This window comes from Lactuca saligna, chromosome 6 (assembly GCF_052625555.1).
Source record: "Lactuca saligna cultivar CGN05327 chromosome 6, ASM5262555v1, whole genome shotgun sequence".
NCBI lineage: Eukaryota > Viridiplantae > Streptophyta > Magnoliopsida > Asterales > Asteraceae > Lactuca > Lactuca saligna.
In genome coordinates this window covers 180,794,236-180,853,683 of record NC_136422.1, presented here as the reverse complement: position 1 = coordinate 180,853,683, position 59,448 = coordinate 180,794,236, and the positions used below count along the sequence as shown (strand labels likewise).

General features: G+C 34.5%; 2 protein-coding genes, 2 long non-coding RNA genes and 1 other non-coding gene across 26 annotated transcripts in view; 3 read left to right on the top strand and 2 right to left on the bottom strand.

Moving 5' to 3' along the window:
• The first annotated feature begins 9,346 nt into the window (after nucleotides 1-9,346).
• LOC145003370 (uncharacterized) lies at nucleotides 9,347-11,613 on the top strand. 5 transcript variants are annotated; one of them, XR_013661936.1, is made up of 7 exons: nucleotides 9,349-9,683; nucleotides 9,920-9,985; nucleotides 10,372-10,466; nucleotides 10,596-10,726; nucleotides 11,011-11,080; nucleotides 11,205-11,249; nucleotides 11,319-11,613. It is a non-coding gene; the product is annotated as an uncharacterized LOC145003370 (long non-coding RNA). The 5 variants fall into 5 exon arrangements; XR_013661933.1 differs by having other exon boundaries at nucleotides 11,186-11,249; XR_013661932.1 differs by having other exon boundaries at nucleotides 9,347-9,683; nucleotides 10,596-11,080; nucleotides 11,186-11,249.
• A 1,190-nt stretch (nucleotides 11,614-12,803) lies between these two features.
• On the bottom strand, nucleotides 12,804-35,022 carry LOC145003304 (uncharacterized). 2 transcript variants are annotated; one of them, XM_078962434.1, is made up of 18 exons: nucleotides 33,340-35,022; nucleotides 33,169-33,195; nucleotides 33,036-33,062; nucleotides 32,899-32,925; nucleotides 32,787-32,813; nucleotides 32,641-32,667; nucleotides 32,438-32,464; nucleotides 32,265-32,336; nucleotides 32,162-32,188; nucleotides 32,024-32,050; nucleotides 31,888-31,914; nucleotides 25,169-25,288; nucleotides 15,672-15,778; nucleotides 15,157-15,520; nucleotides 14,842-15,051; nucleotides 14,532-14,641; nucleotides 13,261-13,683; nucleotides 12,804-13,144 (listed from the first exon to the last, which is right to left on the bottom strand). In XM_078962434.1, exons 1-18 carry the CDS (start codon nucleotides 34,258-34,260, stop codon nucleotides 12,943-12,945), a joined length of 2,772 nt encoding a protein of 923 aa, XP_078818560.1. In that variant the 5' UTR covers nucleotides 34,261-35,022; the 3' UTR covers nucleotides 12,804-12,942. The 2 variants fall into 2 exon arrangements, with proteins under 2 accessions (XP_078818560.1, XP_078818561.1); XM_078962435.1 differs by having other exon boundaries at nucleotides 32,310-32,336.
• On the top strand, nucleotides 20,969-21,072 carry LOC145003550 (U6 spliceosomal RNA). The gene has a single exon (XR_013662006.1). It is a non-coding gene; the product is annotated as a U6 spliceosomal RNA (small nuclear RNA).
• A 570-nt stretch (nucleotides 35,023-35,592) lies between the features above and the next one.
• On the top strand, nucleotides 35,593-37,568 carry LOC145001733 (uncharacterized). Its single transcript, XR_013661701.1, has 4 exons — nucleotides 35,593-36,062; nucleotides 36,422-36,549; nucleotides 37,185-37,224; nucleotides 37,298-37,568. It is a non-coding gene; the product is annotated as an uncharacterized LOC145001733 (long non-coding RNA).
• Nucleotides 37,569-58,869: 21,301 nt separating this feature from the next.
• The window catches only part of LOC145001119 (uncharacterized), an 8,051-nt gene continuing 7,472 nt past the window's right edge, over nucleotides 58,870-59,448 (bottom strand). For all 17 annotated transcript variants that reach the window (XM_078960462.1, XM_078960464.1, XM_078960463.1 and 14 more), the window contains 2 exons: nucleotides 59,205-59,315; nucleotides 58,870-59,113 (listed from right to left, as the gene is read on the bottom strand). The gene's annotated coding sequence lies outside the window, so the exon portion shown is untranslated. The remainder of the gene's footprint in view (nucleotides 59,114-59,204; nucleotides 59,316-59,448) is intronic.

Sequence of the window (59,448 nt, the reverse complement as noted above, 5' to 3'; positions counted from 1 at the left end):
TTGTTCTTATAGCAATGTTTCATCTTAAATTACACATCCAATCCATGTAGTTTGGACCAGTAAGCTGGTCTTTTGACATAGTTGACAACATAGTGAAATTATGAGTGGGTGGAGGAGGAGGAGGAAGATCACCATTCCCAAGAATCTAAAATAAGAGATAAAGATTTTAGTTAGTTGATTCAATCCTTAATATTTTAACCCAATCTAATATCTAAGGCTAAGATCCAAAAATACAATTTGAAATAATAAGAAGAATGTCGTAATCAAATTGCGAATTTATTTTAGGTAGGTAAAGCACTTCACCAATTCCACTCTATATGAAATTCCTAGATCTTTTGAGATTCATTGAACTATTCAATGATATGTTTAATCTCAGATTATGCTCTTAGATTTGTGACTGGGATGGTGAGAATCAAAAATAAGATGTGAATAATCATGCGCACCTACTTGACACCCTCAATGTCGTTTATGATCTCATGTTGACGTGCTGGTTAACCACAAAAGCTCCATTAACAACCATAAACTTTGAGTTTGTTCCATAATTTCGTCTTTGTAGTAGATCTCAAATTACTGTGTTGGTTAACCACACATACTCCACTAATGACAAAAAAAAGGAACAATGTGCATTTTCATGGATTAGAAAACAATTTCACAATTTCCCAAAGTAACTAGAGTGGGATTGTGTAGAATGCTCTAGTACTTATACATTATACTTTTAATGTGATTATTGTCATATCAAAACCTTTTGGCTAATGACCATACATCACAAAAAGAAGTGATGGGTGAAAGGGAAACCCATTCAACGATCAATTTATATGTCATTTTCTTATATCTCTCTTATAGTGCGGCTTCATGAATGAGGCATATTCTTGATTTGATTGACTTTATGTTTTACATATAGTATTATAACTTATATATATATATATATATATATATATATATATATATATATATATGTATATATATATATATGTATATATATATATATGTGTATATATATATATATATATATGTGTGTGTGTGTGTGTGCGGGTATATTTTAAAACCTTTAAAAAATAGAAAGTTTAAATTTAATTATCTTAATTAACCTTTAATTAATTAATCTTTTAAACCAATTGAGATTTAATATTTATCTTTTAGTTAAACAATTAATTAATTGTATTAAATCTTTTAAGGGTTATTCCATTATCTTTCCTCTCTTATAATTAAATAATATCAGTTTCGTTTTATTACTTCCTTAAAGTTCAGATTTTAATCAGATAAAACAACAATTAATGACTAATATATATCCTAGAATTTGGAAAAGGCAAGTAAATCATCGAACCCTACTACATGTTAACGCGTGTCACACCCTATGATTGACATGTTTCTTCAGGTATCGATTTCCAATTTCATAATATGCACTCATAACATAAAATCCTAGGTTCTGACACCTCCGATGGGTTTTCTAGGTTAAAAAAAAAGAGTTTCACAAAGGATTTTAATCATAAACGCTTATGAGTACACGCAACCTAGAACACTATGACATTTTAGCTATTTATAGCAACATACTTTATGAAACAACGTCTATCCTATTAAAATCAAAATTTACTAGGGTTAGAATCATACCTTTAACAAAAAATGATGCAAGAAACTCTCTTGTAGATCTCCTTGGAAAGACTAGCTCTACTAATGTGGTAGCCTCTAATGTGACACACCCAAAACTCTAGGATCGATATTTATGAGAAAGGGAAAGGAAGAAATCCGATTCTTGGTTTTGTAGGGGTAAATGATCAGTTTTTTAAAGGGTTATGACCCTTTATATAGTTGCTAGATAACTTTGAAACCCTAAATTTGAATATTAAAATAATAGTATTTTAAAACTAGATTCAAATAAAGTTTCCTTATTTGATTCAGGAGGCTTCTAGAACTGTTTTGGACACTCCTTAAAATCATCCATCGCAAAGAAGAATCTAGAATTGTCTTCCTTGCACAACTATTGAACAATTGAAAATTTTAACCCTTACACCCTTTAATTAATCTAATTAACACAAAAATAATTCCAATTAATTCTTTATTAATCAGAAACTATTTCTAACTAATATATTAATCATATAATATATTAATAAACCATTTATCTCTCTCTCTCTCTCTCTCTCTCTCTCTTAATATAAATCCAAACCATTTTTTGGTTTTAAGGGAAACTCAAAAAAGACTTTACTTTGATTCACTAAGATGATGCCAATTTAATTAAGACTTTAGACAAATCCATCATAAATAACATTTGGAGTCGATTGAAGTGTAGAGTCTTCATAAGCTAGCGACGAAGATGTGTTTTTCATGGATATTGTAGACAAAGAGGTGATTGATTGGATGATGCCAACTGGCTAAAATGAGGAAATTAATGAACAAGTAGAGCTGCAGAAGTTAATGGATGACGAACTACAGGAGTTGAGTGAACAATACAAAAAGTCAGAAATCAACACAACAAGCCAAAATTGCACTACTGCCCGCATTATTGTACATGTCATTTTGGAATGTCAAGTTTTCAAATTTACTAAGCCTAAATTTGAAACTCTAGAATTGAGGGAAGACCAAGATTCAAAAGATGAATATGAGAAGTTTGTCAGCAACAAAATGGAAATTGAAAAGGCAGTTGAAGATGCGAAAGAGGACATGAATATGAAGGATAAAGAGAGTACGGGTGCAGTTGGAACTAGTCAAGGAGTAAAAGGAAAATATGAAGAGGTAAAAGTTCAAAGAAAAGGAAAACATGAAAAAAGAGTTTCAACTTAAAAGAAATGATTGAATTGAAGCTGAACAAGGAAGTATCCCTCTCAAACACCACCACGTAGACCGGAAGGAGTCCAACTAACGAATCCTCAAAAAGAAGCGTTTCTGGGAGGCATTCCGTGGTTTGGTTTATCACATTACTTTTAATTTTTCTCTTTATTTTTAATTTTTTGTATTTCTATTGGTATTTCTTATTAAGGATACTCACAAATAGATTATCTTATGTATAATTAGATATTATCACGTGTAATTGTATAGTCAATTGTATAGTCAAATTACTTAGTCTAGTTGCTACTTATTCTCCTGTAAATATGGAACACTCAAACCTTTGTATTCAGCCTATATAAGGCAATTGTATTAATGAATAGATTCAAGACTTTCACAGCATCAATTACTCTCCATATGGTATCAGAGCTCATCTTGCTCCTCTGAGCTATTCTTGATCCAAAATTCCCAATACCTTTATCAGTCGCTAATGGCTATCATCGAAGTCACAGCTCAATCTCACTTTCCAATCAAATTAACAGCCACTAATTTTCCTGTATGGCGAAAGCAGGTTATGTCTACCCTAATCGGCTTAGGCCTTGATCATTTCATTGATGGGTCACAAGAAGCCCCATCCAAGACTCTTTCTACTGATGCTACTAAACCTAATCCGGAATACCTCCCGTGGTATCGACAAGACCAGATCTTGTTAGGTGCTCTACTCGATAGTTGTTCTGAAACTATCCAGCTAATTGTTTCCTCTGCCGACACTTCAAGACAAGTCTTCAAGCGCCTTAATGACAGTTATGCAAGTGTCTCTCGATCCAGAATAATCTCCCTTAAGTCCAGGTTAGCGAACAATCCGAAGGGGTCTCGTACAATTGCTGATTTCCTCACTGAGATGAAGAGCATTGCCGACGAATTAGCCCTAGCACAAAGTCCAATCGATGAGGAGGACCTCATTGTGCACATTCTGAGTCAATTAGGTGAAGACTACACTCACATAGCTGCTGCCCTCAAAATCAGAGACACAACTATCACCTTCCCTGATCTCTTTGATAAGCTCGTAGACCATGAAAGAACCCTCAAAGACAATCAATCGACACCGACAATTGTTACTGTGAACAACACTCAGAAACAATTCTCTCGTCATAATTCCAGGCAATCGATAGACAACAAAAGCTCCAACAAATTTAATCGCTTCAACAATTTTGGTTCTCGCCAAAATCGATTCCCTGGGTTAACAAATGCCAACAATTTCACTCAGAGTGGTAATCGATCCTCTGCCTTTTGTCAATTTTGTAATATTCCAGGTCACGACACTAAAGACTGCATGAAACTTGATCGATTCTTGAAAGACAACAACATCTCCATCTCATTGACAGCACCATTGCCTTCAGTTAATACCACTGCAGCTGGACCCACATCGTCTAACCCAGCATGGATGTTTAACACAATAGCTTCTGATCATGTGGCTTCAAATCCGACTTCATTCCACACCCTCTCAGAATATGGAGGACCCGATGAAATTGTGTTAGGAAATGGTATGAGTCTTCCAATCTCTCACACTGGTCATACTATACTCCCCACTTCCTCAAAATCGTTACATCTGCATAATGTTTTTTGTGTTCCAAAATTGCGTAATAATCTCGTTTCTGTTGCCAAACTGTGTAAATCTAACCGTGTCTCTGTTGAATTCTTTCCACATTATTTTGCTGTCAAGGATCTTCACACGGGGGCGTGTCTAATTCTGGGGGTGAACATTAATGACATCTATTACGCAGCCATTCAGTCTCTTCGTCAACTACCTCAACTAAACACTATCACCACTTCAACCAATTCTCTTCATTCATGGCATCACAAGCTGGGTCACCCGTCTATCAAAGTTCTCAAGTCTCTTTTTAGGCAATTACGTTTAGAGTCAAGTTCAATGTATTTCAATAACTTTCATTGTGATGCATGCTCCATTAATAAAAGTCATAAACTACCATTTGGTAGCAATTCATTTGTTGCCTCTAAACCTCTTGAACTTGTCTACTCTGATGTTTGGGGACCAGTTAAACAATCTAATGATGGCTTCCTTTACTATGTCATCTTTGTTGATTTTTTCTCCAAGTATACCTGGCTTTATCCAATGAAGAAAAAATCTGATGTCTCAATATTATTTCCTCAATTCAGAACCTTGGCTGAAAAATACCATAAAACCCCTCTTATCTCTCTGTTTACAGACAATGGTGGTGAGTATCTTGCTCTCACTTGATACCTACAAGAAAATGGTATCTCCCACTTCACAACACCCCCACACACACCTGAGCAAAATGGAGTTGCAGAAAGACGACATCGACACATTGTTGAAAGCGGTCTCTCTCTCTCCTTCACCATGCCCACCTTCCTCTCACTTTTTGGTCTCATGCCTTTCAAACGGCTGTTCACCTAATTAATCGATTACCCACATCCATTCTTGACAATATCTCTCCCTACCAAAAGCTTTACAACTCCCCACCTGCATATACCAATCTTAAACCCTTTGGTTGTCTCTGTTTCCCTTGGCTTCAGCCATATGCAGTCACCAAACTCCACCCTCGTTCCGCTAAATGTATTTTTCTTGGATATTCAGCATACAAATGCTATGACCCTATATCCCACAAACTCTATCACTCAAGACATGTTCAGTTCATTGAACACACCTTTCCCTATGCTTCTATCTCTAATGATACCAGCCCACTTCCCACTACAAATGACTTCCTATCAACCGAGCCAACTACTACTGCTACTGCCTCATCCCCTTGTGTTGTACCAATCCTCCAAAACATTATCCCTACTATTCCGCAGCCCACTCCAACAGCTGATCCAATTGTTGATCCAACTTCAGCACCCACTACTCCCACTTCACCGATAAATCACTCAACTACAGCCCCTCTAACATCTCCTTTCAACAGCCCACATCACAATCCTCCTTCGTCCAGCTCACAAAATACTCTCATTCAGCCCAGCTCCACACACACACCAAATCCGCCCAGACCCTCCATCATCCCAAATGATACTGATAATACTCGTTCCAGCCCATACCCTCCTCCCAGAAATCGCACCCGCAACCCAAAATATTATAACAAAAACCTTGTTAACACCACCACTATTCATCCGATACCACCCACTATTGAACCTACCACCCACCTTCAAGCCAGCAAGGATACCCAATGGCATCATGCCATGGAAGCTGAGTTTAATGCACTCATACACAATCAAACTTGGGAACTAGTTCCTCCGGCATCTCATAAACCCATTGGTTGTAAATGGGTCTTTCGAATCAAACGTAAACCTGATGGCACAATTGATAAATACAAAGCTCGTTTAGTTGCTAAAGGCTTTCATCAACAGTATGGGAAAGATTACTTTGATACTTTCAGTCCAGTCACAAAACCGGTTACTATTCGAACTGTTCTCTCTATTGCTCTTTCCAATAATTGGCCTCTTAGACAACTGGATGTCAATAATGCCTTTCTCCAAGGTACCCTTCATGAAGAAGTTTACATGGTACAACCTCCGGGCTATACTCACCCACAATTCCCCAATCACCTTTGTAAACTCAAGAAATCCATTTATGGCCTCAAACAGGCTCCTCATGCATGGTACACTGAACTCACCAATTTCCTCACTCACTGTGGCTTCAAGAAGTCTCTGGCAGATCCTTCTCTATTCATCTATAATACCAATCACATTATTAGCTATTTTCTAGTCTATGTAGATGATATAGTACTCACAGGAAACAATTCGTCCTTCCTCTCTCAATTCATTTCCGCTCTCAGAAACAAATTTTCCTTGAAAGATCTTGGAATGCTTCACCACTTTCTCGGTGTTGAAGTCATTCCCACACCATCTGGTCTATTTCTGTCTCAACATCGTCACATTCAAGATGTTCTCACTCAGTTTCATATGGACGGTGCAAAGGAAGTCTCCACCCCTCTAAGCACCCCTGAACCCCTATCAGCTATTGACTATACTCCTACTATAGATGCCACACCCTATCGCAAACTTGTAGGGTCACTCCAATACCTAGCTTTCACTCGTCCGGATATCTCCTATGCCATCAATAAACTTTCTCAATTCATGCATGCTCCTCGTCAGTCTCATTGGCAAGCTCTAAAACGTCTTCTTCATTATCTTAAGGGTACCATTCACTATGGTTTGTTTCTCAATCGTACCTCTCCTCGCACACTCACAGCTTTTTTAGATTCCGATTGGGGGGTGTTAATGATGCAGGTAGATCCACAACCGCTTATTTACTTTATTTTGGTTCTAATATTGTTTCTTGGAAGTCTACAAGGCAAAAGTCAGTCTCCAGATCCTCCACTGAAGCAGAATATAAGGTATTGGCAAATGCTTCGGCTGAACTAGCATGGCTCAAGAACTTGCTACTCGAACTCGGCATATTTATCACACACCCTCCTACTCTCTTTTGTGACAATACAGGTGCCACTTATGTCTGTGCGAATCATGTCTATCACTCGCATATGAAGCATGTAGCTCTAGACTATCATTTTGTTCGTGAACAAGTCTCCACGGGTCTTCTCAAAGTTCATCATGTTCACTCCCACGACCAGCTTGCAGATATGCTCACCAAACCTCTATCCCGAGCTCCATTTCTTCGCAATCATTCCAAGATTGGAGTATCCGATGGATCCTCCATCTTGCGGGGGCGTATTAAGGATATTCACAAATAGATTATCTTATGTATAATTAGATATTATCACGTGTAATTGTATAGTCAAATTACCTAGTCTAGCTGCTACTTATTCTCCTGTAAATATGGAACACTCAAACCTTTGTATTCAACCTATATAAGGCAATCGTATTAATGAATAGATTCAAGACTTTCACAGCATCAATTACTCTCCATATTTCTCTCATTTTTTTGGTTAATTTTTCAGCCTGATCATTTGTGTAGTAAAAATACTCACCACAACGTGGTAATCCCATTACCGAACCCTAAAAACACATTCACTTTTTACCATTCCTCTAAAAAAAACACCACGGAGCTGCGCATCTCTGAATCCTAAAGATCTTGCTTTCAAGTTTCCATTTTTCTTGTGTTAATGTTTAATCAACTTCGAAGGTACAATGACATGTAGAGGAGCTCGTAACCAACAACATAGGAGAAACAAGATGACCCAAATGCGCCTCCATTGCACCCATTTTACCGATTCCGAACAAATATATCTGAACAATTGACACAATACAAGAACCTTTTTGGATGGCTACAAAGGAAATAAATTTTGGTTTCACCAACAAATGAATGGGCACAGTTGACTGGAATGGGAATCATAGATCGAGTAAGACCTTATCCTTAGAAGATTTTTGTTGGAGACAGGTTCACATTTTCATGCAAAGGGTGGTGGAACCTATTTCACATCTTTGAACCGTTGTACAAGGAGTTGTGTATTGAGTTCTTTTCGACAATTATCTTTGATGAGAATTACGAAGATGTCATAAACCGGAGAGCGTTTTCATTCCGGCTTAGGGGCAAATCCATCAGTGTAGCATCGAGGAGCTTGGAGTCCGAATTGATATTTATAGTAATGATATTGAATTGAATACTCTCGTATACAATTTAACTAAAACTTATGATTTAAAGTTTTTGTGACCAAATTCCGCAATGATAATTTCAAAATAATGTAAAGGTTTAAAAATGAATTTTAAAGGATAACCTAATTTATACTAGAAAGTATGATAGGTATTTCATGTCACCCTTCATGAAAGGATGAGGCTATTTGGATTCGAGGAGTTGGGAGGGTCTTAAGCATTTAACCCAATACATAAACAGTGGGGGATAATAACTTTAAGGATAGTTATATAATCAAGTCTTTGTTTTTAGTTCACTACAAGTAAAGTCCTTATCAGTGACCAATTTTTAGTGACCACCAAAAATCTAGTCACTAATAATATCAATTAATGACGATAAATTTAGTGGTCACTGAATTTTGGTAATGCTACAAATTTAGTTACTAATTTTATAATGGTCGTGACTCACCAATCACAAAACGGTAGAAGTAAAACCAAAATATATTTTTGGCATCATAAAAAGTATTAGTGACTAAAATGATGGTCACTGAATTCAAGACTTAATGACAAAAAAAAAATATCACTGAATTGAAGATCATCGAAGATTTAATGACCAAAAAGAATGGTCACTAGCTACTTACTTTTATATGTATGGGCTGGGGAAAAAAATAGTCATCATTGTCTATGAATTAAAAAAAAAAAATCAGCCATCATTGTCTATGGATCTAAAAAAAAAAAATCGAAAGTTCCACACTAAACATTCATTTTAACACCATATGAACTTTCCAATTATTATTATTATTATTATTATTATTATTATTATTATTATTATTATTATTATTATTATTAAAATATAGAGAATTTATATAAAGATCCTACGGTCTTAAAGCTTAAATAATTAATTTCAATAACTATTAACTAACTGTAATTTGTAAATACATAACCCATTCGGGTTTATCCATCAAACCTTTTATTATAGCACTAGCATTAACAACAAAAATAGTTTCTTTATATTACATCCTAATGGTAATGTCGTAAAGACAGTAAGGCCCTTTAGGGCTTAGGCTTTGATTTGTAGTTTTCCCTAAATCGAGGATCCATTAATCGATACATAGGAAGTAGCAAGCATACTACAACTCCATACGTCGATACTCGACGACTCGACGTACCTCTCTCGTCTATCCACAACTCCACCAGCGTCGCTCCATCCTCTCCCGTCAACGTGAGATCTAGAGACACCGATGCCACAACTCCACTGACATCGCTCCATCCTTTCCCGTCAACATGAGATCCAGAGATGCCGATGCCCGAGAAGATTTCCAACATCAACTCAATAAGAAAAGGAACATCGCCAAGCTTTGCGTCAGGTCAATTCCATATGTATTTTCTGAATTAGCTTCGTTCTGGTTTTTATTTTTGTTTAATTCAAGAGCGTAATTGTTCAATCGAGGTAAGATGAAATTGGGGCTTTGTGTTTAGAAATTGAAGAATTTGTATCTGTTTTATACTTCTTATTGTATGATTGTTCTTCGTTTAGTTGGAATGTCGATTGGATGATGAGATAGATAACATCTAATCACATATTTTTGTGGTTTAATTCTAGCCTTTTGACAGATTCTAAGACCTTATGGACATCCAGCCATATGTAGGATTATTGAAGTGAATGGAGGTAAGGACTCTATAATAAACAACTCAATGGTAATATCATACTTCTAAATACTTTCTAATGTAACTTATTATGCTGCTATTTTTTCCCGATTCAGCCAAAAATATTTAATTTTGAGACTCCTAGACATCATGGTACCTCATTAACATGTTCTGTATCATGAAGCAATATTGAAAGTACATTTTGTTATGAAGAAGATGTAGTGGAAGTAAATATTGAAAATTTTGAGCTCAACTCAGAGTATTCTGTAAAATATGATCAAGTTTAAGCATAAGCATTTCGTTTTTAACCTGTTATTACTATCCTTTAATCCATTGCATCCTATTATTGTCAAGATATCAAATAATTATTCAATGTTAATTCCTTATGAAACTCTTTGCATTATCAAGGTGTGTTTGGCGATTCTAAAAAGGATAAGTAACGAGAAATGAGGCCGTCAACACAAAAATCAATAGACGTATAAAGTTGCAAGTGAAAATGTTTGGTAATATACTCCCTACCATGATTTAAGCATATGAATATGATTATCTTTGGTTGTTTGGTTAACATGTTTTTCCTTCACTATCAAAATTCAAAACCTTTTTTTCATATATCTACCTATATATATTTTCAGGTCCAAGGGTTATCTGAGATGTTGAAAACCAATCTGGACAGAGGAGTACAAAGAGATGAAGATGAATTAAGAAACATGAGAAATGCCTTTGGATCTGACACTTATCTTGTAAAAAAGGAAATAGCTTCTTTGTATGTTATATCTCTACACCAACTATTTCTCCGTCACTATTATTTACAGCTATAGTTGACCATGGCTAATGTTGACCACAGATGTTCCTTTGGGAAGCTTGGCAATATTTAACACTTATTATACTGATAGTAACTCTTGCAGCATCACTTGTGCAAGGAATAAAGACAGAGACAAGTTTGAAATAATACATTCTCATATATATATAGTTATTCTGGGGTTTGTGATCATTATGACTCCTATTTGTTTCAATTTTTATTTGAAGAGTTGTGGTTTCCTTCTGTAGGGTATTGAAGAAGGATGGTATGATGGAGGAAGCATTACCTTTGCTGTTCTTTTGGTTATTTTTGTGACAGGTGAGGCAATTGCTTTTTTTCCCATTGTTTATGATATATATACAATGTACTTTTCTCATATATATTGTTGTTTCTATAAACTATAATATCAACGAGTGATTGTAGACAATCCCTGCAATTTCAGAATCTAAATGAGGCAAAGAGAAATATACAAATAGAGATTTGTGTGGTAAGTTAATGAGTGAGATATTATTATTATACCTTTAGTTGTCTTCTTAGCATATGCAAATTCAAGCAGATAACTAGAGATGGGAGAAGAGAAAAGATTTCAGTATATGATGTAGTTGCTGGTGATGTAATACCTCTTAAAATAGGTGATCCGGTAGGGAGTAGAATATGCTCAATCTTAGATAAAGGTTACTCAAGAAGCAGCACAAGGCAGTAATGAGCCAAATATTTTTATATTTTTTTATGGTAAAGATGTTGAATCCATCTTTAAATGTTTGGTATAATCCCACTTTGTATATTTTTTAGTCATTTAAGTACTGTATACTTTGGGTTCTATTAAATTTGTGAACAATTTATGTTTATTATTTCATGAGATTAATTTTGATAAATAGATCATATTATATTTTTACCGTTGACTAGTTTAATGTTAGTTACTTAAATTGGTTAAATATAAGAATTAATAACAAAAATCATTGATGAGCTTTTTTTGTAACTAATTGGATAAACCAGTGATGGCTTTTTATGGTCAGTTGGTCACTACTTGGATAAACAGTGACAACCTTCTATGGCCACTAATTGGATAAGTAGTGACGACTCTTTACGGTCACTAATTGGATAAATCAGTGACGATTTTTTATGGTCACTACTTGGATTAACTAGTGACGATTTTCTATGGTCACTAATTGGATAAGATAGTGACGACTTTTTCTGGTCACTAATTACATAAAATAGTGACGACTTTTATTGATTAGTGACGACATTTAGTGACGAAACAGATCGTCACAGATTTAGTGACAGTATATTTCAGTCACTATTTAGTGACCGCTGTTATATTTCGTCACTTATCAGTTTTTGTGACGGACCTATAGTGACGAAAAGTGACGACCAAAAGTTTGGTCACTAAGTCATTTAGTGACGACTCTTTCTATTGTTAGTGACAATTTCGTTTTCGTCACTAACTGTCATTTTTTTTGTAGTGGTTTTTCGAAATTCATTTTTTCTGCTTTCTATACCTATGTTTCAAAAAAAATTATTCTTCAACAACATAAACATACCCATTTCTTTCTCAAAATGGATACACACTAAAGGTGTTCATTATCCTACTTGTGAATAGATTTTTTCTGTATAAAATCAATGTGTCTGACTCAACGCCATATATGACCTATAAAAGAATTTTAAATAAGTTTTAAGCAAGTATTTGATTACTTACTACTCTGTTCTATTTTTAGAACCTCCTGTAATCTTTATTTGATTAATGAAATTATATTGAAAAAGAATCATGTGTGTTTAGTTTACAAAGATAGCGTTCCATTCATTTTCAATCAATTCACTAAAATACAATTATGTGCTTCATTCAATCTCGGGCCAACAGGTTCATAATATTGGTTTTGATAAGGTTTATTTTGAGAATATTGGATTCACATTAGGTAAAAACAGAAGAAATTTGTTGCACTTTCTTTTTCACTAAAAGAAAATAATCTAAAAATAGTGACCAAATACTCATCGCAAAATTCCATTCTAAAAATGAAGTATCAATGATGGAAATGCATATTGTAACATTATTTGAGGTTACGATTTAATCACCATATATATTAGCTGTGAAATAAAGTAAAAAACGAGCTGCTTTCTATTAGAAGAAAACAAATGACAATACATGGAGGTATCTAAAATTCTTCCAACAAAAAATATGGATTTTACAAAGGTCGAAACTCAATACCTTGCACAATGATCTCTGGCATATTGAAATCACAATGCCTGAGGCCTCTCCAGTCCATATCTATGTTAATCAGTGGGTCACAATCAAGGCATAAAGAAGCGAATTTGGTTGCAACATAATCTTCCCCGTCACGTATTAGGTCGGACACACACGGAAGACAAGGTAGGCACGTAGATATCCTGAAAAGAATAATATATCTACTGTTTAAACAAAATAAAACTATAAATAGATTGTTCTTTTTTTTTTTGAACAAAATCTTCTAGCTAGCGGACTAATCATTCGGAAAAAATCATACCATGGAAGAAAATTTGGGATCCACTTTTCATTATCACCAGCATCAACAAATGTAATAAATTCCCCTAACTTCACCTCCCACCAACCATCACTCCTCCTTCTTGGATATGCTATCATGTTGGTTTTGTTCATTGTGCTATGAGATTCTTTATAACTATCCAGTTGATCTCCTATTACATGGCTCTGAGGTGTACTCAAATACACAATATTTTGCTGATTATACCATCGTTTGTTTTCATTGCGTGGTTTTCTGGACATGCGTTGTGTAATTCCCACAATAATTGGATTCTCCACATGTCCTTGTATCTTATAAACGAGGTCACACGAATAACTAGTATTTGTTGACAAAAAAGAATCTATGATCTTCAATGATATGCGGGGTGTATATGAAGGTGAAGATTTTAATACCAATACATATCTGAATCTGTATTGGACAACAACGATTAGGGTATGCCGTATAAGATAATGGGATTTTCTAATATGTATCTAAGGACAGATATAAGAAACATTAATTGATGATATATATTACTATAATTAATTATAAAATACATTAATTATAAGAAATATTAATGCATTAATAATTTCCATAATAAATGTATTTCGAATTTAATTATGGTAATATTTTTCATAATTAATATTTCTTATGTGTGCCCTTAGAGCACATATTAGAAAATCCCTAAGATATTACAGTCTACTTATCACTAATATTTAAACAATGTGATCCACCTATTTGTTCGGTTCATTATAATTTGTTAACTATAACGCTATTTAATTAGTATATACTTAAATGAACCAATTTTATATATTCTCTCTAATAAATGAAAATCTTTTTGCTACATGTCACACTTACATTGATTTTTATCACATATCATTTTGTGGTTAATTTCAATTAAATTTTCTCCACATGACATTTTATGTTTTTTTTTTTTTTTTTTTTCATTTTATTAAATCCACATAATATTAAATGTAATAATTGTAATAATTGACTTTCCTTCTGATTCCAAGCTTTTTAAATTAAAGCTTCATTAGTTTCCTTTGTTTATTTATCTATTTTTTTTAATTCTCAAGAAAAAAACACTTTAATTTTAATAATTCAATATTTTTCTAATTTTTTATTATAAATTTTAATTTTTTCAAATGTTCAGAATTTTTGTATTTAATTTTTTTAAATGAAGCTATGTAATACATGAATCTTACAACTATTCTACTCTTTTAAATAATGCAATCCTGGAAAAATCATTTAGTTTAGTTCAAATGAGAGAGAGAGAGAACCGTGATTCAAATAGATATTTAAGTTTGAGCTCGTCTGATGAGGAAGATTTAATCAACTCTGGTGATAACATACAACATTTCTTTCCATTTGAATCGTTTATCCAAAACCACTGCAAATAAATATTTTTAAGCATTTTATTAGTCATTTCAACAATGTATTTGATAGTTTGATAATTACATATCTTATGTTTTCACTTGTTTTGGCATCACATCACCTTAACGTTTATATATATGAAATGTAAGTAAGCTAAAAGGTGAAGGATCAGAGGTAAATTTTGTGAAGGTTACCAAGTTAAAATTAGAGACTCACCACATCAATATCTTTAGAACCTGTCACTTTAATGTAAACACCCTTGGAAAGAACGGAGTATGCATGCCATTTGGTTTTGATAGGAACGTGATTTTGAGGGTTTTCCCTAATCTTTCTACGTGCTAGGAGTTGTTGGTAGTCGGTTGGTAATAAATTTTCCCATGTTGGAGGATTCATAACATCTTGTTTGCTGATTTTTTTACCATCAAACTGTAAAGAACATATATAGTAAAGTGTAAAAGTAATATCCATAGCCAAAATGTATTTAAAAATATCACAATGAATGGGTAGAATAAAATTTATGTTCTAACGTACCTTCTTTTCTGGCAAAAACAGGATACCTTCAACAACCACTTCATCTTTTCGTGAATAAGAATCCACGTAAATTTGTTCTAGAAAAATTTTGATTTCAACATCTCTTCTTTTACTATTGGTCCGAAAGAGTTCGATCATCACCCATCCATTTTCCATATAATCTCGAATATATGAAATGTAAGATTTTTTTTGGTTGTTCAGTTTGTACTTTAGACCCGCAAGTTTCGGTGATTCAAATAAATGGGATACTTGTTTGCATACGAGGTAAGCTGCATATATGACATCGGATGATAAAAAATTTGTTTTGACCTCCACTTGCATATCAACCTTGGAGACATTCAAAATCTTTGCTACCTTCCCGAATCTACATGTAGACCATATACATACAACTACATTAGTTCCTTCATGAATATATAAATAAGTCATTCGATCGTTTCATGGTGAACTCATTAAATAATGTATGGAATTTGTGCATATGTGACTAGATAAAGTTTTATACAAAAATGAGAAATAACCGAGATTCAAGGTAAGAGATGGCTTTAAATTTGCTTGGATCTGGATTCATGAACTTCATTGCAGATATCATTTCTTGATTCTTTCCATTACCATCTATAGAAAACCACTGCAAAAGAAAAGAAATCATTAATATATCCATGTCGGAGTAAATCAAGCTTCGTGGTAGTAGATCTTATAAAACCATGTCAGAGTAAATCAAGCTAGGATTTAGATAACCACAAACCCATAAAACTAAATTGGAAAAGATACATTGATGTTGATAGGAAGAAATGTGTCCATTGTTGGGCGTGACATGCCCTCTACGATTGATACCGGGAAACCATAAATTTCCCCACAAGTTCCCTCACTTGTTGTGCAAGAAACAAATCTAATCTGATAGATTTTGAAATTTGGATATTCCATCTTTATTTAAATACTAGGTGTGAGACTCGTATGTTATACGGGTTTGATAAAACAAAAAATTCAATATGCAAGTTTAAACAAAATTTTATTTAAATTTGAAATTTTAGATTTGAAATTTGAATTTAAAAGAAAACATATTAAATACTATATGAATACTAATATTGTAATTGATTGGTTATTTTCAATTAAGGCAATTATTAATTGTGGTGTAAATATGATGTGTTAATTAAGAAAATAGAAAAAAAAAAGAGAAAATGACAAATGGAAAAAAACAATTATTCAAAAATACCAAGAAATGACATGTGTCCAAGTTAATAAGAGAGTGACATGTGACAAAATTATTTTCATTTATTAGGAAGGATTATTTAGATAGTGATTTAAATTTTAATATTTAATTTATTTATATATTGTTTATAACTTTAATTAATAAATTATAATATTGAAATTAAATTAATGTTAACTACAACTTGGGTCCTCGTATGTTCAATTAAAATAATTAAAGACACCTAAATTTAAAATTTATAAATTTCTTATATATATATATATATATATATATATATATATATATATATATATATATATATATATATATATATATATATATATATATAAAGCTAAAAGAGAGGTTTAAGGTAGTCACTCTCTGAGGTCGGTTTTTAAAAGCTCAAAGCTTACCACCCTCACATCCTCTTTACATTTTGAGAGTAAAGTTACCGAAAGGGTTTGATTCAATAAGTGTTCAAGTTAAAGTATTAACTTAAAAATATAAAACAAATCCCATTTTATTAAAAAATATGAATCTTATGTTAACCATGAAATATGCGCATTTTTCTTTAATATGTTAATGGACCTCGTGTGGTTAACGACACATCAATTTGAAAGTATAGTTGAGAATTGTTGCTATGTGGTTGCCTGGATGCATGTGTGGTTACCCATGTGCGAGCTCCTTCCAATGGTCACTCCTGGCAACACACTGCATGAAGTTGGCAAAACTAGGTTAGAAAGCCAAGTGTTGGACCCCAATATTGCTCTCATATGCCTAAGTTAGAAGTCATATCTAAGGCATGGATGTTGAACTTGCTAGAATTACGAAGAGTTAAGGCTTACCTCCTTTGGGTTGGACATGGCCTTGCTTTATAATCAAGGCTCATACTGGTTCATGATCCCTTCTTTTGGGTTTTGCATTGGTCCTTAGGCCACAAGGGTAAAGCTCTTTTTTATTAAAATAATCTTCCATTTTCTATGTTTCATTGGGATGCTTCATAAGGTGTGTACTAGAGTAGGGTGATTCATGTCCTACGTGCTTAGTATCATTCATGCACTATTTAACCGGGTCGGGTGCATTGGTTGGCCTAGTGCTATATGGGTTGAAACCCATACCCCATTAAGCCCCCAACCTAATTTTTATAAAGCATCACTACTTTATAATAATTTGGCTAAAATAGTTATTGCCTTTCCAATTCCTTCAAGTTTTAGTGATTGCATGATGTATTGTCTCACGCGACTAGATCTCCATGGGGCCCATAGGCACTTGGATCGTTTTTGTAGCAGTTGGCTTTCCCACTTCTCTTCTCATCAATGCTTGTCAGATCTTTAACAACTTTGATTCTTCCTTTTTTTTTATTATTCTCTTTGGTCTTTATCTTCCTTGATACCTCGTTTCTTTTGTAAGGAAATGTCTCGATAAGTTATGTTCATTCTTCCCTTAACCGCGAATGCCTTAAACAAGTTTCGGCTAAGTATCATCTTGTTAAAGGGGATGGTGTTGCTCTTCCTGGTCCAGATGTTGTGATCGATCGTCCTCCTCTGGGTAAAGTTTGTTTTTATCTCTATTATTTTGAGGTTGGTCTTCATGTGCCTCCCTCCCCGTTCTATAGATCGATTATTGAAGCGTATAATATTCATACTTGTTAATTAAAACCTAATTCCATTTCGAATGTTATATGCTTTGAGTTGCTTTTTCATGCGTCTTTGGTTATACCCACACTTTCTTTATTCCAGTACTTTTTTATTATTTGTAGTAATAGGGCCTAGTATTATTTTCGGCCTATGGGATGGAGTTTTATTGAGGGTCTTCTGGATTCCATAAAAATTGGAAAAATGAGTTTATCTAGTTGAATACTTCTTGCTTCCCTTATCGGAATGAATTTCATCTTCCTTGTACGATTGATGATCAAAAGCCTGACAATACTAGTGATTTGGGCCAAGATATAGATAAGATTTCTCATTTCAATGTGATGATGAAGAAGTTTCCTGAAGCCGTGTTGGGTTAGGTTGGCATCATTCTATACTGGTTCCACCTTGTAGTTGTTCTCACTTTGTTCGTCCATGGTCCATGTATTTTTCTTTCACAAATATTACTCCCCTTGCTTTCCTTATGTGTACTCATCTTATTTGAATTTGTTTAGATGGAGATCGGTTGCCATTCCTTTTGTCTGACTTTGTAGAGGGTAAGATTGTGGCACGTGATCTTGGCTCTGTTGACTTTGACCTTCCTATTATCGATGATAGTTTTACTTATAGCGGTAGTACCGGTAGTAACACACAAGAGGAGGAGGACTCTGACTTGTCAATTAGGGTTCATGACTCCTACGATGATACGATTGGAAATCATACTCCACATGTTTTAACTGGTCTTGTGGCTGTTTTCTATGATGATGGGAGTGGAGAGCAACCGTTAATTCGTCATAAGAAAGGGAGGGATTCTGTTGCATCAACCACTTTAGCGGTAACTTTAGAGTTCTCAATAGGTCTCGTTCCTTAGATCTTGGGGCTTTTTCTTCATTCGCTACTAGCCTTGGTGTTGGTCGTCCTGCTACATATATTGCTCAATTGAACGCTAACAGCCCCCCTTATGATACTAATACTCCTCATTTGCTAGTCCTATTTATGCTCCGTCTTGGAATATAAGTGAGAGCAAAGTTTAATGTAGCCTAAGGTTGTTGTTTCCTTTTTTGAATATTTTGCTTCCCTTGGAACCCACTCAAACGTTAGCCAAGATCGTAAATAGCATATCCGAGATAAATCCAAGATTAAACTTGTTGAGAACATGGCTCTAGGTTAGGAAGTTATCTCATGGCTCGAAGAAAATGAGGCCTTGCATCTAGAAAATCGTGGCCTTCGTGATGAATTTAAGACGGTATATGAACTTGTAAAACTGCTTGTGGTTCTTTCTGGTGGTGCTTCCCACAATGTGAAATCGTTCCGTGACCAATATGTGAAGCTTGTGGATAGGTTTGATGAGTTAAAGAAGGTCTCTCCTAGTGTTGATATGTTTTCTCAAGCGGAGATGGACATGGTAAGGTGTGAACTATCTGTTATGCAAAATGAATGACAAGGTTGTTTTGGAGAATAAGCTGGCTTGTTATCAGGATGAAGTTTCGACGTTGAAGGCTATGGTGACATCCCTTGAATTAGAAAAAGTTGGTTTGGTGGACAAAAAAGTTATGCTTGTAACGTATGGTTCCTTTTATCTCAAATAATATGAGGATTGCAAAAAAAGGAGAAGAATGTAGATGATAGAAAGATAAGAACTCATATCCTATATTTGTGGTATTCTCAATCAATATGTATGTGAGTGTGTGTGTGTGTATATATATAGATGTTTATTATAGAATGATATTGCTAATGACCACACTTGATAGCTAGTTAGTACTAATAAATTATTTATTTATAGTAATTTGATTATTAAAAAAATATAATCAATACTTTTATTTAATGGGAAAAACATTATTTAATGAAAATAATATTTTACCAACATATTAGGAATTATTGTTTACAGGAAATAATAATAAAAGAAACCAAAAAATATCTAAATATCATATGGTATGAATATAAATGGAGTGTACAATGTTTTGGGCGCTCAAAGTAACCATTTAGTTAAGATAGAACTATGTTATCGGTTAAGTATGAAGAACTCCAAATTTTGTCTTCTTGTCCAAAAGGCTGAAATACCTAGGGATGGAGTGAGATTGTTGTTGCATTTGTTTAATACTTCATCCCATGCGTGTAAGAAAGTTCCATTCTCTCATTGTTATATGTCTAACATTTGTATATAAATACATGAATACAAAAAAGGAATTAGCTAGATAAGAAATGGTTGCCTTTTTACTCGCTCTATTTTTCTTATTTTTGATAAAAATTGTCGAGAGCAATTTAGATCTCCACTATTGTCTTTGTCTTGCTTTTTGGTGTAAGATACAAGTGATTTTATGTTGGTTCTCTTAAAGGTTTATTTTGTATAAATCTTAAAGCTTAAGAACAACATATATACAAGTGAAGACTAACATCTTTGGTGGCTGACTCTTGCTTAGTGGATATCACTAGAGAGATTCTACTTTGGAGCTTGTTGTCATCTTCATCAACTTCATAATTGACAAAAGGAACCAAAGTCATCAAAGGTTGTGAAATTAACTGTAGAGTTCTTATGGGATATGTTGCCCTCGCGACTTTAAAACACGTTTTGACAAGGAAGGTATCCCCACCCTTATAAGAAAATGTTTTGTGCTCCTTCCAAGCCGATGTGGGATCAAGTGAAGGTTGCCACCCACCTTCACCTCACCCCCCCCCATTATAGGGTTCGACCTCTCTGTCAAACACATCGACCCATGCCCCGACTCTAGTACCATTTGTAACATCCACCTGGAATGTATCACAATATTAACTGCTTTGGGCTCTCGTTATGAGGACTTCCCAGGAGGCCACCAATCTCGGTACTACTCTCGCCCGAGCACGCTTAACTATAGAGTTCTTATGGGATATGCTTCCCTTACGGCTTTAAAATGCATTAGGACTGGGAAGGTATCAACATCCCTCATAAGGAATATTTAGTTATCCTTTTTAGCTGATTTGGGATCAAGTGCAACCCACCTTCACCCCATTTACAGGGTTTGATGTCCTCGTCGGGGACATCCGATAAAATTGGAACGATACAGAGAAGATTAGCATGGACCCTGTGCAAGGATGACATGCATAAATCAAGAAATGGTCTAATTTTCAAGATGGGTTGCATCTGATCTCACATTGGTTGGAAAGAATAACTAAATATTCCTTATGAGGGATGTTGATACCTTCCTTGTCACAACACGTTTTAAAGTCGTGAGGGTATCAGATCCCATAAGAAATCTACAGTTAAGCGTTCCTGGGTGAAAGCAATTCAGGGATGAGTGACCCCTAGGAAGTTTTTGTGTTGGGAGCCCAAAGCAGAAAATATTGTGATACGTGCTAGATGGGGATGTTACAATAAAGACGATCATTTTCAGTCGAAAATTGTGATTTTACTGAATTTTAAAGTATTAACTTGGAAGTGTACCAAGTTATACACCATGGTGGATTTAACAATAAACTTGGAGTATATTGCAACTGGTCAGATTGCAAAGGAAGTTATGTGACTATATCAAATTTATTAGTGACATCATTGTTGAGGTTCAATCATTGATGGTCCTTTTGAGTGTTCTTTGTGATTTAAAGGGTGAACTTACCTCGAGTATGGATCCCAACGTCAAAAAAGCTCACATGGCGTATATTATGTAAGTACAACCATATCTAATAGTTGTTCGGATGTGCAGACATCATAGTTAATAGAGTTATATCAAAAGAAATACTTGTCGATCCATTCGCTAAGTTAACAAGTCTGATAGTAAGACTTGGTGATGAGGTATTTGATTTGCAAATGATTTGACTTGAGCCCACTTCAAATAGTTTGTTTTAAATTTGAGAACTTAAGCAATATAAAGTCTTAATCTGATTTGGCGATTATTAAGTAGAGATCTTAATATATGATGGAGATCAGTCATTTCAATTAGTTTATCAGTGTGTTCTCATTTTGCATGTTTAGAACACACTTCCTGAATATTAATTTATTCAAAACTCCACAACCGGTCATACTCTTAGGAGTGAGTATTGAGTTAAGATTGTCATGAAATGTCAGTAGATTGTCTGTAGTGATTATACATGGCATGGAGATTGGGACTAACATTCATGAGTTTTTAATGGAGATTTATGTATTGGAACAACCCGCACTTGGAAAGTTATTTCATGGATATAGCTACGAGTAATTCAAAGATGATAATATTTTTTTATTCTTAAAACGAAGAGACGTTGAGTTCTTTGCACATAAGTTGGTTGTACATTGGTCCTTCTCTAACGTTATTCATAATTGGTGGTTATAACGAGTAAGTGCATGCATGATTTGACAAGTAGACAAAAATAAAATATAGTTAAAGTTTATTTGTTTCTTCTTCCTTAATAGGAGAAGCGATATCTAAGGGTGAGCAAAACCGAACCTGAAAACCCAAAAACCAACAAAAATCGACGAAACCGAAAACGAAAAACCAAAACCAAAACCTAACCGTCGTTTGGGTTTTAATTTCTTAAAACTGAAAAATTTGGTTTGGGTTCGGTTTCGGAAATATTAAAAACCGAAAAAAACTAAACCGAATCGAATTTATAAAATATAATCTATGTTCTATATATATATATATATATATATATATATATATATATATATATATATATATATATATATATATATATATATATATATATATATATATATATATATATATATATATATATATATTGTCTCATGGTAAGTGCTTTGATGTAGAAGATTACGTGTGTCATAAGTCTCTAGTTCGAATCCCTTGCCAACATTTATCTTGTCTTTTATTTGGAAAGTCATAGAATGTGTCCCACATCGCATGTGTATAAAAACAATAATCCTCTTCTTCTCTTATATAATGTACCAAAGAATCCATATCGGTTGATGAAGAGAACATTCACCTTTTTCATCATCTATACATGAAAGTTTCCAAGTCTCACCAAGTGTGTTTGTAATTTGGTTTGGGTATTGGATTCCGTTTTAAAATTTTAAAAACCGATAATATTGATTAGGTTTTGGGTTTGGATTTAGGTCAAAACCGACCAAAGCTGACTCATGCTCACCCCTAGCGATATCATTGGGGCTCTCGATGATTTCATTTTGATATCTAATGTGTCTGGCTAGGTCCGGACTAAATTGACGTGTTCAATTGGTAGTCTGATTTAATCATCAGAAATCGGAAAATCGAGAAACATAATGTTGAAATGTTAGGTTGATTCATAATCCATGATTCATTTCACAATGGTATCTTGTAGAAATAGAGGGATAATTGATCACTTACTAAGGGTTGATTCTTGATGTGATCAGAGTTTGACAGTTGTTGTGGCAGGCACACTTTGTTGGTTTTTAGAAGAATATTTGACCAATAGTACTTTGATGACTTGTTCAAGTGGGAGACGGTTGGAAATAAGTGTCCAATGTCATAACTAATTGGTATAACTTTATGAACAATAACAAATTTCTTTTAGGGTTTCCCTCAAGAGCTAAAATTAGCTACAAAAGGATTTGGGGGGGGGGGGGGGGGATAATTTCTTAATTTATTACTAGTTAATAAATTAATTAAAAACTAGTTATAATCAATTTAAATTAACTGGAATTAATTAGAATTAATTTGGATTTATTTAAAGGTACATAGACTGAGTGTTAATTGTTCTAACACTTGAGTACGAGGAACATTCTAGAATCACTAATGGGGTGGACGGTTTTGGAGAGGATTTAGAAACTTTCTAGAATCGAGCCTAATGGATGATAGAGAAAGGATTTGAATATGGATTAAATCTTATTATTTAATTGATTCAAATCAGGTTTGTCTACAAGTTACCTCAACTATAAGTGGGCCCTTTGAACCTTCATAATTTCGTTTCTAATCTTCCATGCACTCTAAGAATCTAATTTTCTCAATTTCTCTCTCCTCTCTACTTGTTTTCTAGGGTTTTAGACTTTTGGGTGTGATCATTTAGAGACATTCTACTGTGGGTGCTAGTCCTTCTAAGAAGCCACCAAGAGTTCAAGATCTTCAAGGGAATCAAGAGTAAATACGATTTTACTTTTAATGTTAGTAATTCTATATCTCTTGGTAGTTGAATTCATAGTTTTGAAATTATGTTGTTGTAATAGTAAAACCTAGATCTATGGTGCATGTACACTTAGGGTTATTTATAAATGCTTCCACTACCTAAAATTCATGTACAGATGCATAGAAAACCCAACAAGTTTATTATTTAGGACTTTGGAACTATAGAAAAGGATCTCCATGGTAAATTCACAACTCCTTCCCTTGATGAAATCAATACTAAGCTAGAGAATATTGGAGGGATGAGATATGGAGCCACTATTGAACTTGAGATAGATATTGTATTTAGAAGCCTAATAGAAAATAAGAGTTTATTTAGGTTGAATCAGAATCACCTGTATACAGATTCAAATATTAATGACCATGAATTCCACCACTCGATCAAAACATTGCTCGAAAAATCTTAATTAGTCTTGAACTTTTATGGCCGCTGATAATAAGAAAACTACGAAAGAAGGTGATGGATTTCCTTGATAACCACTAGAAGCGAAATTGTGGTTTTGATCACTTAGGTGATATCACTAGAACAAGAAAGAAATGATCAGCAAAATCTACGAACAACAAATCATCTTTCCCAATAGAGATCCATCTGCAGCATTCTTTATTATTGAAGTTTAGGAGGTGTAGCAGACAGTTAATCAAGTAGTGCGTCTTGTATCCGTACTTTTTAAAATACTATATATGGAGTGTATGTATTAAAGGTTCATATATGATATTTACACACATGTGCTCGAAAATTCTTGTTCTTATATTTTATATACTTATGTTTATTCTATATTTACATTCCAAACTACTATGTCATTTTGTATTTAAGGACCATAAACTAATCCTATCATATTGTATATTGAAGAATTGCATGCGACACAAACATAGACAACTCTTTATAGGAGTCGAGAGTTGGAAAGAAAAATTAGTCTGGATTTTAGTAGGGTTTTTAATTAAGCCATATATTTTTTTTATTGTAGTACTTAATAATTTTAGCATAATTCGTGTTATATTTTATATTAATTTTATTTACTCTTAAAATAAAATAAATGTGTTTGTATGAGTGCTCATATGTTTTCTCATCATAATTAAACTATGAGAAATAATAATTATTTATTTTAAATATATAAATATGAAAATAGAGAGTAAATTACCACTTTGCTTTCATCAACAAGGATTCCAGTAGAGAGATGTGAGTATAATTCCTCTTTGGTACTATATGTTGGAAGGGCATTTGTCATCATATGTATGGCTTTTATGATCGCATAGTCTGCCTGTAATTAAACAAGTATCATGTAAGTAAATGTTCAGTTGGTTAGTGTGGTATGATTTGGAATCCTTAAAGAAATTAAAAAAATCAAATATGTAAATTAAGGAATAGATGCATGGTTTAAATATTTTGTCCCTTGTGTTTTATCAATAAATGAACTAAAGATGAAAATATCAATATAATTGAGGCTTTTTGTATGTAAATATTGTATATATTAACATAAGCCCAATTAGCCCATTGGCATAGGATTTTCCTACGTTTGGGGATCATGCCTCCATATATACTTGTATATATACTTGTATCTTCTCATTGTAATTATATCATTTAATTAGTATACTTTAACATCAATTTTTTTCTTGTTTACATGGTATCAAAGCAAGGTTTAACATTAAATAATATATTATTTTGAGCACTTGTGAGTGTCAAAATCACTCTTCATCCTACATAATCATTGTTGAAGTGAGTATTGTTCACAATGGAATCATTGTTCATGGGTTACTACTATTTTTATTTTTTTTTGATTAAGGCACCCAATATGTGCATTGCTTTCTTCCGTTTTTATTATGAGTTATGATTTAGGAGCCACATGAGTGCGTTGTTTTGTGAGTTTTCTGGTCTAGGAACCCTATGAGTCTTCTTTTTAATCGACATTACATATTTTCTACCGATGTTATTTGGATCGTTTTTTCAGAGTTTATCATTTGGGAAACACAATAAGCACACAGTTTTATATTGTTTATTCTGAGTTATGATTTGGGCACCATATAAGTGCATTATTTTATGAGTTTTATAATTTGGGCACCACATGAGTGTCTTCTTTCTTCTACCAACATTAGATATTTTTTCCTACTTCGCTTGGAGTTCTAACTTGATATCCGAAGAGACCAGAAAATGACTACATGTGGTAAAAAATATTTGTGTTTTTGGTCATATTACTATTACGATATCTACATAAGAGTATACTCAACTTTCAAGATATAAAAATTCATATGTGTCGACTCAACCACTTTTTTCGAAGCATGTAACCTTAGTAAGTGCCTATTATCTTCTTCCTCCAAATGGGGTCATTTTTTCAAGTGCTTCAGATCACACGACAAGCAACCATAATTCTATGATTTTAAAAACTATAGAACTTGATGTCATGTCACAATTGTAAATAGATATACCCCTCGATTTCTGATGTTCAGGCAACATCCACTTCAATTTCATTAACTTTAGTTTTGAGTTACCAAAATTCCCGTTCAATTTGGTATATATCGGTAAAATTACACGTGCTTTGAAATGTAGTGTCACAACTTTTTCCTGATTATATATATATATATATATATATATATATATATATATATATATATATATATATATATATATATATATATATATATATATATATATATATATATATATATATATAGAGAGAGAGAGAGAGAGAGAGAGAGAGAGAGAGAGAGTGTCAAGATCAAATAAGAAGGAAATTTTGGTAAAAAGGTAAGAAGTTTTTTTTCTACATATTTTTTTGACGAACAAAATCAATGTATCACTAGATGATTCATTTCTAAGATGATTCACAAGAAAAAATTCTCAAAAAAACATCTTTATGATTCATTTATACAATGATTTTGTTGTTATTCACTAAAATTATCATAAAAATGAATTTTTTCTTAATTTACTTAAAAATGAATCATAAAGATGTTTTTTTGAGAATTTTTTCTTGTGAATCATCTTAGAAATGAATCATCTAGTGATTCATTTATTTTGTTCGTCAAAAAAATATGTAGAAAAAAAACTTCTTACCTTCCTATCAAAAAAAATTTCTTACCGGATCTATATATATATATATATATATATATATATATATATATATATATATATATATATATATATATATATATATATATATATATATATATATATATATATATATATATCATCCTTGAATGTAAGTTATCTTTATTATCATTAACTTACAATAAGTTTAATATACATCATGATGTCAATTATCTATCTGTATTTGATTTAGTAAAAACGATATGTAATATGTTTAATATCATTAATATCTATTGAAATTTATTTATTTTTTGTTGTTTTAGAACGACAATCATTGGAATTAGTAATTATCAATGATTTGAAGATTTATAGCTAACAACAAGTATATATATATATATATATATATATATATATATATATATATATATATATATATATATATATATATATATATATATATATATATATATATATATATATATATATATATATATATATATATAATGTTTTGTATTAATATATCCTGAAAAATGATTTTATTCTATTTTATCATATATTTTATGGCAATTTTGTTTGTAGAGATTTTTTGGGATTGCAATTATGTTATATGAATAATATGAATAATGATATAAAAGTTGTGACGTTATTGTCAAGTTCAGTAGTTAAATATTAAATACATTATATATTTCACAAAAAATATTAAAATATTATAAAAATAGATACTTAGAGTCAACAAAAAAATGAAATTTGGTTATCATTAAATAATATTAACTTTTAAAAAACTATTTCTAATAAATGAAAATCTTTTTACAACATGTCACTCTCATTGATTTTGGCACATGTCAGTTTGTGGTTATATTCAATTAAAAATTTTCTACATGACATTTTCCGGTTTTTTTTTTTTTTCTTCAAATTTCACATAATATTTAAATGTAACAATTATAGTAAATGTAATAAAAATACATCTCAATTTCATTAATTTACTTTCTTTTTAATTTTAAAATTTATAAATTAAAACCTCATTAGTTTCTTTTGTTTATTTATCTAAATTATTTGTTTAAATTAAAAAAAAAACATATTAATTCTAATAATTCAATAGTTTTCTAATTTTTTAATAAATTCAAACTTTTAAATATTTAGAATTTCATATTTAATTTTTTTTATATATACCCATATAATACATAAATTTTACAACTATTAATATAACATATAATCTTACCGACAAAACTGAAAGTTATGATGATATTTTATTCTAAGAAGCTTCTAATCTAAATTCCAACATGTTATTACTTTTTTATAATCCAATTTCCAGCATTGTTTTTAGTTTTAACTTCAAAAAAACTATTTATTATATTTATCGGTTAGTTATTTATATTTTTTTTATAATTATATATAAGTTATTTAGACTATTTCGGATTTTAAAATGTAAAACTAAAGAAAAAACATCATAAATGGTTCCTGTGGTTACCCAAAATCTGAAGTTTAATCCTCGTGGTTTAAAAACCTCATAGATGGTCCTTGTGTTTTCAAAACTTTTGACGATTGGTCCTTATTGCTAACTCTGTTAACTTTTGTCCGTTAATTAAAGGGCAAATTCGCCATTTAACACCACAGGGACCATTTATGATCTTTCCACTTATTATTATTATTATTTTAATGAAATAATATGCAAATCGTAAAGATCCCCAAATCCACCACTGGCACCTTAAACTTCGTCGTCTCATTCAATTCCTCAAACGTCACCACCAAATTCCCAAGCCTCACCACAAATTCAATCAATAGTGAAGTAAACGTCACCAAAGAAAGAACGCTTGCACTCTTATACGTATCCCCTTCATCTTGTATCACCATTCTTTCCGGTTTAAACGAGAATTTCAGAGTCAGTGATTTTCTGAAAACCATTTGTACCCGCGAATGGCAGATTTGTAGCTCCAGGACTCCTTGCTGTTCCCAAATCGAGTCGAGCTTCGCTAAACGAATGGTACCCGTGGTATTTGTAAGGGTCGTCGTCGTCGGTTTTTGAGATGTCTTGTATGTCTTGAAATTCAATTGGGGGTTTTCTGATTTCACAACTGTTTGCATCGACGAGAAGGTAGGATTTTCGATCGAATTGTGTTTGTAGGTATTTCGCATCTGTTTCTGGTTTTCCAAATGTGATCGAGAAATCGAAGCTATGGGATGTGGTTGAAGAGCAACCAAAGCTCTTGCGCTTCCTTCAATGGCAATTTAAACGAAGAAATTGAGATTCTCTACCTCCATTTCAACTTCTGGGTATTTACTCAGTTTAACTTCATTTTTCTCAATTTAATTTCTGTGTTATTTTGTGGATTTTAACTATTCGAGCTAACTTCAAGCACAAACAACGATTAATTGGTAACTATCTAAGATTTTTTATTGTTATAGTTGCTTGATTTGAATCCACTTACTTTGATTTTCTGGAAGAAGGGTTTATTGCATTTGCATTCGATCAATTTTGGTTTGACCTGGAAGGTTGGAATGAGATTATGTGTTGACTAGATCATTGAACCAAGTTTTGTTGGTCATAAGCAGTTTTAAAGTTCATTTATTTCTTGATTTTGTTATAATGTATAGCTTAAAGTAGCGTTTGTAAAAGGGTTAATGATGGATTTAAAATTGCATACACAACTTCACCCTAATGAAGTTGATGATAAGATGATGAAGTTAAACATGGTAGGGAGATGTTTAAGTTTGTGTGTATTTGATTGAGTTTCGATACAAAGAGAGACCATTTGCATATTATTTCATTTTTTTTCTTTTTTTTTTTAATAAGTGAAAACATCATAAATGGTCCTTGTGATAGTGAAATGACGAAAATGTCCTTCAGTTAACGGACAAATTTAACGGAGTTAACAATAAGGACCAATCGTCAAAAGTTTTGAAAACACAAGGACCATCTATGAGGTTTTTAAACCACAGGGACTAAACTTCAGATTGTGGGTAACCACATGGACCATTTATGATATTTTTTCAAAACTAAAAAACTAAACCAAAAAATGACATATTGTAATCCATTTTAATCTTTCAGTTTAAATGTAAGTGGAATAGAGGTCACATTTAGGGGTTTATGTTTTTAGATGGAAAATGAAAAAAAATCAAATTTTGTTGGAATAAGAAATGAAAAGATAAGACTTTAGAAGTGAATCGGTTTTTTTAAAAACGATAAATAAATATTTAAAATAAATTTTTAATAATAAATTCATTAAAAACATATTCATTGTTATTATAAAAATGTGAAATATATAAAAAACTAAATTAATTTTATTAAATACTTTATTTTATATTTCCATTATATGTTGTAATTTATTCTAGATTTTTGTATTAAAATTATTAAATTTTCTATTTACATTTCATTCTTTTTCATTTAAAAAAAATTCAAAAATTATATATGTTAATTTAATAGGAGTATTATTTTAATAATGCAACTCAGCTTCTAATTAGTATGTATTTATGGATTGAACTTTAAAATCATTACATTATCTTATTTTTACACGTATAACTCTCATGAAAAAACGGATTCACAAGCTTAGAAGTGTTTATTGTTATGTTTTCTCTTTTAATTTAACTTTTAAGATAATTAATGTAAATTATATTTTTAATGTTTTACTGTTTATATATAATTGACTTTAAAATTATGATTATGTTATTTTGTTTGAGTTTTGAATGAAAAAATATTATTGATACAAATATCTATTGTAATTACCGGTTTTTATTTAGTTTTTCATATTTTTATTAGATCTTGAAGTTTTAATGTATCTCTTTATATATAGATCGAGAAATTAAATATCCTTTTAACATTTAATGTTTATTTAATGATATTTTTATATACTAATAGGTAGGAAAATTTGTACACTTCTATTTTTGGTCAACGAGTATACACCTAATTTTATTAAAATAAAATAATAAAAATTGTTCTTAGGACCAAGAAATCCACTTTGAAACTAATACTTCAATACTGTTGGAACTTTGTTAAATGGAAAACAATCTCTTTGGAACTTGTTCTACATTGGAAGAAAGAGGAAACTTATACTCCCTTAAAAAGCCTCTTACTAATTGTTTACTAATTAGATCAAAAGCTTGGACTAGAGGGATTGGATTGGATTTGGTGATTGGGCTAGTCAAATTAGTCTTGAAAGCTTATATTAATATATATATTTAATGGTCAAAGATTGGCCAAGGGGCTCTTGGGGTCTCATTGACTAGTTACAATATTTTATATATATATATATATATATATATATATATATATATATATATATATATATATATATATATATATATATATATATATATATTAATTTCGATTTTGACTTTTATTATATATTAAAAATCTGTTAAATTCGTTTTAACTGTTTTGACAGTTTTTTTCGGTTAGCAGTTTTGAAGGGAAAAACCAGTCAATCTATATGTATAAATAGATCACCAAAGACCAGATTTTGGGTTCAGAAAAGAACATAGAGAATTTCGTCAGAATCAAGAGATGTTCTTGGTTGATTGTTGTATCCTCTAGACAGATCCCTACCAGGGAAATTTCTGTCTTAGGACACTGCAATTTGCAGGCTTCAATCTACATAATTTCGTTTTTTTTTTTTTTTTTTTTTTTTGTAAACATATACCATCAAGTATGTTTTCTGTAAATTGATTCTTGTATATTTCATATAGATATTTCAATTTCGTTTGTTTTATTTCTATTAATCTTGTTGATTGTATACTTCTGTCATAGCAAATACTACTTTTTGGATAGTTGTAAGGAAAAAAGTGTATTCGTTTTGGTTATTTAACATATAGATAACACCAATAAACATCAAAATGCGAACTTACTTGCAAGTTCAATATCTCCCCAAGTTTCTGTACCACCAAACAAATTACAAAAATGTGTGAGTTGAGTTCATTGTAGTTAATTTTGCATATATAGATCGACATTTAACAAGGGAATTATAAAGAGATAAAAACTTACATGCAATTCCAATGTTTCCGCAAGTTTCTGTATCATTAGGCAAATTTTCATAAAAGTGTACGAGTTTACGGATGTTTATTTCTCATGCATTAAAATAAACTAATTACATGTTATAACTTTCAGCAAATATGAACTCACATGTAATTCCAAAGCTTCCTCAGATTCCTATATATACGACATAAAGAATTTTAGAAAAGTGTTTGAATTCATTCGAGTTGATTTGTAGAGTATAGACATGTACAATGGGATGGAGCCTCTTAATTTTCAAAAATAACTTTTGTCTTACTTTCAACATGGATACTTCTGCAAATTCCTATACCAGCAAATGTAAAAGTGTTCAAAAAGTGTATTAATTTGTAATTTATATAAAGATGGATAAATATCTTAATTTTCAATAAATTCCAACTTAATTACCTGCTCTTGCAACATCTCCACAAGCTTCTGTACCACCAAACGAAATTTTCAGAAAACATGTGAACTGATCACTCTCTCTCTCTCTCTCTCTCTCTCTCTCTCTATATATATATATATATATATATATATATATATATATATATATATATATATATATAGACACAAAGTAACCTCTTACTTAGTTTAAATAAATTTGTACATACTTGCAATCCTAATGCTTCTTCAAGTTCCTGTACCACAAAAACAAATTTAATTTGAAGATGTGTATTAATTTGAAGATGTGTATTAATTCATTCATTGTAATTTAATTCAGCATAAGGGGAACCCCTTAACATTCGATTGAACTTACTTGCAATTCACATGCTTTCTCAAATTCCTGCACCAACAAATAAGTTTTAAAAAAAGTCATATGAGTTTATTCTAGTTAATTTGGAAAATATAGAGTTGTGTATATAACATACCTGCAATTCTATAGCTTCCAAAACTTCCTACATATAGCAGGAAACAGAATTTCAAAAAAGCGTACAAGTCATATGTTCAATTCATGCAAGTTGATCATTATTATGGACACTATAATTTTGAAAAAATTGAATCTTACTTGCAATACCAATGCTTCCACAAATTCCTGTAACACCGGATATGTGATGAGAAATATGTGTATAAGTTAATTTAGCATACATAGACACAAATTAAGGAGCTAGCCTACTAATTGTCAATGAACTTCAACTTACTTGCAATTCAAAAGCTTCCTCCAGTTCCTGTATATATATATCAGCAAACAAATTTTCAGAGAAGTGAAAAGAAAAGAATCATAATAAAACCATTCAACATATATATATATATATATATATATATATATATATATATATATATATATATATATATATTTGAATTGAACTTACATGTAGTTCCAATGCTTTCAAAAGTTTCCATAACACCAAATCCATTGAAGGTCGTGCTTCCTGAACATCATTCAAGCATCGATAAGCAATATCCGAAAACTCTTTCAGGGATTTTGAATCAGCCTTGAAATTAAGATCAATAATCTCATTTAATTTTCCATGTTCGTAGTAGTGTCTAGCCCGTGGAACATGAAGTCGTTTTTCACCAGCTATATCCATAAAGAACAACCTCCCACATAACGCTTCAAACAACACAACGCCAAACGAATAAACATCCGACTTTTTTGTTAATATCCCAGTATTTATGTATACAGGATCACAGTAACCAAGCGTCCCACCAGCATTGGTGATGAGGTAAGTGTCCATTTCATTCGCACGACCTATTTTGGAAAGTCCGAAATCCGCAATCATAGCTTTCCAGTTGTGACCTAAAAGAATATTTGCACACTTTATATCCCTGTGGATAACTCTATGATGTGCTCCAACATGGTGATGAAGAAAATCCAAACCACGGGCTGCATCGATGCATATATTCATCCGTTGCCTCCATGTCAGTTGACACACTCTAGATCTATTCTTTAGGTGTTTGTCGAAGCTTCCATACTCTGCGTACTCATATATAAGGATCTTTTCGTTGGCTTCCTCACAATAACCAACAAGGGAAACTACGTTTAGATGCTTATAACGAGACAGCAGGTTGATCTCTGTTAAGAACTCTTTGAGCCCTTGACCAGAAAGGCTAACTATTGGTAGGCGTTTCACAGCGACAGAGGTGAGATTACCAGAAAGTGAGAGTTTTCCTTTATAAACAGGGCCATATCCACCCTCCCCGATGATGGTTGTGAAGTTTTTGGTGGCTATTTCAATGTCTTGAAAGGGTATTCTAAGAATAAGATGATCTAACTCCTTTTTGAAAAACATACTTTTTGTATATATCACGAAAAGTAAAAAGTGAAAAGCGATGATATATTTATATATGCTGAGGAAGGAATTGAAGCAGACAAAGACAAAGTCAAAGATGAGACCCAGGGGATCGAAGCAGAAGCTGCTATTTATCCGGAAAAAATAAAAGTTAAGAATTCACCTCCCCAATTTCAATTTGTTGACTCCATCATGTATGCAAACAAACACACAGACGGTTAATTTGATATATATGGTGGCATGAGTCGCAAACAAAATCAGTAAAAATCAACGTTCCTCCTGATATTTTTCTCCTCATGATATGGCGCTTCCAAGTATAATTTAATATCTAAATTAAAGGGAAGCAAACAGATCGTACGTGCTAAGCCATTTCCCAACGAGATCTAATCCAAATCGCCAAAATCTCTACTTCAACATCTTTAGAGAGGCAAAGATTAGTTTGCTGAAAAAGCTACTACCACCAGAGGTCGATGAGATGTGCAATATGCATATTGACATACATACACCAACCGACGTCTATCTGTTGAACTAATTAAACGAAAGAGGGAGAAAGATCTAGAGGTGAGCAGTGACGTCGTCTGGAGATATTGAGAACCGAACAGGGGACGCAGCTAGCTGAGAGAGACGGATGTGGTGGCTAACGGCGGAAACAGTGGGGGTCGGCGAAGTTAATTTTATGAGGTCTCACAAGTAATAATACCATGCATCATATCTTTCGATCGCAACGCGGGTCAACTGCGACAGACTTTGTTTAATATTCAGAGTAATCTATCCATTACCTAATGCTGGCAGGTAGGCAGCTCATACCATTACTATTCGGTTGAAATAAATAAAAATAAAAATAATAAAACAGATACAACCCATTTATTTCATCCGTGGTGCCAACGTTGTGGGATTTTAATTATTCAGTTTTAAATAATTGAACAAAGCTATCAAAATGTCTAATGTCTAATCACTAATATATATTATTTAAAATTTAAAATTTCAATTTTTTATTACTTCTACTAATATATATAAATATATAATAGATTTTTTTCAATTATTATATCTTCATCTTCACCTTCATCTTCATCTTCTATCCTAATAAAACAGTACAAAAAACACCACGTGACAATCTCTTAACCTCTCCCAAGCTATTTTTCTGTCTAAGTGAATTTCCAAAAATGCCATTGTTGTCAATTCAACGCACAGTGGAGAAAAATCAGGAAAGCCATCCTCATAATAATTCAAAATCAAATTAAATCCCATTAAATTGGTAACACGATTCGTCAATTAACATGATCTGCAAAAAATAAATCATACTCAATTAAAAAATTCAAACTCAACTTATTGCCTTTTTAAATCCATTTAATTTGCTTCCATATTTTCTGCATTCTTACCATATTCTCAGGGATAAGTGATCTTGTAATTCGAATTCAAATTATAGCTTCCTACTACGCATCTTCCTCACTGATTCGCTGCAAAATGGCATAACACGATGCCGCTAGACGACCAAGCAGTCGTCGCCCCGATGACGCGGTACTTGGTTTAGCGTGAACAATATTACAGTCAGCAAGTTCAAGACAACCTCCTTAAACAAAGTCAAGAAGGCACCCTCTGTCAGCATCTCCAATGTCCCATTTGTCCTCTCTCAGCTTTCCAATCAAGAGTCAGATACGACTACTTTCAGAGATGAGAATATCGTCATCGTTTTATGAGTTGTAGAGACGAAATTCGTCGCCAACAGCAATCGGAAGAAACAAAACATTTTGGTCCCTAATGAGTCTAATGAGAAAGCAGTTATCTTGCAGAGACCGGACACGGTATATATATTCCATATCTTAATCGTACTTTCTTTCACATGAATTCTCTCAAAAAAAATTCATATGTTTATATATTGGGGATTTTCTGATATGCGTCATTTGAACTAAGTATGACTGCTCAACCAAAAATTTAGATCATTCTTCCTTTAGTAGTTTACTTATCTTTTAGGGTTTGGTGTAATGTTTGTGTAAATAGCATAACTAATTCGACCAGTTTTTTGCTGATCGAACCGATCTCTGTTTATTTTTTATATACCCCTTCTGTTGCATGACTGATCGAAGTGATTTCTTTTCATTCTTATAAATCCTATTTTCTTCTATGTCCAGTTCAAAGTCTAACTGATCTTGAATTCGTGCAGACTGCAACAGTATATATACAACAAATGGAGGAGATTCTTTACTTGTGCACACCCAATTGGTAATTTACTGCTAGCAATCATCCGGTGCTTTGGGGTTTTGGAAGGTGCAACCCAACATAGATTTTAAGGTAGAAGCTTTTAGAAGTTTATGTAAAGAGGAAGCTTTCTAAAATCGATTTTTTGATAAAAGTGTATGTAAAGATGAAGCTTTTGAGGTCTGGATGGATTTTATTTTTTGAACTTGAAAGCATAGCTTTGTGGTGTTGTCTCAAGTAAAGGCTTTTCAACCTCTGTGTTATTTTATGCCTTTTTGGTTTCATTGTTGATGGGTTTTTATGGGTTGGTCTGTTGTGAAATGGGCGTTTATTCTACAAGATCGACTTAATATTCCTGCTTATTTGTTCTTTTTAGTAGGGTAATATGATATATTTGAGTAAATCTTTCATCTTTTGTCACAATGCGAAATTGCTCTGAAAATTCAAATTAAACACTCTTAATCCTTAAAATTCAAGAAATGTCTTCAAGTAAGCACTCTCCTTTTTGCAATATTTTATCATTATTGTAAAAAACACATCATCGTGTATTTAAATTGTTTAATCTTTCTCATAAAAACAAGTTATTTGTGTGCCACTTCTGTTTTTTGACATTTTCAACGAGTCAAAGGGGATATCTCAATTGAACAAACTTAACTCTTTTTATATTTTTTATGGCTACAATTTCGTTATATTTAATATTGTTAGGGTTTATGTGGTTCAATTTGCAGGAACCGAAGGATTTCTATCGACAACTTCATGTAGCATCAGGTTTATTATACCATCTTTATTAATCTAATCAATGTGATGAAATAACAACTAATGCCCTAATGCTATGTATTAGGAAGCAAAGTAAAAGGAATATCGAAACAAGTTGCTGATAAAAAGGGTTTGATTGCTTGAGGTTAGACTTATGGAGCTTATTTCCATGGAGGCCATTGATAATTATGGGGTTTGCCCACTGTTTTACCAACCTGTTTTTTAGATTGTTAAACTAATCTATACTTAATATGATATTAATGTGGAATCTTTAAAAATGTTGTCTGAGATTGTTTTTTATTTTTTTATTTCCAACTTAATGACATTTAAACCCACAAAACTTGCACGATTTTATATATTTGATGTAACCAAATAGCAAGGAATCTGTTGTATATACTAATTTTTGGAATTAGGTATATCCATTTTATTTCATGTTTTTAAAGGAATGAAATATTTGTGTAATCACTCATCACAGTGAGTTTATTTTAGTGGTCTTGTGTATTGTTTTAAAGTATGTGTATATTGGATATTCTTATTTTCTTTTTAATGAGGTTGATTGTTGCACATAATTTCCTTTGGATATGTCAAAATATATTACATATGATATAAAGTAAAAAATAGGCCGGTCAAATTTATGTTAGTTCTTTAATGTTGTAAAAAATGTTAAAATGTTTTTATTTAAAATGGTTTATATATACATGTTGCTACTAAAATAAGTTATCCATATTGTCAAATTTACAATAGCTCTTTTTCTTCCATTCCTTTGATCAACAACATTTATTAGGTTTGTGTGTTATTTAAATTTGAACAATATAATTTTGAACATGATCATTTTATAATTAATCTAGACATAAAGAAATTTTCTCATATCTTCAAACCATCTTATATATTAATTTAAATTAACGATTATGTAAATACGGTCAAAACATCTAACTCTTTAAACTTAACTGCTTGTAAGTCTATGATTAGATTACATTTTTTTTATTAATTTTAATGATGTTTTACTTTCTTAACCGTGTGGTACACGTTATAACCTAGTGCTTAATAAAACACTCCTAAACCAGCCAAGTGTCATCTTATAAGCATTGTCTTATGACACGTATCATTTCACTATTATTCTGCTCTCTCTTTTTCCCACCCAATGATTTTGATCATCCGTCCACATTCAATTCCTAAATATTAGAATTGATGTTATAATATTCAAAAATCAACCTAATTTAGCTTAACTCAATTTTAAAATCGACAATCAATATTTAAAAATCAGAAAGTAAGTAGCAAGAAATCAGGAACCTAATCTTTTCCAAATTTGAATCTGATACCCTATGCATTCTGTTGAATTCATATAATGGTTTTTTCATATCGATTGTTACTTAGTTAAGAAATTACTACTTATTTCTTCTTTTAGGTACTCAAGCTGCTCCTAGGAAGATCGATGTTGCTGACTGCAGTAAAACTCAATGGAATCACATCTAAATCAGCTATATATATATATATATATATATATATATATATATATATATATATATATATATATATATATATATATATATATATATATATATATATGTATCAATCAAACATATTTCCTTTAGGGCAATTAGTGTAGTTGAGCATCGTTTGGAATCTGCAACTATCTCCATATTATCTTTGCTTTCGTCTTCCAATACACCCCCGATTCCTTCGCTACTCCCATCGATTTACATTTACTCTTGCCTCGTCTCTATGAAAACCCTAGAAATTTGTTGAACCACCACCTTACCTCCATTACTACACCCCACCATCGCCTATGCTAATCTAAACCAATACCCAAAACACGGTAGCCAAAACACCATGTCTCTTCCACCATCATATGACTTCAATCACTACCCGATTTTCTGTTGTATTCTGTGCCACTTCCTTCTCAGTCTCTCTAACTTTCGACTTGCTTTCTTTCTCATGCATCTCACGGTTACTGAAAAAGATAGAACATAAGCAGCAAATCAACGGGTTTGAAGATAAGGTGTATATGTTTCTAACTCCTAATGGCCTTTTGGATTGTGATTCGTTCTTTTGTTTCTTTTTTTTTTCAAAATTTTCCAAAGAAAAAGATTGGGTGATAAAGATAGTATAACTAAGAGGAATTTGAGCGGGAATGAGTTATGTTTCTTAGAAACATAAACATGTGTCTTGGATCTCAAAGGAACTATAATTTTAGTTTTATAAGGAAGTTCTTCAATTAAATAGTGGGTAAGAAACCTGGAAAGCACACCAGGTGTTTGTGAAAATGTCTCATATGTAGTGATGTCATGGTGAAGACATGGTACTTAAATTGCATGCAATTCTTTGTATCCAGGTTTGTCTGCTTTGTTTTGCTAATCCCAAACCTAACTGTGGCTAAGGGTTCATTTTAGGGATTTTACTTTTAAAGTGTATTTTATGCCCAAGGGACAATAAAATGCAAGTTACATTACCATGCTTTAAAAGACAAGCAAATGAAAGTAGTCATGCAATTATTTATTTTTCATTCGGTATTAAAGTTTATTACAATGGTTTCATGGCAAGACATGAAAGTAGGATGTTGAAATTAGCAAGTTAACGAAAGTATATTGCTATTTCGCATTTGTATTTTTATGAAAGATAGGCAGAAATTTGATTTCCACATATACACTTATGATTTCGAGATTACTGATGTCTTTGTTTTTTAGATTTTTTTTTCAACCACGTTCATTAGTTAGCATGCAAATTGTTTTTATGTTGTATAATGTATTTTGAAGCTTTAATAATTAACATGAGGCTTTTGTTTAACTGCATATTGTTTTAGTAAGTGTGCAAAATTATAGTTTTTTGGTCATTGATTAGCCCGCTTTTATATGATGTTGCGAAGAATTTTAGATTTTTTTGGTCATCAACTTTTGTTTAGTTTGAATGAAATGTGGAATAGTAGGAACTAAAACCTCAGAGTTTTTTTTTTTTTTTTTTTTTTTTTTTTTTGAGATCACCATGTAATAAGACGATAACATTAGAGAAACAGATTAGACTTAACTTCATCTCATTTAGAACCAATATTGAATATTTGATCATTCTGTTTTGTATTATCAAACTTGATTTCTTTGAATTATAGTATGTCTCTTTTAAATGTGCAGGTGCAAAGAAACTCAAGTAAGTTACTTGGTATGTTTTTTTCTATAAGTTCCATTTTAGTTTGAACAATTAATCTATAAATATATGATATAAGGGAATTTTATAAAATAGTTACTTCAAAATTTGTTTTACGTTTAAGTGTCTAAATTTAATATGACAATTAGGAATTGATGTATCTTCTTTTGATTTCCTTATTTATTAGAACCGGTTGATTATAATATAATTGTTTGTTTTATAACAAACCTAGATATGACACATTTGAAATGAAAACTTTATAATGACAATTGTCAAACTTATTCTCACCAATCCAACTGAAGGACCCAAACAGATGATTAAGATTCAAATAAGACTAAGATTCAAATTTATGCTATTTAAAAAAATGAGTTTTTTGGTTCAATTTTTTTTTTTTGGAAATTTGTTTGTTTTTTAAAGTTTGAAATTTGGTTTTCTTATTTTTGGCTTTATACAATTTTAAAATTTTACTTTTCTATTCCTGTTGTAGTTTAGCAGATTATTGGAAATGGGGGTATTAGAAGTCGCTTGGAGATTTTTTTTTTTTTTTTACGGTTTTAGCAATGTACTTTGGATCTACATTGGTGTTTTTGATAAAACTTGGGCTTTCATCTTAAATAAAGATTTTTTTTAGAAAGTTGTATTTAGAAATGATGAAAGTTGGAATCTTTGAAAATTGGTTTTGTATGGCTTTACCAATGTACTTTGCTAATTTCATTTGTAGAAAATAGTAGAAAAAGTAGGGTTTTTTTAATAGTTGAATATCATCATGGGTCTAAAGTCTCAAGTGCAAAACAAAATTCTATTTCGATGTCGTTTATTGTATTATATTTTCTAAAATGGTTTTTTTTCTAAGATTTCGACATGGAGTGGAAAATTTTAAAAAAAATTCTTGTATAACATTCTACTTTCTGGAAATTATCATTTATAGCATCACACTTTGTAAAACGGCCTCTTTTTGAGGATTTTCTACAAAGAGTGGAAAATAACAAGCAAAAATTTCTTTTATAGTATTTCAATTTCTGAAAAACTATCATTTATAGCATTCTACATCTTAAAATTATATTGTTTTTTGTGAATATTTCGAACATAGATTGGAAAATAAATAAATAAAAACATTTCTTTATATGTCATTCGACTTTTTGGAAATGTCATTTATGTGGTGGAAAATAAATAAAAACATATTTTGTTTATAATAATTTTAAATGTACCAACCGTGGTTTACACGGATTATAACCTAATATATATATATATATATATATATATATATATATATATATATATATATATATATATATATATATATATATATATATATATATATATATATATATATATATATATATATATGATCCGATGAGGACTTTTTTTTGGTGAAGAACTTTCAAAACCATTTTTTTTAAATGTTTTCATTTAGGGAATTTTAGAGATATCAAACATAAATATTATATTAAGAAAACATTTTCATTCGGTAATTTACAACTAGTTGTCATCCGTTGTAGAACAACTGCCGGACCATCGTTGGATTAACACCAAGTTCAATGACATTTTCTACTTGTATTAACAGTTTAGTAGAACAAACATTGTAGCTTTCACTTTTTTGGTAATATTTTTAACGTATAAAATTTCATTTTTGCACCCAAATATACAAAATTTTAATAAAAAAATAAAACTATGCCTTGACAAATTCATTTTTTTTTCGAAGTTGTAGATTTATTTAAAAAAAACGTGTCGTGTATAACATATATTTACAGTTTAGAATATCATATTCACATTCTAATAAATATATTAATTCATTAATACATAGTTTAATATTTTTGTACATCCATTCATTCATATATTAACATAAAATTTATATAAAATATATAGCTTAATAGAGTTCGTTTTAGTTTAATAGATAAAATTTATAGCATAACATAATACAATATATTCTACACTAATTCACATATTTAAAGAAGTCAAACTCAAACTAACACACGCCACCACCAACCACATGTGCCGCCGTCACAATCATCATTCATTCCAAATCAAATATGTATATATAAAATAATTAAATGACAACTTAAATATTATATTCATAATTTAATAAACAAAACAATTTACTTATTTAGAATTTAATGCAAATTAATTATAAAAAGTAATACATTCTTAAATATGTATAAAACACAAAAAATAAATATATTCACAAGAAAATTATTGCAAAACATTCATACATAAATCGTTTATATATATTTTAATACAAATTTAATTCAAAATTCACAACTTAATAAGGTCAGTTAATAGTTTAATTAGAAAATTAATAGCTTCATGCATTCAATTCATAGTTTAAAACACAAAATCATAGTTTAATACACAAAATTCATAACTTAATACAGTCAATTCACAATTTAAAACACACAAATCACATCTTAATATACAAAGTTCATAACTTAATACAATAAATCTCAGTTGAATACACAAAAAGTATGCATTCACAACCATATTATCAACTTAACACTCTTAATACAATTAATTCATTGTTTAAACACAAAATTTATAGCTTAATACAATAAACGAACAATTTAATTCACAAATTTCACATCTTATATAGTCAATTCACAGTTTAAACAGAAAATTCACATCTTAATAGCAGTTAACACTAAGATTATAAAATAAATAACAAATAAGAGATTAAAACATTAAATTCACACCTTAACAGAAGAAAAAAACGAACAAAAAAATGTATGGTAGAGATCTATAATAGATGTAAGTAGAAAATAGATATAAAACATGCATTCACAGCTTAAAACTTATAAAAAATCATATATTCACAACTTAAACTTGTAAAAAAAAACCACGTATTCAAAACATAAAACTAATATTTTCTTGTTCATAGCATTTAAAACTAACATTAACATGACTAAAAAAATAATAAAACATTTAAACATCACAATTCATAACTTAGAAAACCTAGATTCACATTATTTGAGAAAACATTAGCTGTAACGACATAAATTTTCAAAACAATTTTTCATTTTTAAATCAAATTTTCAAGCACCAAAAACAATATCCAACAACTTTATCCAGTATCATCATAATAAACAAATCCCAGAATCTCAAAAGATCCCAACTACATAAATCCTCTCAGTGTGTACAGATCATGTCGGCGCCTTCCCACGGCCCTCACTAGTACTTGAAACACCCAACACAACAACTGTAAGCATAAATGCTTAGTGACTTCCCCAAAATACCACATACAACACATACGCCTTCCCAGACCATAACTCTGTGGGACCTTCCGGTCCAAGTGTCTCAGGGGACTTCTATCCCAAATCCCGGTAGACCTTCCGGTCCCACCCGTATCGACCTTCCAGTCCGTAACCTCTTGACCTTCCAGTCCATGTCCTCTTGACCTTCCGGTCCATATCATCTTGACCTTCTGGTCCTTTTCATACATAGCATACATAACACATACATATCACATATCAGCATATATAGCACATATAAGACCTTCCGGTCACACATAGGTACCCTTCTAGGTACAGTATAGTGAGATGACTCACCTCGGCTATCTCGGATAATCTCGCACACGTATCAACTGATCTAGCCTCCGCCTAAAAACATGACAATTATCTCAAATCAATAACGGTCTCCAGGCTAGACTAGTCTTTTCCATGAGCCCTAAGAAGGCTAAAAGACCATTTTACCCTTCAATGGTCCACAAGTCCGATCGTTGACCAAACCCTAAAAGTCAACAAAAGTCAACGGTCAAACTTTGACCAGACTCGTCGAGTGCACTCGTGCGACTCGGCGAGTCCCTGCATGTCCTCTTCGCCCATGGTCCTCACTTGACTCGCTAAGTCAACCCTCCACTCAATGGGTCATCACAGGTCGCGAATCGCGGGGCAACCTGACTCGACTCGTCGAGTCCCTTATGGGCTTGGCGAGTTTCTCCCATGAAAACACTCAAACAATCCTTTGAGGTCAGATCTGCTTCACCAACCAGTAGATCTATCATCCTAACGCTCGAAAGTCACATAAAGGTTCAAACGTTACGTTCATGCAATGCTTATAAAGCCAAAAATGGAGAAATAACCTTAAAAATGGGGTTCAAATCTCAAGGCTCACATGAAACCTCATAAAGCTGGAAGCTTGGGACCTTTTGGACCTCTCAAGGTCCAGATCTATCATTTATATGTTGGGTTTAGAGCAATCTAACACTTCCTAAGTGTGCATGCAACCCTAATAAACCTTGGATCTATGTTTGTCTAAATACATGCAAAATAATAATTTTCCAAGGTTCATAACCTATCTAACATGGCATGGGGTACTTTTAAACATAAAAGAGTTAGAAGAGATTACATACCTTTTTGATGAGTTTGATTCTTAAGGAGTTTGAGGGCCAAGCACCAATAGTGTGAATGCCTCAAATGGAATCACAAATCACCACAAACTCTTGGAAAACTTTGAGAGAGTGTATACACACACTAATTTCGGCCACACACAAACACACACACTAGTGGCTATTTCATGCAACATAAGCATGCTTATATAGTGTACATGATTAGGGTGAAACCCTAATAACCCATGACCTTTCCTTTTCCAAGGATCCATGGGTTAAAAGCTCCATGGATCATCCATGAACTTCCGTACAAGCCTAGCCCATTAACAAATGGGTGTTAGCCCACACCATATAAAACCAATAGTCCACAATCTAATTTGTCTTCCTTTTAATCTCTAAATTAATTCATAATTAATTTAAGACTAAGACTAATTAAATAACATGACTTCATATTAATATATTATAACTTATAATATATTAATAATCATATGTGTATAACTCTCATAAAATTAACCATAAATAGTTTGGATGAAATGCAACCCAAATGGACCATGCCGGGTCGGGTCAAGTATATACCAAATAAGTTATGGACTTAGACACCTTATCCAACAGACTCCCACTTGGATAAGTCTAATAACTATCTTTGTCTATTACTTCAGGAACCGACCAGTAATCGTAGCTCTCGAAGACTCTGTTGAACTATGAAGTGCCATTTTAAGATAAGTGATCATATAATCCTCTGTTCTCATGATATCAGCCGGACAAACACATGGAACTATGTCTTGCTTATTGTCTGGCAGTTGTTTCTCGATTTCCGATTTGTTTGACAAAGAACTCAACTGAACACATCAATTTAGTTCTGACCGGGCCCGGTACATCGGTCAACACAAAATCATTGAGGGGCCCAGATATCGCTTCTATTTCTAGAAGGAACAGATAAACTTCGACTCATATACTTGTTCTACTACTTGTTGAATTGTACACAAAGGCACGTTTTATAACATCAAGTTACTGATGCGTTTACGTGCAATCAATGCACAACCAACTCATAGGTAACAACTCATATCTCTAGGTTTGAAGATTTATATGATATTACCGTCTCACGATCACTCGAGATAAATTCCATGAAGTGATACAAGTGAGCATAGGTTTATTCCAATACTCATAACTTATGAGTACTCATGAACGTTGTAGCAACCATTGCCATGTCTAAACACTTTTAGCCATCTACAAACCCAATTCATGACAATCTTGATTCATACCTACTTCCGACGTATGACCGATTGTGGAGGTTTGAATAAATTAATTATTCTGGAAGTCAAAACATGCAAAGCTGAAACAATTGTAAATAATTGACAATGATAGCAACTCCTTACTCATAAATAAATCACAATTTTATTCATCATCAAATGTCGATTACATTTTACAAGTTTCAGAGAATCTATCTAATCTGTCAAACTAATATCGTCCCTCAGCCCGATGCGCCTCGCATGCTGAAAATGCTTAGCCCTCGTCAGTCCTTTTGTAAGGGGATCCGCAGGGTTCTCATCTGACGATATCCTCTTTGCCACGAGGAGTCCTTCTTCTATCTTGTGTCTTATGAAGTGATATTTTCTGTCAATGTGTCGGGATCTTCCATGATCTCTCGGTTCTTTAGCTAAAGCAACCGAACTATTGTTGTCACAGAAAATTTCCATAGGCTCCTTAATAGCTGGCACAACTCCAAGGTCTCCGATGAAGTTCTTTAGCCATATCGCCTCCTTCCCTGCTTCACTCGCTGCTATATACTCTGATTCACAAGTCGAAACAGCCACCGTCTCCTGCTTGGAACTCTTCCAAGAGATTGCCCCTCCATTTAAGGTAAAGACCCAGCCCGACTGAGAGCGAAAGTTATCCCTATCAGTCTGAAAACTAGCATCACTATACCCTAATACTCTCAAGTCATCACTCCCACCAAGGGTAAGGATCCAATCCTTAGTCCTCCGCAGGTACTTGAGAATGTTCTTTACCGCAGTCCAATGAGCTTTACCAGGGTTCCCCTGATACCTGCTGACCATGCTCAAAGCAAAGGCCACATTAGGGCGGGTAAAAGTCATAGCATACATGATCGAGCCAACAGCGGAAGCATACGGTAATTGGCTCATCTCAGCTATCTCTGCCTCTGTACTCGGACTCTGAGTCTTACTCAGCTTGGTATTGCTTTGGATCGGTAAATCTCCTTTCTTGGAATTCTGCATGTTGAACCTTTTCAACACCTTATCCAAGTAGGTACTCTGACTAAGTCCAATTAGTCTTTTACTCCTTTTCTCTTAATATCCTTATCCCTAGGATATAGGCAGCTTCCCCTAGGTCCTTGATCGTCATACATGGACTGTATCTCGTTGTCCATAGCCTCCTTCCATTTAGCAGAATTCGGGCCTATCATGGCTTCCTTAACACTGCTAGGTTCATCCAAATTTACCAGTGTACTATCACTGATAAATGTATCACCTTCCGTAGTAATATGAAAACCATAATAAAACGCAGGTGTGTTCCTAACCCGTGTGGAATGCCTCGGAGGTACAGACTCGTCGGCTGGATCAACAGGAGTTTCCTCCTCAGGTTGATTGCTAGTGTCTTAGGTTCCTTCACCAATTGATTCTTGAATTTCTTCAAGATCAATTTGCCTCCCACTGTCTCCTTGGCTTATAAATTCTCTCTCACGAAAGACCCCTCTTCTTGCTACAAAGACCACATTCTCACTGGGTCTGTAGAAGAGGTAACCGAAGGATTTCTATGGGTAGCCGATAAAAATACACTTTTCACTTCGGGGTTCAAGCTTATCATGAGTTTCACGCCTCACAAAAGCTTCGCAACCCCTAATTTTGATGTGGTCCAAATTGGGAACCTTCCCAGTCCACATCTCATGAGGTGTTTTGGTAACCTTCTTTGTAGGGACTAGATTGAGGATATGGGCGGCAGTCTCTAAGGCATACCCCCAAAAAGAGATTGGTAGAGAAATTCGACTCATCATGGAGCGAACCATATCTAACAAGGTTTGATTACGCCTCTCAGCTACACCATTTAGCTGTGGTGTCCTGGGAGGAGTCAATTGTGAGACAATCCCACACTCCTTAAGATAGTCAAGGAACTCGGTACTAAGATACTCACCACCTCGATCGGATCGAAGCATCTTAATGTTCCTGCCCAATTGATTTTTGACTTCCAGTTTGAATTCCTTAAACCTTTCAAAGGTTTCTGACTTATGTTTGATTAAGTAGACATATTCATATCTACTAAAATCATCAATAAAAGTCACATAATACCGATTAGCATCCCTTGTGACGGTTTTGAATGGTCCGCATACATCAATATGTATTAGGTCCTACAAACCCTCACCCCTTTCACAAGTTCCAGTGAAGGGTGATTTTGTCATCTTTCCAAGTAGACAAGATTCACAACTATCATCCGATTTAAGGTCGAATGATTCCAAGACTCCACTCTTTTGGAGTTGGCCTATGCGTTTCTTGTTTACATGTCCAAGACGACAATGCCACAATGATGCTTTATCTAGGCTAGTAGAAGAATCAATATACAACACATTATTTCTTAAGTTGTCTACAATCGACATAGTTTTATACACACCATCACAAGGTAATGCTTTAAAATAAAACACATTTAAACAAAGCATTAATACCACCACATTCATTATCAAACGAAAAGGTAAAACCTTGTTTGTACAAAGCATGAAAGGAAATAATATTCCTCGCCATTTCAGACGAGTACACACATTTATTTAAATCTAATTTTAACCCATTATTCAGCAACAATGTATAAACTCCAATCTTGGAAACAGGTGAAGCCTTCCTATTCCCCATGATCAAGTTTATCTTCCCGTGCTCCACATCCTCACTTCTTCTTAGGCCCTGCAAATTAGAACATATGTGAATACCACATCCTGTATCAAGCACCCAAGAATTAGAATATGGTGAGTTATTAGACAATATTGTGTAAATACCTGCGTGGGTGGGTTTCACTTTCCCATCCTTCAGATCCTGCAAGTATTTAAAGCAGTTTCGCTTCCAGTGCCCCTTGTCCTGGCAATAGTAGCAATCAGCATCCTTGGGAATGGCAGAAGGAGTGGCAGAACCACTCTTGGTCCTTGATGAGCAGCCTTCAATAGACTTTCCCTTGGTACCCTTCGAAGGGTGCTTCCTCTTTTTCCCTTTGCCTTGCCCGATAGCCAAAACAGGGGTAGATGTTGGAGTAGGAGTAGTAGAGGTAACAACCGACTTGCCCTTAAGACTGGTTTCAGCGGTCTTCAAGAGTCCTTGAAGCTTGCTAAGGGTAACTTCCTCCTTGTTCATATGATATCTCATACGAAAATGGTCATAACAAGAAGGTAAGGAGTGCAAAATGATGTCAATTGCCAACTCCTCAGGGAAGTTTACATTCAGCTTCAGCAAACGGTCCACATACCTTTGCATCTTTTGCATGTGGGTCGTGACGGATTCACCATCCTTCATGCGGGTTGTTATTATGGAGGAGATTATTTCATACCGCTCTTGACGAGCACTCTGATGGTACCTTTCCATCAGGTCTTGGTGCATCTCAAAAGGGTAGAAGTCCTCATAGGACTTTTGGAGCTCGGCTGTCATCGTGGCCATCATGATACATGCCACCTTAGTAGCATCTCTCTCATGTGTCCTAAATTCAGCGATCTCGTCAGGAGTAGCAGTAGACTCATCAAGATTTTTTAACTCCTTATCGAGGACATATTCCTTGTCCTCATAACGAGTTACCATCCTGATGTTCCTTATCCAGTCCATGAAGTTGGAACCATCAAAGATGACTCTCCCACAAAGATTCATGAGAGAGAAAGAACCAGTTGGGTTAGAGCCCGAAGCATTAGTGTTGGAAGACATCTGAAAGAAGAAAGTAAGTTTAGATTAGATATATAGAGTCCTTAATAAGACACCCAAATGTAATATTAAGGCTAGGATCCAATCACAATATATTATACTTAGAAGAGGGATGCCGTAATCTAAGTAATAATATATTTGAAAGGTAGGTGAATGACGATTCACCAATTTCCACCACGAAAACAAAATGATTTATTAGGTTTTAATTGGATTTGAAATTCCTAGATTCTTTTGAGATTCATTGAACTTTTCAATGGCATGTTTCAATCTCGATTGTGCCCTTCAAGTTTTGTGACTGGGATGCCGAGGATCACAAAACAAGGTGTGAATAACCATGTCAATTCACTTGGTACCCTTAATATTATCACCTAATCTATGTGTCGGTTAACCACACACGCTCCATTGATCTATGACAAACATTAAGTCACCCTTCGTGATCCTTACTAGTCCAAGTTAGTGTGCCGGTTAACCACACATAGGGATGGCAAAAAAAACCGAACCCGACAAGAAAACCCGAACCTCGAAGATTTTGGGGCGGGTCGGGTCACTCTTATCGGGTTTCGGGTCATTATCGGGTTTTTAGTTCGGGTTCGGGTCAGGGAGTGGGGTATGCATGCCCCGACCCGCCCCGACCCGAAAAATTATATATATATATATATATATATATATATATATATATATATATATATATATATATATATATATATATATATATAAAATGAGATTTCATCCCTCTAACCCATTTCAGCCACCCGAAGACTCTAACCTTCAATCCCATCACGTATTCCCAATTTCTCACTATTGTGATGAATTTAGTTACGATATTAGACTTTAGTAATTTCTATTTGGTTCACTTATGTTAAGAACTTATTTGTATTTTAAGCATTTGTAAGGTTTTAATTTCTCAATTGTTTCATTGTAGTTTTCCTAATTTTTTCTGCCACCATTTTCGGGTCGGGTTTCGGGTCTATATCGGGTTTCGGGTTTCGGGTTGGGTTCGGGGATATTTTTAGCCCCGACGGGGCACCCCGATAAGAAACCCGTCGGGTTTCGGGTCGGGTTCGGGGACAAATATAAATATCGGGTTCGGGTATGGGATATGCCGCCCCGCCCCGTTGCCATTCCTAACCACACACGCTCCACCAACGACTTGGTAAGGTACAAAGTGTGAATTCCATGGATTAGCACCATGTTCACATTTTTCCTAAAGTAACTAAGATTGGGAATTAAATAAAAGATTTAGTTACTTTATAATATTCATCATACTTAATGAGAATTTATAAGTCCTTATCTTACCCGTTCGGCTAACGACCCTCCACCAGTCAAGCAAGCGGTGAGTGAGAGTATACACCCATTAAGTCGCCATTTTATAGGCAACAACCTTATACCGACCTTATAGAACGGCTTCGTGAATGAGGCCTACTAACGGTAAAACGACTTGTTCTTATACATACATATATATATATATATATATATATATATATATATATATATATATATATATATATATATATATATATATAATTAACCATTAATGTTATAAATAGTATAAGTGTTGAATTTTAACTTTTAAAATTCTAAGTTTTGGAATTAAAGTTTATTAAAGTGTGTGAAACTTTTCCAAATTCCAAAACTTGAGGACAAGTTTTGTAACTCTTCAAAACTTTTCATTTCATAACTTATAAATTAAAGGTTCATAAATGAAGACTCTTCATTTTATGTAACTTATGTGTTTTTAATGTGTGTTAAAGAAATGTGGCCTTTGGATATCCATAACTTGAGGACAAATTATGCACTCCATTAAAACACATAAATGATCAAGAATTAATCCTAAACAATTCAGCAAATAATTCCTATCATCTTCTAAATTCATAAGAACATGAACATGATTATCAAAGTTTCAAAAATTATATGAACACATACAAAGCATGAAATTTTGATATATGCTATTGTAAATGGATTAGAACAACCATTACACCAACTAAAATAAGTCTTAAAACTTTAAAACAGTTTGGGGTAAAGTTTCTAGTCCATTTCCAGCAGCAAAAGTCGAAAATCTGCATTCTGAACCTTCTACTCGCCGAGTGCACGAACCTACTCGCCGAGTAGGTTGAATTTTGCCTTGGACTCGACGAGTCCCCCCATGGACTTGGCGAGTCCATCATGCAGACAGTAAAGATTTCGACTTTTTTTCACTATTTTGCATCAAGTATCAAACAAGCAAGCCTAGTCTCTGATACCACTGTTGGGTTTTGAGCAATCTAACACTTTCTAAGTGTGCATGCAACCCTAATAAACCTTGGATCTATGTTTGTCTAAATACATGCAAAATAATAATTTTCCAAGGTTCATAACCTATCTAACATGACATGGGGTACTTTTAAACATAAAAGAGTTAGAAGAGATTACATACCTTTTTGATGAGTTTGATTCTTAAGGAGTTTGAGGGCCAAGCACCAATAGTGTGAATGCCTCAAATGGAATCACAAATCACCACAAACTCTTGGAAAACTTTGAGAGAGTGTATACACACACTAATTTCGGCCACACACAAACACACACACTAGTGGCTATTTCATGCAACATAAGCATGCTTATATAGTGTACATGATTAGGGTGAAACCCTAATAACCCATGACCTTTCCTTTTCTAAGGATCCATGGGTTAAAAGCTCCATGGATCATCCATGGACTTCCATACAAGCCTAGCCCATTAACAAATGGGTGTTAGCCCACACCATATAAAACCAATAGCCCACAATCTAATTAGTCTTCCTTTTAATCTCTAAATTAATTCATAATTAATTTAATACTAAGACTAATTAAATAACATGACTTCATATTAATATATTATAACTTATAATATATTAATAATCATATGTGTATAACTCTCATAAAATTAACCATAAATAGTTTGGATGAAATGCAATCCAAATCGACCATGTCGGGTCGGGTCAAGTATATACCAAATAAGTTATGGACTTAGACACCTTATCCAACACTATACCCAAAGGGACCTCAAATGCTTCACTATCCAACTCCAAATGGCACAAAGGAAACCTTAGATTCAAGGAATCTATCAAATACACGAAATGGGAAGAAAGTTGTGCCTCAAAACGTGAATCTCAACGTGAACAACATAGATCCAAGCTCCACAATCGATCTAGCTTGGATTTTCCCACTCCTTCTTGCAAGATCACACTAAAGGATGAAGAATTAGCCTCCAAAATGCTCTCTAAGCTCTCTTTGCTCTCTAGGGTTTTCACAGGGGAGTAATGGCCATAAATGACGGCCATAAGGGCCTTTAAATAGGGCTCAGGCCCTGAGATTTAGGGTTTCACTTAACAGCGCGGAATCGCCGAGTCCACTCATCGACTCGTCGATTCCGATCATTAATCCGGACAGAATTCGCGATCCTGCTCGGCGAGTCTGAGCGCCTACTCGCCGATTCCCTCCCTAAAACTTAAGATATATACTTAAAATAAGATACCTAGGAATACGGATGTTACAATTCTCCCCCACTAGAAACAGACTTCGCCCCCGAACTCTCAGTCTACAAACAGCTCTGGATGAAGCTTCCGCATCTCCGCCTCCAGCTCCCAGGTCAGCTTAGATCCTTTTCGATGCTGCCACTGAATCAGAGCCAATGACACTTCCTTGTTTCTCAAAACCTTGATCTTCCGATCCACCACCTCGACTGGCCTCTCAATATAATTCAGGCTCGCATCCACCTGAATATCCTCCAATGGTACCACCGCCGACTCATCGGCTATAGACTTCCTCAGATGAGACACGTGGAGGGTATCATGTATCTGCCTCAACTCCGCAGGTAGCTCTAACCGATAAGCTACCTTGACCACTCGTGCTGTCACCCTAAACGACCCAATATACCGGGGCCCCAGCTTGCTTCTCTTCCTGAATCGAATCACTCCTTTCCAAGGAGACACTTTCAGGAGTATGAAGTCTCCGACCTGAAACCGGATCGTCGCCTATCCGCGTAACTCTTCTGGCGACTATGAGTTGTCAACAACCTCTGCCTGACCTGCTGTATCTGCTCTGTCATCTGAAGCACTATCTTAGTGTTGCCCATCACTCGCTGCCCTACCTCTCCCCAACAGAAGGGAGTCCGACACCTCCTCCCATACAACAACTTGAAGGGAGGCATACCAATGCTCGAATGGTGACTGTTGTTATAGGTAAACTCAGCCAACAACAAATACACGTCCTAACTCCCTCCGAAGTCCAACACACATGCCCGAAGCATGTCCTCAAGCGTCTGAATCGTCCGCTCTCTTTGTCCATCCGTCTGAGGGTGGTAAGCGGTACTGAAATGCAGCCTCACGCCCAATTACTCGTGGAACTTCTTCCAGAACCTGGAAGTGAAATGTACATCCCGATCTGATACAATCGAGATCAGCACTCCATGTCGTGATACCACCTCCCTCACATACAACTCTGCCAGCCTCTTAGCAGAAGAGCTCTCACTGATAGCAAGAAAGTGAGCGCTCTTCGTCAGCCGGTCGACGATCACCCAAATTGCGTCGACACCCCTCGTGGTCCTCGGCAACTTGGTGATGAAATCTATAGCAATATGTTCCCACTTCCATTGGGGAACCTCAAGTGGCTGCAACATGCCATGCGGACGCTGGTGCTCGGCCTTAACCCTACGATAGGTTAAGCACCTCTCAACAAACCATGCTACATCCCTCTTCATACAGGGCCACCAATAATCTTTCTTCAGATCCAAATACATCTTAGTGGCCCCAGGATGGATCGAAAATATCGATCTATGCGCCTCCTCCAACAAAGTGGTGCGTGCCCCGCTTGCATACGACACCCAAATCCGACCCTGAAAGGTCATAAGCCCGCGGCTATCGGTAATGAACTCCGATACCTGCCCAATCACCCGTTCTCTCTTATAGTTCTCTGGTCTCACGGCCTCTGCCAGGGCCTCTCGAATGGCGTCCATCACCAGAGTCATCACAGTCAATCACATACAAATGTCTCGAATCGAGGCGCTCTCTGCCCTACAGCTCAGGGCATCAGCTACGACATTAGCCTTGCTTGGGTGGTACAGGATCTCACAATCATAATCCTTTACCACGTCCAACCATCTCCTCTGGCGCATATTTAGATTGGACTGATCCATCAAATACTTCAAACTCTTGTGGTCTGTGTAGATGGTACACCGAACCCCATACAAATAGTGATGCCAGATCTTGAGGGCCAACACACCCAACTCCAAATCGTCAGTGGGATACCTCGTATCATGAGGCTTCAGCTACCTCGATGCATACGCTATCACATGCCCCCTCTGCATAAGTACTGCACCCAACCCCGATATCGATGCGTCACAATACACCACAAAATCCTCCATCCCTTCTGGGAGGGCTAGCATCGGGGCTTCGCACAATCTCTAGCGAAGTGTTTCAAAAGAGGTCTGTTGCTCCGGACCCCATGAAAAAGCAGCACCCTTCCGGGTCAACCTGGTGAGAGGCACGACGATCTTGGAGAAATCTCTGATAAATCTCCGATAATAGCTGGCCAATCCTAGAAAACTCCTGATCTCGGTGGGTGATCTCGGCACCTCCCACCTCATAACCGCCTCAATCTTGGCCGGATCGACCAAACTCCCATTCTGGTTAACGAGGTGTCCCAGGATCTGGACCTCTCATAACCAAAAATCACACTTGGAGAATTTGGCATTAAGCCTCTCCGACCTCAATACCCCGTGAATCTCTCTCAGATGCTCCTCGTGCTGCTCTCTAGATCTCGAATACACCAAAATATCACCAATGAACACAATCACCGACCGATCCAGCATTGGCCTGCACACCCTGTTCATGAGATCCATGAACGCTGCCGGTGCATTGGTGAGCCCAAAAGGGATCACCACGAACTCGTAATGCCCATAACGAGTTTTGAATGCCGTCTTCTGGATATTCTCATCTTGCATTCTCATCTGATGATATCCTGACCTTAGATCAATCTTGGAGAACCAAGACGCTCCCTGCAACTGATCAAACAAATCGTTGATCCTCAGTAAAGGATAACGGTTCTTGACCGTCAACTTGTTCAACTCCCGGTAATCAATGCACATCCGGTGTAAACCATCCTTTTTCTTGACAAAAAGGATCGGCGCTCCCCATGGTGAGCTACTCGGTCTAATAAACCCCTTTCCCAGCAGCTCCTGAAGCTGCGAGGATAACTCCTGCATCTCCGGCGGTGCAAGGCGATATGGCGCCTTCGCGATAGGTGCTGCCCCCGGAACCAAATCGATACGGAACTCTACCTGCCTCTCGGGAGGCACACCCAAAAACTCCTCGGGAAAAACATCCGGGTACTCGCGCACTATTGGAACCTCATCAATCGAACTTGGCCTCCCAGCGGCCACTCGTGTGTCCATCACATAGGCTACAAACCCGCTGCAACCCTACTGTAAACTCTGCCTCGCCCTGGCAGCCGAACAAAATGCTGACCCACATCGGGTACCCTCGCCGTACACCGTAAGTACTCCCCCACTGGGGTCTCGTATCGTCACCAACTGTCGCTCGCAGTCTATAACAGCCCTAAATCGGCTCAACCAATCCATGCCCACTATGACACACACGTTCCTCATTGCAATCGGGACCAGATCTATCGGGAACTTCACACCGAAGATCTCAAGTACACATCCTCGAATCACATCCGTAGCATACACTACTCACTTGTCAGCTATAGAAACTCGTAGAGGTCCACTCAAAGCCTCTCGCCGGATACTAATGTGGTGACTAAACGCTAAGGAAATAAATGATCGACTCGCACTCGAGTCAAATAACACCAAAGCAGGTACATAATTCACAAGAAAAGTACAACACCTTAAACTCAACATAAATAAATGAAAGAATACATACCAGCCACGACATCGGGCGCTGCACGGACCTCCTCCGCTGTCAACTGGAAGGCTCTCCCGCGAGCCTTCGGTGCCTCGTCCTTCACCGGTCGAACCTCAATAGCTCACACGGCGGCAAGGGCAGATCCCTGTTGTGCTCCCTGTGATGTCCCTCGTAGCTGCGGACACTTGGCCTTCCGGTGGCCCGTCTGATCGCAATGAAAACAAACCATGAATCCCTTGGGGCAATCCTTGGCTATATGCCCCTCCTTGCCATATTTGTAGCAAGTACCTGATCGACAGACCCCCTCATGACCCTTTCCGCACTTTCCGCAAGTGCGTCCCTTCTGGCCTCCAGATCTCGAATCGGCAGGCTTTGCCCACTTGGCTGCCGGTTGAGACCTTGCCGGCCGCTGATCCATCCCCCGAGACTCGGCCTCCTCCGTGGCCTGAGTCTCCAACTCAATCTCCCTCTTCCTGGAGCTCGGAAAATGTCTGGTAAGTCGAGTTTGATACGAACTCCCGAATATCCCTCCTCAAAATGCCCAAATACCGGCTCATGCGTGTCTGCTCAGTAGACACCTGCTCAGGGCAGAACATCGCCCTCTCATGAAATTTCCTGGTAACCATAGTAACAGAATCAGTACCCTTCTTGAGGGTCAAGAACTCCTGAGCCAACCGTTCCCTCTCCACTGGGGGACCATACTCATCTCTGAACATGTTGGTGAACCTCTCCCAGGTCACCTCTGAAATCTCTGCAAGAGTGAAGCTCACCGTCACGAACTTCCACCAGTCCTTCGCTCCCAAGCGAAGCTGGTTCAGCGCGAACCGTACCCTCAGATGCTCCAGACATGAACACGTGTAGAAGCATCCCTCGATGTCAGAAATCTATCTCATCGCAGCGATCGGGTCCTGTGTCCCATCAAACTCCGGTGGCTTCGTGTTGCTGAACTCCCGAAACAACAACGAGTGAGTCACCTCCCTGAGGCCTGGTAGCAGCCGCATCCTCAGTCACTACCGTGTACCGCTCATCAAAAGTCTCGATCAACGTGGTCTTGATAGACCCGAACATCTCTGGTATCTCAGCTCAGATGGCCGCAACCACCTCCTCATGAATCAACCTGCGGATCTCCTCATCGCTAACACCACTGCTCTCAGGTGTGTGGCGTATCCCAACCATGATGTCTCTCTGAAATACAACATAAAATATCAGAGATTCGCTCGAGCATACTCGCACTCAATAACACAACCCTACTTGTTCCCCTAGTACCCTAAGGATTCTTACTTGGACTGCGTATTGATATGGTATCTTCGATAGTACGGGCCCTTATACTACAGTCTACACCGCATCAATATTCACCCCAAGTCCTCCTCCTTGGATCTCAGTTCAAAAGTACTCTATATATCGCTAGCACAGGCTACCCTTCGGTAGACCTCTCATAATCTCCCTACTGCTACCTACTCACTCAAGCATCTAATAGCATCATAAATCTTCCTAGGCTAAGGAATAACAAATCAGGCCACTCTAGTCCTAATATGAATACCTAGCCTACTCTAGCATGTAAATCATATCATAACATATCTCATAACACATAATGTAAGGGTATTTTGGGAAATCAACGTTCGGATGCTGGCTGATCGTACACACTGCTCCTTTCTATTTTTCTCAAAATCTTCTACTCTTTTGGAAAAATTGTTTATTTTATGAAAAACTTTCTCAAACCCTCAACTTGAGTTCAGATACACCCGAAGATGCACCCGAATCCCTCAAACCAAGGCTCTGATATCAACTTGTAATGACGTAAATTCTCAAAACAATTTTTCATTTTTAAATCATATTTTCAATCACCAAAAACAATATCCAATAATAATTGTATCGAATATCATCATAATAAACAAATCCCATAATCTCAAAATATCTCAACTACATAAATCCTCTCAGTGTGTACGGATCATGCCGGCGCCTTCCCACTGTCCTCACTAGTACCTGAAACACCCAACACAACAACTCACTACTAGAAAAACAGCCTTTTACGACGCTCATTGCGCGTCGTAAAAGGCCCAGACGACGCGCAAATGCGCGTCAAGGAAACCCCTGTCATAAAGAAAGATGACGCGCTTTTGCGCGTCGTCTATAGACGACGCACATTTACGACGCTCATTTACGACGTGCAGTTACGACGTGCGTTTACAACACGCAATGCGTATCAAGAAAGGCCCTGTCATAAAGGAAAACGACACGCATTCGTGTGTCGTAACCTTAGGACACGCGTGTTAATGACACGCAATGCGTATCATTAAAACCCCTGTCAAGAAAGGCCATGTCATAAATGAAGATGACACACAATTTTGCGTATCGTAAATTTAAATGTTTAAAAAAAATATATTTATATATTTATTAATTTTCAAATTAAATTTGCATTTAGTGTCTCATAATATAAAATAAAATATCATATACAAAAAATACAATCCATTACCAAAAATTTAATGTCATACAAATAATCTTCCATGGAAAGATAAAATAAATCAATAGAAGTTGTAATAAAAATTTACAAACTAATAATTCTGATAACCTAATGTGTGCCTCACTGTAAACAAGATTTGTGCTGATGAACCCATCCTTGCTCACAGTATCTACATCTGCAGATGAACCCATCCCTTCAAGCATGAGGGCAACCTGGTCAAAATAACCAAAGGTAGAGTCAGCAATATCATTATTATATAACTAAAAAGAAAAAATAGAAATAAGAAATAAGAACACTGTTTACAATTGTTGTTGAAGTCTAGAAAGTGTTTCCTTCAGCCTTCAATCTTGCAACCTATTATTCTGCCAATTGTTGTTCAAGTCTGGAAGTTGTTTCCTTCAGCCTCGACTCAACCTTTAAAGAAATAAGAACACCGTTTACAATTTCAAATTAATGTTAAACATGAATTAGCAATAAGAATACCATTTCTAGACTGAATAAACCATCTGAATCAAACCAAATTACCATTTTACCCTTACATCCGAAA

Bases quoted from the DNA above. Each gene is read 5' to 3' on its own strand.
- LOC145003304 (XM_078962434.1), bottom strand. From the start codon at position 34,260: ATGTTTTTCAAAAAGGAGTTAGATCATCTTATTCTTAGAATACCCTTT. The intron at 31,915-32,023 runs GTAAGTTTTTAT...TTGGTGGTACAG, and splicing joins CGGAAACATTGGAATTGCAT to AAACTTGGGGAGATATTGAA. The intron at 14,642-14,841 runs GTGAGTCTCTAA...ATTTATTTGCAG, and splicing joins GTTCTAAAGATATTGATGTG to TGGTTTTGGATAAACGATTC.